This window comes from Balaenoptera ricei, chromosome 12 (assembly GCF_028023285.1).
Source record: "Balaenoptera ricei isolate mBalRic1 chromosome 12, mBalRic1.hap2, whole genome shotgun sequence".
Lineage (NCBI taxonomy): Eukaryota > Metazoa > Chordata > Mammalia > Artiodactyla > Balaenopteridae > Balaenoptera > Balaenoptera ricei.
The window spans coordinates 64,831,043-64,903,131 of NC_082650.1; the positions used below are offsets into that span (position 1 = coordinate 64,831,043).

A 72,089-nucleotide genomic window follows, 5' to 3' on the forward strand; every position below is an offset into this window, starting at 1 on the left:
TTCCCTTATATAACTTGGAAAGTAGTTTCTGAGAGAAAGTCAAGGTAAATGTGTGGCTTACTTCATGTGCTGTTTTTTTCTCAAGAGTTGTAGCTCTCTGTTGCTTACTAACCCCTGTAAAAGTTGTTTTATATACATTACCAGTATTTATAGTTGTTTATGATAGGAAAATGAGGCTCCTATAATAAAAATAATGCCAGCTACTTCATCGTGGTCAGAACCAGAAGTCCCAGGATTTTTTTTAACATAGGTAAAACATAGTTTTCTTTAAAGTTTAATAGCTTAATCAGTTTCTAACTTTTTAAAAATATATATTAATGGAAAATTTTGAGTTAAAATACCTTATTTGTTTCTAGAGTTATTGGAAAATATAGAAAGAGCGAAGCTTCCCAAACGAACTAGAACTTCCACACACAACTAAGATTCACAGTGTAGCTTATTTTTAAAACTTAATTAATTAATTAATTTATTTATTTATTGGCTGTGTTGGGTCTTTGTTGCTGTGTGCGGCCTTTCTCTAGTTGTGGCGAGTGGAGGCTACTCTTCGTTGTGGTGCACGGGCTTCTCATTGTGGTGTCTTCTCTTGTTGTGGAGCACAGGCTCTAGGCACGTGGGCTTCAGTAGCTGTGGCTCGCGGGCACTAGAGCGCAGGCTCAGTAGTTGTGGCGCACGGGCTTAGTTGCACCACGGCATGTGAGATCTTCCTGGGCCAGGGCTTGAACCCATGTCCCCTGCATTGGCAGGTGGATTCACAACCACTGCGCCACCAGGGAAGCCCGTAGTTTATTTTTTGACCCATTTAATTGTAGACCCAGCTGAGACTATCAGCCAGACATGGTTCTAGTTTGAAGTAATGAAAACAGCATGTTCACTAGAAATTAAATTGAGGCAACTAAATCTTTTGTAGCAGTTCTAGAATGGTCATGAGATGCAATAATACCTGATTACTGACAATGTACACTGTACTTAAACATAAAACTTACAGGTGAAAGACTACATATCCCATTATACATTCCCTCAGCCATAAAATAGAGACTTTCTAGGAACTGAAATATAGAGATTTCAGGCTTATTTAAAAAGGCCAAAGTGTAATGGTCCAATGAAATGTGGTCAATTTGGAGGAAAAAGTCACCCTTTACAAATGGTGAAGGATTTAAACATGTCTTTAAAATTTACTAATATAGGGAATGTTAGTGAAGAGCCTACAATACTATTCAGTAGGTTAAACAACTGCTTATGCAGTTGAGTTCCCATAAAGGATTATTTTTGATGTGCCATAAGCTGTTGTTGTAAACTATGTGCTGGACAAAGAAAAGGTCACAAAAGTATAATTATTTTTCCAGCTTAAGAGGCTGTAGGTCTTTCTTGCTTGCATGAGCAATGCTAGGATCCAGTAATTTGGCTGTGGTAGGTTCTTCATCTCCTGACAAACTTCATGTTGTTTAGAAAAGGCAAAAATACATCTATTTTGACTGTAATTATGCCAAGCATTTTCTTTAACATCTTTATTGGAGTATAATTGCTTTACAATGGTGTGTTAGTTTCCGCTGTATCACAAATTGAATCAGCTATACGTATACATATATCCCCATATCCCCTCCCTCTTGCATCTCCTTCCCACTCTCCCTATCCCACCCCTCTAGGTGGTCACAAAGCACCGAGCTGATCACCCTGTGCTATGCAGCTGCTTCCCACTAGCTATCTATTTTACATTTGGTAGTGTATATATGTCCATGCCACTCTCTCACTTCGTCCCAGCTTACCCTTCCCCCTCCCCGTGTCCTCAAGTCCATTCTCTACATCTGTGTCTTTATTCCTGTCCTGTCCCTAGGTTCTTCAGAACCCTTTTTTTTTTTTAGATTCCATATATATGTGTTAGCATATGGTATTTGTTTCTCTCTTTCTGACTTACTTCACTCTGTATGACAGACTCTAGGTCCATCCACCTCACTACAAAAACTCAATTTCATTTCTTTTTATGGCTGAGTAATATTCCATTGTATATATGTGCCACATCTTCTTTATCCATTCATTTGTCGATGGACACTTAGGTTGCTTCCATTTCCTGGCTATTATAAATAGTGCTGCAATGAACATTGTTGTACATGACTCTTTTTGAATTATGGTTTTCTCAGGGTATATGCCCAGTAGTGGGATTGCTGGGTCATATGGCAGTTCTATTTTTAGTTTTTTAAGGAACCTACATACTGTTCTCCATAGTGGCTGTATCAATGTACATTCCCACCAGCAGTGCAAGAGGGTTCCCTTTTCTCCACACCTTCTCCAGCATTTATTTTTTGTAAATTTTTTGATGAAAGCCATTCTGACCAGTGTGAGGTGATACCTCATTGTAGTTTTGATTTGCATTTCTCTAATGATTAGTGATGTTGAGCATCCTTTCATGTGTTTCTTGGCAATCTATATATCTTCTTTAGAGAAATGTCTATTTAGGTCTTCTGCCCATTTTTGGATTGGGTTGTTTGTTTTTTTGATATTGAGGTGCATGAGCTGCTTGCATATTTTGGAGATTAATCTTTTTATGCCAAGCATTTTTTAACAGCCTATACATGAAACATAAAGAAAAAGTGAATGGGAGATGCTTACTTAATTCAGTTAAAGACTTAATTAGGAGCTCAATTCTATCAGACATTTTATATTGCATTTTATTCTCATTTACTCTTTTATTTCTAATAGAAAATAATGGCATGCCAATTGTATATGATTATGGATAGCTATTTATGGAACTAGGTCTTGCCTCTACACTTAATTACATTTTGTTTGGAGGTTAATATTATATTACAATTGTAGCTTTTATTTCAATCTATTCTTACAGTTTTCCTCTCTCATTAAGACTTAGAATGCTGGTTCATAGATTCTCTTGTTTCAGATTTTCTCTATTTCTTTTTTCTATTTATAGGCCTATCCTCTAGTGCTGCATTATTCTTTTTAATGACTTTAAAAGCATTTAGGGGTAGAAGGAAAGAAATAATTCATTTGGCCATAGGCTGAAGGCTTTGACAACGTATTTACAAGCTAAATAAAAACATGCCATATATTTTGTGATTCCTAATGAATACATTTGGTTTTTATTTAATTTGTCTCTCCATCCTTTATTCTCTACACTGCTACAGGATCATTGTGATTACTATAACCTGTTCATCTCAAATCATGCAACTATGCATTGAAACTAATCATGGATATCCACCATCTGCATTGTTCAATATGTTTCATCACGTCATGTTTCTTCCTGTTCTGCAAAAGAATTTAGAATTATTCACTTATTACAAATATCATAGAACTAATTCATTTTATGTAACCAGTAATAAGACTCAAGAAAAACGTGACTAGATTCATGTTTCCATTAACACTCTTACTTGTTAGCAGCATGATTTCTTTAAAGCCTAACCCTATACTTGGCCCAATTGTTTTCATTATTCAGTAATCATTTACTGAGTATTTTACAAAATTACTTTAAATTCTATTGGATAAGTCAATTCAAATTAATTAATCACATAGTTGCAGTTTTATTATTATTCCATATTACCTAGGAATAAAGTCAATATGATACTTCATAAATTGAAACCATGCCTTCCTAACATGTTCTGATATGCCAACCAACAAATAGATTCTTATTTTTATTCATGGGATTCTGTAACCAATAACTGGCTGGTAAAGAATGTGTCAAAATCAATCAAGTTTTAGATACATGCTCAATAGATGGATAGGGAGAATCACTAGGTCTGCTCATAAAATTGCACTTTCGATCTAACAAGAGAAGCTATTTTTTCATTAGAGTTCCAAATATCTCAGTGTTTGGTGAAGTTTCCAGGTAATATATGCAGTGAAGAACATTACTAGGCACTAGGAAACAATAGGCTTCTATCAATCAACATGTATTTGAATATGAACAGCTTTTAGGAAAGCTTTGGGTATTTTTTTCTTTCACTGACATTGATGTTAATTAAGTATCATAATTTAATGAACCCAAAAAAGACTGACATTTGTACAATTAATCTTCACATGGCACGCAAATCTGATCCTCTAAATCTGAATTTCAGACAACTAGTACTGCCATTGTGCACATAGAAAAGAAGTCTGACACCGGCTTCCAAGTCTCCCATTATATTCCTAAGCATAGCAGCATAAAATAAATGAAATGAGACAAGACTTCAGCCACAATCTTGCTTTACTCAATTGAGAAGAGTATAAAGAATGAATAGAGGCACCATCAACTCTGGCATGGCTTACTGAAAATTTAGGGCAGCCATAGTAGGATAACAAAATATTAATTTGTAATGTGTCTTTCATTATATTTGCAAATATTTTTACATGCGTTCTCATGTATTCCAGATTCTGGCTGATTTCTTTGCTTTTATATACCTCAATTTTCCTACTAATTATCCCACCGAAGGACTCATTTCCTTTGAATTTTTAGTTTGCTTTTGTTTTAAGAGGTAAAATACTTAGCTTTCTTACAGTAGGCACTGGCAAGGGAATGGAATCACAATGATTGGCTTAATCCAGTGTTTTTCTACTTCCTATGGTGACATTAATGGGTTTGTGATATTAATTTGTTGAATTGCAACTAGCATTTCATTGTGGAATGAAATAGACTATACTAGACAAGAATCGAACAGAATAGAATAGAGTAGAGTGAATTACATATAGTAACCCTAGATGTTTTCATTTATATGTGTGTATATGTGTATCTGAATTAGATCATCATCTAACATGTTCATGCATTTATCATTGTAGGTGAAGTTAAAAATACTTATAAGGCACTTGCTGATTCTAATTAGGACTCACTCCAGGAGACAACATATTGTCCCAAAACTGTATGACTGCCATATAAAAGAAAGAAGTAAAATAGATAATGAAAAGACAATCACAGTGTCAACTATGATGAAATTGTAACATGACCCCATTCTATAATTCCTCCCCTGAAGTCACGGGTGAAGACCTATATATATGAGATCACTCCTGTGATTAGGTTACTATATATGGAAAAGAAAAGGGGAATTTGCAGATATAATTAAGGTTTCTATTTAATTGAGTTTGTGCTAATCAAAAAGAAGTTTACCTTGATGGGCCTGACCTAGTCAGGTGAGGCATTTAAAAGAGGATCTGAAGGTAAAAGATAAGAAGCAGCAGTAGATGTTCTTATGCTGGCCTTGAAAAAATCAAATTGCTATGTTGTGGAGAGAGGGTCATGTGGCAGAGACCAATGGATGACCTCTAGAAGCCAAAGATCTTTAACCTACATCTATAAGGAAGTGAATTGTGCCAACAGCCAGAGAGCTTGAAAGAGGACTTTGAACTTCAGATGAGATTAGAGCCCCAGCTGACGTCTTGATATCATCCTTTTGAGACCCGAGGCAAAAGACCCAGCTAAGACATGGCCAAACTTCTGACTTAAAGAAACTGTGAGATAATAAATGAGTGTTGTTTTCTCTCACTAAATATGTAAAAATGTGTTACATAGCAGTAGAAAACAAATACAGTTGTCTATCTAGATTCAAGTGCATAAAACCACTTTTCTTTGTCATGGAGCTCTCATTGATACTATCCGGAGAAACAAGATTGGCATTCTACCATCTGGCTGAGTTTTTGCAGCAAAAACCCATCATTAATATAGTTCTCTTTCCCATCTGCACATCATGTCAGATGAGTGTCTTTCCCCTTTGGCTTTTCATTATATGCTACAATCTTTTTTAAAAAATACACCCGGGTAAGAAAGGTCTCTTGGTATATAATTCTCACACATTTATAACGTAGATGATATTAACCTGCTTTACAGAAGAGAAAGCCTTCAGAAGATGGAGAGGTTTAGGGACCTTTTTTTTAAGAAACACTTAGCTTCTGTAGCTAAGTCTTCCACCACAGAGTTCAGGAGTCTCTCTCTAATTGTCTTTTTCTCACTAAATTTCTCAAAGCAAGAAGAAATCCAATTTGTTTACCATAAAGCAGATTTTGAAGTGAAATTAGTTGTTTGGGGTTAGCAAAGTTAAACTATTTGAACCTCCAGCTCCACATTTCCTCACTTGTGTGTGTGTGTGTTTGTGAGAGAGAGAGAGATAGGGATTATACCTATACTCCAGAGTTGTGGGAATTGAGATAACTACTGCATACATATTTATTTTAAACTTACTTAATCACTATCCTAATTCTGTTAACTCCCTTTATTGTGTACTTTAACAGAAGTTTATAATTTAATTTCAAAATTAAAATGGACCAGTACCCCAGAAATTCAGTAAAATCTTTGCAATATAATTTTTCACTAATAGAGAATTTATGATAATTTAAATAGAATGAGACCTGAAATTAAAGGGAGAAAAAATGAATAAATTATGAATACTAATAGAACAAAGGAGATATCTGGAGGAAATTTAATATATTTTAAAATATATTTTGTTATAATAATGCATGATTTACCATAAATTAATCTTATATAGATTAACAGATCTCTACCTAGCAACTTTTCATTGAGTATTATCATGAATATTTGTGCACCTACCCTTGCATTATTTTTATAAATCTAATTGAACTTTCCTCCCTATAATTTATTTGCCACATTAATGAGTTTTTAATCCAAAGTTAAAGTAAATCAACAGTATTTGAACATATTTAGATATCAAAATGCCTAAGAAACTTTTGTAAAAATAAAATCTATCTCTTATCTCTAAATATCTTTTTCCAAATTAAAAAAAAAATTCAGAAAAGTTGAACTCACAAAAACAGAGAGTAGAGTAACAGGGGTTAGGGGTGGAGGAGATGGGGAGATGTTGATCAAAGGGAACAAATTTTCAGTTATAAAATGAGTTAGTTCCAGGAATCTCCTGTAGAGCATGGTGACTGTAGTTAACAATACTGTATTATATGATTGAAAGTTGCTATGAGAATAAAACTTTAATGTTTTATTCACATACACACAAAAAAGATAACTATGTGAGGTCATGGATTTGTTAACGTATCAAATTGTCACATTGCATATCTTAAACTTACACAATGTTTTGTCAATTATATCTCAATAAAGCTGGGAAAAAAATCTGTCTTCATGGCTTAAAATGGTATGCAAAAAGCATCTTCTGATAAACAGATTGAATTTAAAACTAGAAACAATCTATGATTATGTGTCTCAGTAGAAGTTAATTCTGCACTTCCAGCACACATCTGCACCAGTTGAAATCTAACACTTACATTAATACAGTAGAACAGGAAGCTGCCTGCTTTTGCAAATCTGAATCAATACCACTGTGTACGTATCATCATGCTTTATATATTATGTTTTTATTTTTCAGGGGTCATTATGATAATGACTACATGACTAATATTCCCTATCACATCTATGAGAATATTACCTGGCCAAAATTTATCATAGTACCTGTTATATGGCAAAAGATTTTTCTTTATAGACACTGCTTTTAAGCACTAAATGACAGGCATTTTTTAAATACAGATCTTCCTCAACTTACATGGGGTTATGTCTCAATACACCCATCATAAATTGAAAGTATCTTTAAGTCAAAAAATGCATCTAATACACATAAACTACGAACATGGTAGCTTAGCCTAGCCTACTTTAAACGTGCTCAGAACACTTGCGTTAGCCTACAATTGGGCAAAATCATCTCACACAAAGCCTATTTTATAATAAAGTGTTGAATATGTCATATAACTTATTGAACAATGTACTCAGAATGGTTGTATGGGTACAGGCTGATGATCACGTGGTTGACTGGGAGCAGTATCTTGCTGCCTCTGCCCAGCATCACGAGAGTATGTAGTCGCATAGTTTTAGCCCTGGAAAAGATCAAAATTCAAAATTCCAAGTACAGTTTCTACCAAATACTATCACTTTTGCACCATTGTGAAGTCAATAAATCTTAAGGCAAACCATTGTAAATCAGGACTAGTCTGTAACTTGTTAATCTACTATTGATATGTACATTACATTATGGCAACATCTGCATCCATGGGGTTTTTTTACGCAGAAGTTTCTGCCTTATTTTGGATCTGTTTCCTTTCCTTTTGACTAATTCTTCAAAAACTGTCCTTTGATAGAATGAATAAAGTGTATGTTTAACCAAAGAAAAGGAACAATTTTAAGATATTTAAGAGTAGACCTGGAGGAAAAATCTTGGATTTCTCCACACCTAATTTTAGGCCAAGACATGGAAATCTACATTAAAACAACATTAAATGGAAAAACAATTGGGCCTGAATAACAAGAGAACTATGTTACAATTGAATTCCAACCATAAGAGCTCTCAAGATTATAATCAATTTTGTGATTTTTGAAAATGTCTTGCTTCTTTTAAAAATTATTAAATAAATGTAAAAAATAAACCATGTACTATGGTGTCTTCCATGGCCTCTGCTGCCTTCTCACTGGAACTTTCCTGGCTACAGACTAGAGATGAATTTTGAGAGGGGCAGCTGAAGATGATTTGAGGGTGGGCACAGTGCTGCCAATAGCCCCTGATGGAGCCCTTGCCTGAGGGCTCTCATGATTGAAACAAATGGCTCTCTACAGAATTGGACCTGGAAAATACAGGGGATAATACCATGTGATGAAAAGAGGAGAAGTAAGAGAAATGTAAAGGGCATTAAGGAGAAAGGAGTGAGAATCAGTATTTAGCTGGATCCCTAGAACACCTTCGGCCCATAATGGTGTTACAGCTTTATTATTAGATCTTACATGTCCTCGTGTTGAAATCTCTTCCTCTTAAGATGTCTTAAATGAGTTTCATACTTCACCAAAAGTAATACATAGGTTCAGAGAATTCCTTGGCATACAAATGAATTTTGGATGCCTCCTTTCTTACACTGTAAAATACCTGCTATTTTCAACTATGGAACATTGAAAAAAAAAAAAAAGAAAATAGGAGGGAGAAACAAAATGCTCTGTTGTATTGGATACATTTCTATATTGACTTGACTACATTCAGTAAGTAAATTTGAGTTGACCTAGCTGTGGACAAATTGCTGACAGTCAGGATATCTTATTTCTTTTCTATAAACTTTGGCTATTTTTTTTTTTCAGAGTAGAACCTCTGAAATATGATTACTACATAACCAGATGGTAACATATTTTTTCCAAATGAATGGCATTTTTGTAAAAGAGTGTATTAATTACCATTTGCCACAAACTCTAGATAATCTCTACAACAGTGGTTCTGAAACTTTTTGGTCACAGGACCGTTTTCCCTCTTAAAATCTACTGAGAATCCTAAAAAACTTTGTTTCTATGAGAAAGTTTTAAAAATAACAAAAGTATATTATATGTTAAAATAAATTAGATCCTTTATGAAGAATAGCTATATTTTTCAAAAAAATTGTGAGGGGCATTGTTTTGCATTTTTGCAAATCAGTTTAGTGCCTGGATGATAGAAAATCACTGGATTCTCATACCTGCTTCTGTAGTCTGTCTGTTGCAACACATTGTTTGGTTGGAGTATATGAAGAAAGTCTGACCCTAAACACACATGGAGTGGGACAAAGGAGGACCTCACAGACACCTGAAAAGGTCTCAGGGTTCTCCAGGTATCCTCAGATCACACTTTGAGAACAACAGCTCTGTAGGTAGCCTTCTACTTGCACTTTTCTCTCTTCCTTAACCTCCTCACACTAAATATCTCTGCTCTTTCTTTTTTTCATTCATGTCATACATGTTTTTATTTCTTTCCCCTTCCCTTATCTATTTTTTCTCTACCCTATTTTCTCTTTACTCCTTTTTTTCTGACCTGTACCTCCTTCTTCACTTTTACTTACTCCCCTTGAACACTCTCTACTCTGTTTTCTCCAAGTTATATATGAAAATGAAGTCTTTCTAAAAAAGAGGTTATGTTGGGGGATCTTGGAAAGATGTATAATATTTCTTATTTATTCCTCCATAAATTGCCTCTGTAAATGGCAGCATCTAGCCATACATACAAAAAAGTCACATACCCTCATTTCATACATCTAGTCCCAATACTCTCCTTCCAAACTATACCTTAAATCTCTCTACTTTCCTTCAACTTCACTTTTCTAAGTCCGATGCAGATTTATCCACTTTCTCCCCTCGTTTGTAGTATTAAAACAGTCTACTAACTGGTTTTTCTTTTTCTCCACTTGCCAAACCTCACCAAAGCCACAATCAGTTCAATGGCCAATGTGATTGTAGTATAAGTTCTTGGTGACCTAGGTTGGTCTCCTTTTCCAGATGTTGTAAGGATTGGCTAATAATAATACACAGATGACTGTGGTCCCCTCTGCAGATCGACTTACACAAAATAGGAGCTGCCTCCTCCTGAGGCTGCACCCTCTTACAGCCCCACAAAAGAAAATGGTCAGTGACTGATAGGTAGGGTAAAAGAGGCTGGACCCCTGCCTCCAGGACTAACTCTGTGGTGCAGTTTGTGTCCAGAGCTTTCCCATGGGATCAGATGAAGTCAGTCTCCACTGAGACTGCATTCTTGCTTCTCTCACTCCCATTCTTCTGAGACTGCTGGTTGTCTCATGCGCTGCTTCTAGGGAAGTCAACCTAAGACAGTAAAAGTCCAATATTCTATCAAATTATTTAGTTTTCTGCTTAAAACTCTCCAATGAATTCCAACCTCTTCTTTTCATCCTACAAAATACTGCTGTAACTGACAACTGCCTATCCTTCTGACATCATTTCCCATCAATCAGCTAAGAAGGAAAAATCTTTCCCCAGGGCATTTGCGCTTGCTATTTCTTCAGTGTGGAATTCTGTTCCCTGGATTTTTGTCATGTTCAGATTTCACTTCTAACATTACCTTCTGCTAGAGGCCTTTCTGACCACTCTATCTAAACTTGCTCCCTACCTTCCTTCCTCATTCATTCTGTTAAATTAATATTTTATGTTTTTCAGAGCATTCATTACTATTAGAAATTATTCTGTTTACTTATTTATTTTTAATTATCTCTCTACCCACTAGAATGTAAGGAATAGGTTTTATCTGTTTTGATCACTGCTGCATCCCTAAACATAGAACTAAGTATGTCATATAGTAGATGCTCAATAAATATTTGTTGGCTTGAATTAATATTGAATTATAACATTTATGCAATTAGTTTTAAAGTAATGTTGTATTCCATGATAATTTATTGATTTCCTCATTCATTCATTTAACAACTACTTTAGAGACTTATTTTGCTGAACTTTAAATTAAATGTTATAAAGGTTAGAAACCTGTGGTAGACACTACTAGTTTTCTTCAATATCTTGTTATTTTCCTCCTGGGAACACAAGAAAACTGCACTTTCTAGCCTCCTGTGTGAATAGGTAGGTCGTGTGAAAAATCCCATAACAGTAGTATAAGCAAAGCCCTCTAAGAATTCATCATTATGGGAAAGCAGGTGATAAGCAAAGGTTTCAATGAAAATGTGGTAATTGATGCTTTTATAAATGAATATTGGAGTAAATAATTTTAGTCGAAAGAACCAGGATGAAAGAGAAGAAAATGCAAAATCCAGTCAAAGGACAGAAAATAGTTTGGCCAGGACAAAATTATATGTGGGGGAGGAGTATTTGGATTGATGACCTGGTGCTGAAGGGAGAAAGCCACCCATTCCTGTTCTTCTATGATTTACAGATGGCCAGAAAATTTTTTAAAAAAGAAGAAGGAAAAAAAAAAACTCTTCAAATACTCGTGGCTTAATCAGCATAGTTCTACTCTTACAGAAAGTGAAGCAGCAGCTGTGTGAGATGTGATTCAGGATTTCATCCAGCTGTCTGCTTCTCAGCATCCTTACAATGTGGATAGTGCTGGATGTAGACTTATCTTTCCCACAAGCAGGGAAAGAGCTCTACTTTCCCTTTGGAGCTTGCACCCCATCTAAGACTGCACCCAGTTACATTTCAATGAATAACGATTTTATTGACTAATACCTATCAAAAATATAAGTACTTTTATGGTCTCTTCTGTTGAACAAGTGCTTTATCAAAGTGCAAATATATTTGGATAAGCTTCTTCATCTGAGACTATGCTAATACATAAACCCAGGCTAATAGGTAACTCAGATAAATAGCTCAATCAGAGGCAGGGATTGGGGAAGGAGAGGCGGAAGCAAACTAATTAATTGACAGTTTTCAAACTGATCGATCAATGAAGTAAAAAACCTAAACCAGTTTATCCACCAGATTGAAGTTTTGTTTAAATGTTATTAATTGCAAACTTGGAGAACAAAAGAAGATGACTGATTACCAAAGTTTGGAATTCTTGAAGTGAATTTAAATTATTCCCTTTATCTTGGGAGGGAAAAAAAAGACATGACTTTCATCAAAATTTGTACAATGTGTAACCCTAATGGTGAAGTTAAGCTCCGGAGACCCTTTATAGAATATAAATCTCTAGTATTCTGAATGCTGTCACAATAGATGCCTCACCATAGGCAAACATGTTGTAAGATGCAATTGATGCACTTGCCAAACAGAAGCCAGAGAACTACCATGTCTTTTAATGGCTAAACAGAGAACATATCAGATTGCTTACCTGTTTATGTTATACACAGTCAGGAAATATGTTCTGACAGTTTCAAAAACAATATAATTATTTTTGAAAATTGAGGATGACATAGCTGTTTTATGATTCTTTAAATGTAATAAAATATAGAATCTATATAGAGGGAGATTCCACCTTGATTTTCAATTAGCTTAATGGAACAGAGTAAACACAATTAGCCACAATAATTTTTACAGCCTCAATCATTATCTGTCAAACTATTTGGGTGATCATTTCTGCTTGCATAGTTGGGATAAATAAACAGGGCATAAAACACAGCAGGTCTTTTTGTCCCTGTGCTAGCTAAACTTGTATATCTCCTACGCATAGTTTATTATTTTTAAGCTGTAAAAGCTTTTGTGTCTTCTGTGTAATTTGTAAAGATGGATGACAAATGTTTAATAAGTAAAGGAAGGTGGGGGAGGCAAAGGAGAAAACGTATGCTTACATTTAATCAAAATTTAGCAAAGTGTTCAATTAGAAAATATCTTCTTTGTAGTGCAAATCAAGAAGGTGTTACAGCTCCTTATCAATGTCTAAAGCTGACTGGACATAGTCCCTAAAGGTTATCTATCAATCCATGATAATAAATAGTTACATTCTAGGGAGATGGTATTTTCTTACACTTGTAAGACAAATTACTATTGAGTTTATTTGTGTTCCTTTTCCTCACTCACTCACAAGTTTGAGCCAGTCATTCTCATCATTAACTTCTGGGAAGTAATAATTAACCCAATGTTCTAACACCATCACAAGGGCCTCTTAATATGCCATGTCTCTCTTCCCAATCTCACACTGTATGTGTGTGTGTGTTTTCTTGGTTTTTTTCTTTAACGAATTACCCATCAATTTTGACAGTACTGCTTATGAAACCAGTCAACTCAGTTTAAGTGGTTAGAGAAATTGAATGCAAAAAATGCATTGTAAAATCTCATAGAATCTATTTTAAAGAGAGGAAATATAACATTTGAGGAAGAACAAGGAATGTAGAAAGGTTAATAAGATAGTAAGTGGTAGAAAGTTTCAAATATAGTTCCCGAAAATTCTTTCTTACACACTAACTCTTCTCCAAGTTGTTCTTTCCTCTAATCTATTTGTCACTCTCATAACTGCTTTAAAAACTTTGTTAATATATCATATCAATCTCTAAAATGAAGTCATCTTAATGATATTTTACCTTTAATGTTCCATTATTGTTTTGATACAACATATTCTTTATCTCATTTAGAAATATACAACAACCCTGTGGAAAGTTCTCCAGATACCCCCATTGTACTCCTGAAGAAAGTCAAAGTTGCAGACATTTCCTAACTCATGCCAAGTCATGCAAGCATTCAGCCCTGTGATTGGAACTCAGCCCCAGGTCTCTTTACTCTCAGTTCAGCATTCTTATGACAATACTCTCTGAAATCTGAACATTTCTCCACAATCTGGGAAAGTAATTTTTCTGCTTATCTCAAAATGTTTTTGTGTGAATAGTGCTATGGACTGAATTGTGTCCCCTCATAATGTATATATTAAAGCCCTTACCTTTAATGTAATGTCATTCGGAGATAAGACCTTTGGGGAACTAATTAGGGTTAAATGAGGTCATGGGGGTGGTGCCCTCATGAAGAGATCAGTAACTTTATAAGAAGAGGAAGAGAGATCACGACTTGCCTTGTGCAGACACAAAGAAAAAGCCATCTGCAAACCAGGAATAGGGCCCTCACCAGGAATCAAATCAGCTGGCACTTTGATCTTGGACTTCCCAGCCTCCAGAACTGTAAGAAATTAATGTCTGTTGTTTAAGCCACACAGTGGTATTTTGTTATAGCAGCCAAAGCTGACTATAGTTATACAATTCATACCATGTTTATTGTATTCACAAATTCACATATTAACAAATGCATTAATTTAGAAATATGCCCCCTTTTTCCCCAAATTTTCATAATACCTGAATTTTCAAATAATTTTATGAGATTAAGGCCAGTTTTATTAATCACTCTCTTTTTGTTTGATTCCTTTTTGTTGGTGGAGTATTCACTTTTTCTTGTCATTCTAGTGGCTTCTCAGGAGGGCTTCAATATAAATGTGAGTAAGAAGTCAGATTGAGATGCAGACCCGACAAAGTCTGGACCCATCTTGCCCATCAGAGTATCAGAGTTAACCTGCCTTGGGCCAAAATGGCCTGGCCTTTTTACCCACACCTCACTCAGCCACTGTATGGAGGCTGTTCTGGGAAGCACAGTGGCTCACTGGAGTTGAGACACATCCTGAAAGTGCTGACTGCTGGAAATCTCTGTTGACTGCCTTCCTTACAGCCAAGCAGGATCAGGTTGGCCCATCTCAGTCTTCATAACAGCTGGATATTTAAGATTACCCATTACCATTACAGTGTGGGTAAAGGCAAATTCTGAACATCCTGAATGATGCCCTGTGTCAGAATATCCTGAAAAAATACAATACATAGATCCTGTTGAAGTCAATGGGATGACCTTGGCTATTTTCTGCCGTGTCTACACCCGATCACTTGCCTACTATGGTCACCACCTGGCTACTTTTGAAGAAACCGGTTCACTGTGGAAGACCACACTAGCCATCTGCTCATCCTCTGGTCACAACTCTTGCTCCATTAGACCCACAGTATAATTAACTTTTACCACACACTTTACCTGGGTGAATAGCAAAGGGAGGGAATCTTAATAGCCAAGCGTTTATCCCCTCTTTTAGTAACCATATTTTGGATCAATTAATTAGCACTAGACATATAAGAAGAAATGTTAAGCATATATTAATCCTAAAATATTCAAAGAATCATTTAATCTGAATACAGCTGTTGGCAAATATAAAATATTGTTTTTCTTTGTTTCTTTTTAACAGAACTAAAACGTTTATCCCCAACTCTCCTTGAAAAGCAGCTCAATTAGTGTACCTATAACTGGTTTCTCTCTCTTTGCTCATTCCGTCCTTGGGAAGTGGAGTGATCTAAGGAATTTGTGAATTTGGCAAAGAATAGCTGGGCATATGTGACTCCACTCTGCCCTTCTTCCTCTTCTGGGAAAGCTGCTGAAAGAGAGCATGAGTTATACCCTCTTCTCCCAGGACAGGTCTCCACATGAGGCTGCCTATGAATGGAAGGTAAGGACCAGTCTAATTTTGAAACTATAATCCATGTCCTAAACCTGACTTTTATTCGTAATAAAAGAGACACTTGGTATTCATGTTTATTCTTTGTGCAATTTCTTCCTATTTCAGTATCCAAATATGAAAGAAGATACTGTGAGGGTCTTCCTCAGAAACTCTCAATAATTATAACAAGGTAGACAAAATAAATAAAATCCTAATCTGTTTTATAATGATGTCTTTGAATTACTTTTCATATAAGTAAAAGAGAAAGGAAAGTTAACAAGTAAATATGAAGGGGAAAATGTATATTCTAAGCTCCTTTAAAAGTCTGCTTTGACTTCAAGGTAATCAAAATTCTTATAAATATCTGATAATAATGCAACACAATAAATAATGTAAACAACTCAAGTTTTCATCTGCTATGCCAAATGTAATTCCTCTGGTTTCTTTTTGTTTGTTGGTTCATTCGAGAAAGTCTTCTTAAAACATGGATTGACCAGATGGGCTTCCTGTACTGCCGTCATATAAGAACAGCTAGAAATGTTGAATAAATAAATCAGTATGATAGAGCTGTATATTAGAAACAACAAACAGGGATTGTCCTAAATGTTTGCCCCATAGCCAGGTTACTTTGAGCCAGCATATGAAAGATTTTGTGATTAGGCCTCAAAGCACAAAAATACCAATTAATTATGATGATTAGATATGTCTTCATTAGTATGCTATAAATAAATCATGCTCAGCATTATGCAGTCAGCTATCCTGGAAAAATATTCTTCTAGAGGGCTGTGAAAACAGCTTTATTAATTATAAATGCTCTGCAACTTACCACATATTATATTTTGAAATGTTAAACGTACATATATACACATGTTATATATGTGTGGAGGTATTTGTCAAACTGTTTCAGTGTTTCTTTATGCTACTTACCACTAAAATACTTTCCAGAATCAAGATGGGAGTTTGTTAAAAATCTGTATTTATTGTTAAAAATAAAAATGTTAGTTAGAACACTTATATTTCCAACTCCTTTCATGTTTTCAGATGACAGTGTTTCTCTTTGATATTTAACTTCTGTGTTTCCAGAGATGTTTTGTGAATGTGTTCCTCTCCACTTCCCACCCCACCCTCTTGCTGCCCTCAGTATATTTTCTTCATTTATTCAAACGAATTTCTTCCTGAATATGTCGCTGTTATTAAAAACATTTTCATTGCATTTGAAATTAAGCCAATTGTGCAAGGTATCCCCCATTCCCTCCTCCAGATCCCCTGTTCCCTTTTCTCTACCCTGCTAGACCTCTAAGAGACTGACCTCTGTGAACTGCGTCGAGCGATTCCTTGCCCTCTAGTTTCCAGTTGATTTCTGCTAATACGGATCCCTGGCGGGGGATCAGAAGTGGGTAGGGGAGTTTATTCCCTAGCTCCTTCTCTGCAGGTTGACTGAGTACCTCAGCCAAAGGTCACAGCTCCTGGCATGTGATTCTTACCAACAGATCTCTCTATGGGTTTTAGTCCTTTCAGATCTAAGAGTGGTAACAGATCTTTCCCTGTAACTTGACTTGGGGAACTGCATTATCTCTCTGGTTTCCATATACCCTAGGCTAGCTTTTGTAAATAGTCCTTTAATTAAATTTATCTAAAATTACCCAATTTGAATAAGTAGTCTGTGTTCTACAGGACCTTGATTGATACATGCTTCTCTTGTAGATTATTCAAACAATACAAAAAGAAAAATAGTAAAACATGAATATCCTAATTACATCTTTTGATTGTGAATACTGGAAATACAATTCAAATTGGCTTTAGCACCTGGATTTTTCTAGTTTTCTGAGTCGATATATCACATACAGAAACATACGCAGAAAGATGCACTTTTCAGAGCCAGTTGGGGTTTAAATAGGCCACAACAGAAGTTCTAGGTCCCATCAAACATGATTTTCCATCTGTTACCCTGGGAAGGAGTTTGTATCAGTCAGGAGACAAAATCAAATTAGTTAACTTAACAGAAACAGTATATGTAAAGAATTGTTAGTTAGGTATTGAAGAATGAAAAAGGCAAAAAGAAAAATTAAGTTATTATAGAATGACTGTCAACAGGCTGCAGCTACCGTCCTAGGGCTTCGGGAAGGAGAGCAAATGTATAAATTTGGAGTAGGCGCCCTGCAGAGTTGAAACTCAGACCTCAGAGAAGGGACCACTGTTTGACCTAAACTGTTATCTCTTAGCTTGGAGGAGAAATGCCACTGGACTAGGACCCAGACTCCTGAAGAGGGATACTGAACAACATCAGAAGGTGCTGGAGTTTCTGCAGGCACACACCTAGGCTGGTCCAGCAAGTGTTGAAAGACTGCAAACTCAATTCAACATTTTACTAAAGCAAACTAGTGCCTCCGAAGGGAAGAGGTGAGAAGAGGCCAAGGTGATGCTGATAGGGATAGGAAGCCAACAGCAAGCAAACAAGATGAAACAAGTCCCTCTTCCTCCTTCATCCTTACAGCTCCCTCTTGTGCTTCCTGCTGGCCAACACAGACAGAGAGGCAACTGCAAAGCTGACAGATTTCCAAACCCAGCATCACAGAACACTCTAGAAGAGAGAGTTTGAGCTGAGAGGCAATGGCTGAGAGGCAATGACTTAATAACTGGCATAGGGTAACAGCCAGAAAATCAACTACACTCCTTTAGTGAAAACACAGTTTCAGAGTTTTCACTGTATACCAGGCCCTGTGTGAGGCTAGTCTGCCTTAACTGCATGTAAGTTTTTGTCTTATTTCTAATAGGGCATTTAATATGACAAAGAAAGCAATTATAATATTATGTAAGAAGTGCCATGATAAAGGTAATAATATGGGACTTTTAGAGTGGCATTTAAATTAGGCAAGAAAAATAAAGTATCCAAATTGGAAAGGAAGAAGTAAACTGTAACTATTTGCCAGGGGCATGATTTTATAGGAAAATTTAAAAACTCATCAAGAATCTGTTAGAACTAATAAATTCAGTAAAGTTACAGAACACAAAATCAATATGCAAAAATCTATTACATTTCCATACACTAGTAACAAATTATCAGGAAGAGAAATTAAGAAAACAATCCCATTTACAACTGCATCTAAAAGAATGTAATATCAAAAAATAAATTTAACCAAGGAGGTTAAAGATCTGTATACTGAGAACTACAAAACATTAATGAAAGAAATTGAAGACGACACAAATAAATGAAAAGGTATTCTGTGCTCATGAACTGGAAGAATTAATATTGTTAGAATGCCCATACTACCCAAAGCAATGTATAGATTCAGTGCAAACCCTATCAAAATTCCAATAGTATTTTTCACAGAAATAGAAGAAACAATTTTAAATTTGTATGGAACCAAATACAGATTTGTACAAATGCAAAACCAAGTACAAATAGCCAAAGCAATCTTGAGGAAAAAAAAAAAAAAGGACAATGCTGGAGGGATCATGGTCTCTGATTTCAATCTATATTACAAAGCTATAGTGATTAAAACAGTATGGTGTTGCCATTAAAAGCAGACACATAGATCAAAGGAACAGAATAATAAGCCCAGAAATAAACCCACATTTATATGGTCAATTAATTTATGACAAAGGAGCCAAAAATACAATGGGGAAGGAACAATCTCTTCAATAAATAGCATTGGAAAAATTAGACAGCCACATGCAAAAGAATTAAATTGGACCACAACAAAAATTAACTCAAAATGGATTAAAGACTTGAATGTAATATATGAAGCCATAAAACTCCTGGAAGAAAACATAGGCAGTAAACCCCTTGACATAGGTCTTGGTAATGAGTTTTTGAATCTGACACTAAAAGCAAAAGCAACAAAAACAGAAATAAACAAGTGGAACTACATCAAACTAAAAAGCTTCTGCACAGCAAAGGAAACCATCAACCAAATGAAAAGGCAACATATTGAATGAGAGGAAATATTTGCAAATTATTATGTATTATGTACATATATATAACTATATATCTGATAATAAGCTAATATCCAAAACATATGAAGAACCCATACAACTGAATAGCAAAAAATAAAATAAAATGAAATGTTTCAGTTAAAAAAGGGGCAGAAGATCTGAATAGATATTTTTCCAACGAAGCATACAGATGGCAAACAGGTACATGAAAAGATGCTCAGCATCATTAATCATATGAAAATGCAAATCAAAAGCATAATGAGATATCACTTCACACCTGTTAGAATGGCTGTTACCAAAAATATAAGAAATCAGAAGTGTTGATGAGGATGTGGAGAAAAGAACCCTTGAGCACTGTTGGTGGGATTAAATTGGTACAGCCACTATGGAAAACAATATGAGGTTTCTTAAAAAATTAAAAATAGAACTACCATATGATCCAACAATTCCACTTCTTAGTATTTATCCAAATAAATCAAAAACACAAATTTGAAAATACATATGTATCCCCATGTTCATTGCAGCATTATTTACAGTATCCAATATATGGAAACAACCTAAGTGTCCACTGATGAATGAATAGATAAAGAAATTGTGGTATACATATACAATGGAATAGCATTCAGCCATAAAAAAGAAAGAAATCTGTTGTCTGTGACATCATGGATGGACATTAAGAGCGTTATGCTAAGTGAAGGGCATAGAAAGACAAATACCGGGACTTCCCTGGTGGTCCAGTGGTTAAGAATCTGCCTTCCAATGCAGGAGACGTGGGTTCGATCCCTGGTCAGGGAACTGAGATCCCACATGCCATGGGGCAGTTAAGCCCGCATGCCACACCTAGAGAAGCCTGCACGCCCCAATGAAGACCCAGCGCAGCCAAAAACAAACAAAGACAAACACCACATGACCTCTCATATATGAAAACTAAAAACAAATAAAACACAAGCTTCTAGATACAGAAAACAGATTGGTGGTTGCCAGAGGAAGGAAGGGGAAGTTGGGGGAAATGGGTAAACTTTTTTTTCAGCTTAAATAAATTGAAAAAAGGGAGTAAGGGGGCATCTGGTTGGTGAAAGGTAGGTCCCTTGCCCTGCTCTACGTGCCAGAGGAAAAAAGTCTTTGACCCTTTTGTCTCTCCTTGAACCTTGGCTCCCTCCAAGATTTACATAATGGAGACTTTATTCCCAAATAAGTTAAACATTTGTATTTTGGCCCTGAAATATGTTCACTAAAAATTGTCCCTTTGGCAATCCAACATTCATATAAAATGTTCTTCCTATTTTGAAAGAAAAAACTCCTACCACAAGGCAGTTTCCTCTCATAGCAAAAGTCCGTTTTTACCAGTGTCTCAAAAAGAGAAAACTCTAAGTCTCTTCCATCACAGCATCTAGTCCCAAGTCTAGGATCCTTCAGTAACATCCGTCCTGACCCTAGTTCTCTTGAATCCAGTCTTGATATTCAACAAAATATATCTGAAATTATAAAGTTAACCATCACTTATTCCTGTAGCAGTAGTGACTGAAAGAAAAGGAACTGAAAGGAGAAAGAAGTTACAATTATGTATATATATTTTAAATAAAAAGGTTTGCAGAGAAAAAGATGTATACAATGGAGCCAATGCTCATTTTTACAATGATCACAAAATAATATATACATATATATATATACGAGTGTGTATATATATGTGTGTGTGTGTGTGTATATATATATATATATAATCACTTTTTTTTTTTTTGTCTGCACCGCGAGGCATGTGGGATTTTAGTTCCCCAACCAGAGATCAAACCCGTGCCCCCTGCATTGGAAGCGTGGAGTTGTAACCACTGGACCACTAGGGAAGTCCCAATATCACTTTTATTTTTCTCTAAACTATATATTTCCTTTGCCATCAGCTGTTGTGGAGTTCTTTAGCAGTAAAGTGATCAACCCTTTATTCCTAGGAGTTCCAAGTCCTTGCTAGTCCTATCTATACAGAGTCCCAGTATTTTACAAGTAGATATGGTTGTATGAAAATTCCTCAGGGACCATTTAAGAATGCATCCTCCTTGACGCATCATTATTCTCTTTTTTCTTGATTTCCAGAATCTAATGACCCAATCCAATACAGTAACCCCTTTTTTTGCCTGCTGGCTCAGTTTCATGAGACTGAATTGTCTAGATGGTGTTGTTGACTTCCATGTAACCGTTGCTGAATCCCCTGGTAGAACATTTTTCCCACGGTTATTACTAATGTCTAAACTAGTAGTTCCCAATCTCAGGGATGAGAATTTTTCTAAAAATGAGAATGGCTGATTAGGTTTAACTGTGAGAGGTGCTAATTACAATTTTATTCCTTTGTTTGGGGACGTATATATACTTATTATGAAAGAAATAGCACCATACACTGGTCAATGTTTCAAATCATAGGTGGCATCCTATGATCTGGTGCCGTAATTGATTCTTCAATAAGGTATAAGACTAAAGTAACCTAAGAGCACTACCCCCATTGTCGTATTTCTTTCATGGGAAATTGAGTTCCTTGTTTGGAAGAAATTGTGAGAAATATCATCATGCTGAATAAGGTATTCAGTTGATTAAAACATTCATGAAAATGCTACCTTGAGGCATGATGAATGGAGAAATCAAATCTAAATCCAAATACAGAATAAGTAACTAATCCACATCACAGGAACTCTCCACGACAAAAGAAGTAAAAGAAAAAAAAAAATCAACTGTTGCCCAGAGGTATTATGGTACAATATTATAGGTTCATATTTACTACTTTTGGAAAAATGTCTTCATACGCTGGTAAAGGGAATTCTGTGTTGTTGCACTTGTGAATTGCATCCATCTTGTTCACCATAGCCACATAGTTCATTAGGCAAGTTCTGAAGATATTATAGAAGGGAGATGACTGACACTGAGAGATCATGTTCTCTTGTCTACCTAATTATTATGAGTGAAGATGTCCTTTGAGCATGTAGCATGGATATTCTTTATGTTCCAAGCCCATTTCAAAAAAATTCTTCCCTGCTTCTCCTTCCTCTCCAAAATACTTATCCTTTGAGATTCCTTATTATCTATGAAAACTAGCAGCCACTTCCCATAAATTCTTATAGGTTCTTGTTTAAGGCAATGTGAAACAATTGTCAAGGTCTACATGATATACTAGCACCAGAGAAAACTGGACTTCCTGTGGCATTATTTTGTACCATGACATTCACAAGTGGCCCTGTAGGTTGTAAAGAAAGAGTATCCTCCAATAGGTACAATGAGTTAATATATGCTTAAAGTCTGAATAAGCATTTCCCTTTCACCAGGGAACCTTTACCTTGGTAAGTGGCTATAGGTGTCTTTAGGGAGAGGAATGAGGATGCTTCTTTGCATGTTCTTCAGTGTCAATGGACTACGGGTGGGAATTGTTTAGGGTGCCAACATACTCTTCCTACCAGTTCTTTAATTTCCACATGAGAGAGAAGGAAAAGATGTGAATTCAACTGATAGTCTTAATTTTACTATCTCTAAGACCACATTTTGTTTTTTACCCAGCTCAGTCCCTGCAGCAACAAAAGATAAGAGATTCTTTTATCTTGATCCTAGAAACTCCCTGGATTTCAATCAGTGCTATGAGCCTAGAATTCAAGGATTTTAACTTGTCATTCTCTTTCTTTAAGCTGCCCATTATGTTTGAAACAGCTGCTCCTTTTCTAAGTCCATAAATTCCTCATGTCATCCTACTGTTCTGTGGTAAGAGCAACTCAATTCCCATAAGTCATGCCTGCACTGCGCACTTGATGCCAGGTGACCACAGGCAATGATTTGATTAGGTTTTTCACTGCTGAAGAATTCCCATCTTGGCATTTGAGCAAGATTTTGACTAGCTGACCCAGCTATGCCAGATAAACAATTGATGGTCCCCATATTCCCTTGCAGGTATCTATCGATGCACCCCATTCCTTGGTAACAATTTCTCTCTCAGTTAGGGATCTTCGTTGTGAGCAGCAAAAACAGCTCTTCTAGCTAATAAAAGGAGAAAATTAATTTATTGAAGGAATGTTGAATAGCTCATAGAATTAACTGGCAGGATGGAAGACCTGCTAGGAAAATGGGCAGAAGACAACAGAAGCTTTGTGGGAGGAACTGCAGCCAAGATGATGTTGAAGAAATGCACTTGTTTGGATGCCCCTTAGGTACCAATGGTGCTATGGTACAGATCCACCGCTGCATACTACCACTGCTACACACACCAGAAAGTGATAGATGATAAATGCAAAGGACATAAATCCAAATATAGATCACTGGTAAGCATGAAAAAGAATGCAAAGCAAACAGAAGAGAAACTAAAGGTCATCTCTGTTGGTGATACACAGGAATGTAATAGAGGCATTCATTATTTGAGATTAAGGGGGAAGGGATATTAAGAGACATTTGATTAATATGCCATCTTTATTTAATATCTTCCATTATGCTCAATTATCAGTTGTATGACCTTGAGAAAGTCACTTATCCTTCCTGTAACTGGTTCATTATCTCTAAAATGAAGATAATAATATCTACCTCTGAGGATGTCGTGAGGAAAAGATGAGTAACACACACGAAACAGGTACAGGTGGTACCCAGCATATAGTATGCACTTTTAGGTGTTAGTTTACTAGTAGTAGTAGTAGTAGAGAGGTAAGAGCCACTTTAAGTTTGAAAAAAGAAATACAAATATGTAAATACAAAGAAAAGAGAGCACTTAGACAATTGTTACTATAATTAATTTAAGAACTGCTATTGGAACAAATTAGTCAATTAGATGTGTTTTACTTTTCATCTTATGTTAAAAAATTAAGTCATAATAATTGAATGAGTATTTTTCTCAGAGCTGATACTTGTCTTCAGATGGAAGTTTCTTTATAAAAATAGTTAATATGCTGGAATAGAAAGAAAATTTGGTTAAGCATATCTAGTAGGAACAGAGCCAACAATATACTTGATGCTAAACTATTAGTGGCAGTGCCATTATAGTGAGAAGCAAGATGCCACTATTACTACCAACTGAGTTCCTAGGTAATGTAATTATACAAAGCAATATATGGGATATTACAATGGTAGGAAAAAATTACTCTTGCAAAAAACATGATCGTCTATCTCAAAAACACAAGGGAATTAATGGAACAAAATGTTTAAATTAGGCCTAATAAAATAGTTCTAAAAAGTAATTGAGTACACCAATAAAGAAAAATCAATGGCTTTCCCATTCATATACACAAGATTCAACTACTAGAAAATACAGTGAAAATATATAATAGAAAATTATGATGTAAAATAAAGGACAAATTCCATTCACAGTGGTAGCAAAACCTGTAAGATTCCTATGGATTAATCTGACGAGGATGTGTAAAACCTAAGTGGGGGGGGAAATATTTCCTGAAGACATGAAATATACCAAGATATTTTTTTCCTGAATGAGGAGTTTCAATCCTAATTCTTAATTTTTCTTAATTGTTAGTTCTCCTCCAAATCAGTTAATTTTTTAAAAAAAATCAAATTCACTTTTTAATTGTATTTGTCCAACTGATTCTAAACTGTTTTTCATTTGATATTTTTTGTTTTTTGCTTTGTTTTATTTTTGCTTTTCCTTAAACAAGTTTTCTCAAATAGAGATATTGTTAACATTTTGGTTAACATAATTCTTTGTTGGGTGGGACTCTTACTTATTGGAATATCTTAACATCTCTGGCTTTCACTTAGTAAATGCTAGTGGCACACCATCAGTCATTTTGACACCATAAAATACCCCCACACCTTCCCAATATTCCCTAGTGATATGGAACAACTTAATATTGAGAATTAGTGGTCTGGAAAATATCAAATCATACTATAAAGCCAAACAAGCAAAACATTGTAGTGTATACACAGAAATAGGCAAATAGGTCAGTAAAATCGAATAGGAAGTATGAAATAACAATAGATTTATGTACATGTACAAATTTTGCTTATCATGAGCATGATCTTTAAAATCATTGAGGAAAAGATCTATTATATATTGATTAGTGTCAAAAACAAGATCAGGTTAGAGATCTAACACTCACATACACACACACACACACACACACACACACACAAGTAGTTTCTGGATGGATTGAAGCATTAAATAAAAAGGAAAATAAATGAATTTCTGGGAGGTCTGTAGGGGAGTATTTCTACAACCTTGACATAAACAATATTTTCCCTAGGAAGGAAAAAACTAGAAAAAAGTAACAGTTTTGCTTACAAAAATATTTAAAACTTCTGTAAAATGACAGACGCCATAAAACATTAAAAGGTAAATGACATGCAGAGAAGAAAAAATTAACAAACAAATAATACCAATAATATAAAGTGTTTCTGTACAATGATAAGTTGAAAATAAATTAATTTGGTGTGAAATGATCTTTACAATATTGAAATTTCAATCCAATGTATCATTTTAATGAAAAATGTTTTGTATACATTAAAATCAACAAATTTACCCCAATTGAAGATCAATTCTGATGATTAAAAATGTCCCTTCAATATTGGACAAAAAATAAAAGTAGGAAGAAAGAAAGAGACAGAAAGGGAAGGAAGGAAGGAAGGAAGGAAGGAGGGAAGGGGGATCTAGTTGGTCATAATCTGGTGAAATGTGTGAATTTCAAGGATTAAAAAAATACTAATTTATAAGAAGTGGAAGATCCAGCAGGAAACAAATCAGTAAGGACACAGTTGAATTCAAGGACACCATCAATCAACTGGATATAATTGACATCTATAGACTGCTTCAACCAACAACAGCAGAATACACATTCACCAAGATACGCCATGTTCTGGGCCATAAAACACACTTTAACAAATTTAAGAGAATAAATAGAGTTCATACATTATCTGCTCTCAGACTACAGTGGGGTTAAACTAGAAACCAGTAAGAGAAAGATAACTGGAAAATCCCCAAATAAGTGGAGATTAAACAACACACTTCTAAACAACACATAGGTCACTGAAAAAATTCTCAAGAGAAATTTTAAAATATTTTGAGCTAAATGAAAACACAACTTATCAAAACTTGTGAGATACAGTGAAAGCAGTGCTTAGAGGAAAATATCATTGAATAAATATATTAGAAAAGAGGAAAGATCTAAATCAATAATCTATATTTCTAGCTTGGGAAACTGGAAGAAGAAGAGCAAATTAAATCCAAAGTAAGCTGAAGAAAATAAATCATTAGAATTAGAGCAGAAATCAACAAAATTGAAAACAGAAAATCAATGGAGAAAATTGATGAAACTAAAATCTTGTTCTTTGGAAAGATTAGTAAAAAATATGTATACACCTCTAGCAGGCTAAGAAAAAAGAGGATAAAAAGTACTGTATCAGAAATGAAAGCAAAGGTCTCACTAGAGATCCTTTGGACGTTAAAAGAAAGATAAAGGAATATTGTAAACAACTCTATGCCCACAAATTTGATAACCTAGATGGAATGGACAAATTCCTTGAATGACTCAATTTTTCACCCAAGAAGAAACAAATGAGTCAGTCTAAACCTATTACAGAAGTTGAATTAACAATTAATAACCTTCCAAAACATAAAGCACCAGACCAGTGAATTCTACCAAACATTTAAGGAAGAATTTGTACTAATTCTCTAAAATCTTTTAAAGATGATAGAAACAGAGGACATACAATCTAACTCATTCTTTAAGGCCAGAATTACCCTAATATCAAAACCAGACAAAGACATTACCAGAAAAGAAAACTAAGACCATTATCTCTCTTGAACATTGATGCAAAAATCCTCAACAAAATATTTGCAAATTGAATCCAACAATGTATAAAATGCATTATATACCATGACCAAGTGAGATTTTTCCCAGGTATGCCAGGTTAGCTCAACATTCAAAAATTAAATAATGTAATCAATTATATCAATAAACAAAAAAAAAATCATATGATTATATCATTAGATGCAGAAAGGCACTTGGCAAAATCCAACACCCATTCATGATAAAAATTCTCAGCAGACTAGGAACAGAGGATAATTTCCCCAATTTGATAAGTATTCTCATCAAAAAACTTACAGCTAACATAAAAGCTTTCCTACAAGTACAAGACAAGGATATCTTCCCTAACCAACTCTTTTTCACCATTGTACTGGAAGTACTAGCTAATGCAATAAGAAAAGAAAAGGAAATAAAAGATATACAGCTTGGGAAGGAAGAAATAAAACTGCGTTTGTAGTTTCTTCTTCTTCGTAGAAGACAACTGTTTAGAAAATCCAAATGAGTGGACAAAAAAAAAATGATGGAGTTAATAAGTGATTATAACAAGGTTTCAGGATACAAGGCAACATATAAATCTTCTTCACATAAAGCCTGGGCACCTCTCGATTGGCTGCTTCTGCACAGGCCCCTGGGAGATTGGACTTCTTATGCTGAGAACAGGCCTCTGTTCTCTGGAAATTTAGAGACAATTGATCAGTGCTTATGTCTTGGTATGTGTGGGTTGCCTGTATCTCAGGGAGGGAGTCAGCAGCACAGAAGCTTTCCCAGCCATGAAATTTTGCACAGATATATATTTCGAGATTGAAAAAAAATCTGGAAGAATTATTTCCACCAAGGGACCAAGCAAGTTTATAGTAGAGTCATGGATGAACAACTCCTAGTCCAAGAACTCCTGGGAGACTTTGAGGGTTTACCTCAGAGACCATCTGGTTTTGTTCATGAAGCTTGTGAGCATTCTAAACTGATCCCCACATTCAAGGAAACCCTTTTTCTCATTTTATACAGAGCCTTCTGACTGAGCTGTGTCCAAGTCTGGCCCCTTCTGTGATTATTTCCAACCCTCTAGTGAGTACCAGACCTGTCTATGCACAGATGAAGATTCCATGACCATGCTGGAATGCTGAAGAACAGCCAAGGGCTTTATTTCATAGTTATTTGTATGGTTTCTTCACACTGCAGGAAGGTGAGAATGAGGTTTGTTAGGATTACTGTGACCTTACAAACGAGGCCCAGACTAGTACTAGCAGTAATCTGGGAGCACAACCTGGGTCTTTTGTTTCCCTGCCCAGCCCATTATGTAGTTTTTTAACTCTTTCCTTTTTGAAGCTAATATATTATTGATATCCATCCAGTATTCACAGAAGAGGGAGAATGAAGGGGTTATTAAAAAATTGTAGTTTGAACTTTGTAGCCCTATAATGAATGGGCTATTTCCTTTCTGGGTTCAATTTCAAAATGTAAACAAAAATGACTCCTTCAGTTCTAAAGTACTACTAGTACAGTTAAACACTGTGCGTAATTTTTTTGCTGACTTTTTAGGAGAACAATTTAAACAGATAGTAAGATTGTTGCTCTTTTCAAGTAAACAATGAGAAGTCAGGTAGAACTTATCTATCAAAACATAAAAACACAAAGAAAAAAAGCAAATATGTTTTAGAGGAAAAAGAAAGAGAATTTTTTGTTTGTTTTTTAAGGGAATGGTATCAACATGCCATTTATTTATTTATTTATTTTTGTCTTCCTGAGCTAAAACCACAGCTGAAAGTAAGTTTTCTAGGACAACATTTAGCTTGGGAAACTTCAACTATCTGTACTCAGGGACTCAATCTATCCCCAGAGGATCATCTATGGGAGGTAATGTTAATACCTAATTTCAGGTTACTTGCTGCTTTTAACTCAATGCAGAGTCTAGTCGTAGTAAAGATACAAACAATGCTTTAAATTCTGTATAAGTTCATGGATTTCATCCAATATGAATTAAGAGTTTTTGTCCTCATTTTTTAAAGTAATAATAGGGAAAATGTTAACTTGATACTTTCTGATTACAAAAAGTAATGCCCTTATAAAATCTTCTAACTAATTCAACCATCTAGGGTGGTCAGCTGCAGTAAACCTTTCATTTCTTCAAAATGCTGCTTCTACCAACAGAATCTCATGTTTTCTTCTTTACAAACAGGAAGTCCTTTACATTTCAATTGTAATTCCACTTACCTTGGATGGGGCACAAAATTCAGTTCAACTTCTGGCCAGTTCCTACATCTCCACTTAATGATTATATTTTCATTTGTTAACAATTCCATACATTTACAGTGATTTTCCCATCAAACATTTGTGATTTCCTTCCCTTTTCATCTTCTAATACAGCAGGAAACTTATAAAATTTGTGCACCAAACTTTCACATTGAAGACACTATACAGCTTCTCTACAAATGTGTCAAATAGTTCCATCATGTGCAGTGCCACCACATTGGGAATCCTGATCCCCAATGCCATGGGAGATGGGGCCTGCAAGGTATTCTCACTCAGTCTCCTTTTAACAAGAGGCAATTCCTGAGTTGTCATAGCTTTTTTGGTAAATCATTCCCATCTTAAATTCCTTCCTACGTGCCTTCAGGCAATCTCAAAAAGCCTCCCTGCTCTTGGCAGTGCCTTCAGTTTCCATAATGTCCCCATCTTTATTTTTACTCACATTTGCCTCAATGTCATCTACTTCATTTTCTTCAGCAAGGTTGAATATTTCTATCAATCCCTTGTGCTTTGCTCTAGATTCTTTAATAATACCTTTCTAACCCAGTTTGATGTTCCAATCATAAAATGAAATACACTTTCCTTTCCAGCTGCTGCAGAAAACCTCATCTTGCACTTGCTTCAGCTTACTGATCTTGCAGCAGCCAGCCTATTCTCTACAACAGTGACCACCAGTAGCTCATCGAACTTCCCCTTGGACCAGCTGGTGACATCCTGCTCTGTCCATTGCCAGTTGTTCATGTTGGTCTGTCCTCCCACTCCTCCATGATCCAGGGCAGGTCCCCAGCCCCACTTGGCCATGTCTGCACAGGTGCTGCAGCCTCGTTCAGATTCAACACATGATATATCCTGAGGAATGTTCTATGTGCAATTGAGAAGAATGCCTATTCTGTTGTTTTTGGATGGAATGTTTTGTATATGTCTGTTAGGTCCATCTGGTCTAGTGTGTAGTTTAAGTCCAATGTTTCCTTATTGATTTTTTTGTCTGGATGATCTATCAATTGTTGAAAGTAGGGTATCAAAGTCCTCTACTATTACTGTACTGCTGTCTATTTCTCTCTTCAGATCTGTTAATATTTGCCTTATATATTTAGGGGATCCAATATGGGTACATAAATACTTACAAATGTTATATCCTTTTGTTGGATTGCCTCCTTTAATATTATATAATAACCTCCTTTGTCTCTTATTGCAGACTATTTTATCTGGTATAAGTATAGCTACCCCTACCCTCTTTGGGGCTTCATTTCATGGAATATCTTCTTCCATCCCTTCAGTTTCAGTCTGTGTGTGTCCTTAAAGCTGAGGTCTCTTGTAGTTAGCATATATTTGAATGTTGTGTTTTTTAACCCATTCAGCCATTCTATGCCTTTTGATTGGAGAATTTAGTCCACTTACGTTTAGAGTAATTGTTGAAAGGTAAAGACTTACTTTTCCATTTTATTTGTTGTTCTGTGACTGTTTTATAATTCCTTTGTTTCTTTCTTCTTCCCTTGCTCTCTTCTTTTGATATGATGATTTTCTGTAGTGGTATGCTTAGATTCCCTTCTCTTTATCTTTTGTGTATTTAGATAGGTTTTTGCTTTGTGATTACCATGAGGCTTACATAAAACATCTCATATTTATAACATTTTATTTTAAGCTTGATAATAACAACTTTGAATGCATAATAAAGCTTTACATTTTTACTATCCCACCCATGCACACACACATTTTATAATTTTGATGTTAAAATTTACATCTTTTATCTTATGTATCCATTAACAAATTATTGTAGTTACAGTTGTTTTTAATACTTTTTTATAACTTTCATATGAAGTGGTGATTAATTTACTCCATTAAAATTTTAATCAGAGTTCATTTTACTTTCAAAGGAAAATAATTCAGATATTAGAGCACAATTAAATCATGTAATTGTCCAGCTTCTATCTGTATTTATTATAAAGGTCATTTAAACATTTTATTGGGTAAGTCATTTTGCAAGATTAAAGAACTATTATTTCTGATCAATATGTATTGAATTCCTAAGTAAGACTGCTCTATACTCAATGATTTGCCCTAAACATAGACTCTATATTTAACTTAAAACCTTTATAAGGTATTTCTTTAAATTAAGAAAATTTTATATAACAAGGTATTGTTGAGACACTCAGCTATAAAATTGAGATATTGACATTACCATTGGAATTATAATAATGGACTGAGTGTGAGACTCTGAAAAAGATGATGTTTCATGCTGAATCACCTACAGCAGCTTGTATTTGCAGGGCACTTTGCCAGGTTGGATTTGCACTCTGTGACTCAGGATTCTTGATAAAGATAACTTCCCAGTGTGGGAGAGTATAACAAAACATTTTTAATAATATGTTCTAACAAATTGAGTTTGAATTGCATGCCTCATCTTTCTTTCTCTGGTCAATTTTAGATTCATTTCTTTGCAGAATCCTAGATTGTACTTAAGTGTTTCTCAAGGTCATTCATAGATCTTGGATTCCAAGGTCATAGAGACCTTGGCCTAAGTCCTGATACTATCTTGTAACAGGTTTATGAGTTCGGGAAAGTTGCATAACCTTCTAAGCCTGCTTTCCCTCATGTACATAATAGAGATAATAGATAATAGTACCTGCCTCATAGGACTGGGGTGAGAATTAAATAAGAAATTGCATATAAATGTTTATCTCATGCCTGATAAGTAGAAAAAAATGAATAAATGTTAGCTATTATATTATTATTATTTATTTGACAATGCCCCTTCCTCTAGTGGTTTGCATAGAGACGTTGCAAATATAATCAAACTGGACCCACATTCTTAGAATTTGAAGTCAGTTCCACCGTATGCTCATGTCTACACAAAGCTACTGATAGAACTGGATCCCAAAGTTGGAATTCAGACCAGAAGATCTGCTTTGTTGTGTATATGACAATGTACACAAATGTCTTTTCACAGGCCTACCTTTCAGCTGTGTTTAGCTTCTGTAATACAGATACAAACTAATTTAGACTTTGTTGCAAGATAGATTGCATAGGCAGCATGATTTGAAGCAATTGCAGTAGGTGGCTTTTGAGAAAGCTAAGCCGAAATGAAATGTATTTCATTATGGGTTTATTCTTGAGATGCAAAATATTTTAGGAAGACTAAGTCTTGATGTATTAACTTCTGCATTTGCCCCTTTTAGTTTTCAGTTTCAAGGCAGGCCCAGATGGGAATATCAAAAAGGAAATGCCCATCTTATGTGAACACCCTGTGTGGTACCTTTGGCCATACAACGATATTTGTTCTTGAGAGGATAATTAAACTGTCCTTATCCAATGTCTCTTGCACATTATGTGTGTGCATTTTTACAAAGGGAAAACAAAACCTGACTGCAAAGCATAATTATAAATGGTAATAGTTACATTTTCATCATATGTATGCAATAAATAAGTCTGTCAAATCTAGAATTTGGAATTTGTAGTGTGCTTCCCTCCTGTACTGGTATATTTATTTTGCTCCTCTGCTAATGAGGCTAGCTTTAGATAGCCATGAGCATCAGTCTCAAATAAAAATTAAAAGTCAGTATATTACATTTCTCCTTCTGTTCTTTCTGCATATTACATTGCTCCATAAGCTCATTGATGCTGGAATTCTATCTCTCCTTTGGCACAATTTTCCTCTGTGGTATGATGCTATGAATATTTATGATACAATAAAAACAATATAATAATAGGCATTTCCTAATCTTGTGCTGCATATATCTTCCGACAGGAGCTGGGAGGGCTATATCTGTTAACTCCCACTAGAGAAGATCTTTATGTCCTGTGAAATAGATGGCTGTCCCAAAGACCTTCACTTCCACGTGAGTTAAATGGCTTCTGTACTGAAACATTCCGAGAAGAATTTTTTCTTCTTCCATATATAGTTTGGACTCTCATCATCTCTGAAATATTGCCAGATTTTCCTTACATTGAGTAGGCATCAATTGATATCCTTATTCATCCTTCCTATGTCAACCACTACAATTCATTCTTTTATAGCCACCTTAAATCTTTAGTCTCTAAAATTCCAGGGTCCAGAATACTCTGAGCAGACTATTATCTTGCTCAGTGAAGCGGTACTGCTTCATCCTCACTCATCCTCCATCACCTTAACTGACTGGATTTCTTTTCGTTTATAAATTTAACTCAAATTGTTTTCTTTTTTCAAATATTTGCCTAACTTTCTCATTCCAGCCAATTTTCCCAGCTTGATATCTGCTTAGCTACACATAATGCTCCTAATCTGTGACTTTGGATATTTCCCCATGTCAGTCTCTGCAGTCATTCTTCTTATCTATGTTATTAATATAGTTAGAATTCATTCCATATCCCATTAATAATTACTGGAAAAACAGGGTTTTTTTATTTTATCAACTACTAAAGAAATTATGACGTTCATATTATATGAATATCCTGATATTTTTATTGTAAAACTTCTTGGAATTATTTTAAAGCTATAAGATACCTCAAAAACACTTCTTCAACGTTTGGGGGGGGAATGTGTGTGTGTGTGTGTGTGTGTGTGTGTGTGTGTGTGTGTGTGTGTTTGTGTAAGAGAAAGAGACAGAAACAAAAACACAGACAGAAAATGCACTTTAATACATTTTTACAGGGGAACGTTTTTGGGAGACAGTTATCCACGAGTTTCTCACATTTCTGCATGTCTTATGAGCAGAGGCACAGGCCTTTGTTCTGGACTATTATTTCAAGGATGTTAGTACAGCAAACAGCCTCAGGAGATAGAGGTAGTTTCTCCCTCTGGAGCAAAAGGCAGTTTTATTTTTTGTTTTGTTTCTTTGTTTTTGTTGTTCTTGTTTGTTTATGTCACTGTCCAGTATAATGAAAACATGTTTATCTTTGGTTAAAAAGTAAGCATGTTTTCTACCTATTACAGAAGATTTGGTTTCTCTAACTCATGTTTTGTGTCTCGTACTGTAACCCACTACATGTTCAGATGTCAGCTGAACCTCTTCATGCCACCCTATGGGAATTGGAGCTTGGGGAAGCAGTGTAAACACTGACACTCTGGCTATTACTGTCATTGGAAATAATAAAGTCCTTTGTCTCCTATCCCAGGGGTTTATTTTTTATTTATTTATTTTTTGTCTTCTCTGAGTATCTATGAAAGAGAGGCAGAATAACTTGCTAGTCAGGTAAAATCTCAAACCCCTCCATTGTCCTGAGAGATGGGATGCTGGTGGAGACATGGCTTTCTGCAAGAATAAAGATAAGGGTCTCATGGCTGATTAACAGGAGAAGAGGGAAGTTAGAAGAGGGAGGTTTATGTAAGAAGATCAAGTGGGTATAAAAAGTCCTCCATTTTATTTCCTTTTAATTAAGAGGAATTGTGGAGATGGTTTCAGGCCAAGCACTAGGAAGTAGATGTAAAGACAATTTCAAATGATGCCCTAGGTATTGCTAATTCTTTTGTAAGAGGGGAAACTGAAGGCTCTCATCCACTGATCATCCTCAGGCCTATTTCTTTGCATTAACTGGTACTAGGACTTGTCCTGGAGTTCGGTGGCAGAAAGTTCTACCACCAAACTCCTTTGGAAAACCACAGATGCAACACTGATAAGGATTTGTGCTCTTACTTCCCTGGGTGAGCTTTACAATGCTGATGAAAGTGACCCACTAATGAGTAAGAAATGGACCCAAAGAAGCCTAGTAAATTTGTTCAGTAAGCAATGTCACCTTGGAAAACTCCCCTAGGCCTTACATTGAAACTGGGAAAGAACTTAAGTTGTTATTTTGATAATGGAACTTCAGATGTCCTAGATTAAGGTGGAATAAAAAAAGTCTCCACTGCATATATCACATCCAAACTATCCAAGGGGAATAAATCCACAGCCTCGACCAGAAAGCAATGTGACTATGGCAGTTGGATCAAAGGTTCCCCAAAGCTAAAATAGCTGGTGTCAGTATGTATAATCTTGGTGCTCATATATGGCTTTGGGTGGACTGAAAACATTGGAGGTTCATTTGATTGAGCTGTATGTAGACACTACTCTGCTCACAATGGAAAGTAAACATAACGTGCCTTCTGATTCCCCCAGGCTGTCTGATTCCTCCCTCTTCATTAACCTGTCTTCAGCCACTTTAAAGAGAAAGATGATTTTGGATGAGTTCTAGGTGTCCCTTGACTCCATGAAAAACCAAAGCCCATATCCATCCATCTAGATTTGCAAGGGAATTTGGAGGAAGGAAAAAATTCAAATGTGTATAATTCTGTTGGAGAAAGGTCCCAACTCACAATCCCTCCTGATTCTGTAGTTCAAGGGATACGCAGATTTGGTAATGAGATTTGGGCTGGGTGCACATTAGGGAAGGGGAGCTAATATGTCTTGTGGATGGGGCCCTTTGGGTCAGTTCAATGTACTGTTGTGATTTCTGCTCCTGAATGTAAAATTTTATTAATTTATATGTGTTTACTGAATCCAGAGTGGATTCTCCCAATTAGGAAGTGTCACATATAGAAAATTGCTCGTGGGACATGTAAACCAGATCCTCTGCCTGTCTCCTCCAAGGTGGTCCATCAGAAGTGATATATAATCCAAGGACGACAAGTGGAAATCATAGTCTCAAGGTCTTAAAGATAACAAGGATAGGTTGCAATACCAACACAACAGCCCTGTGTGTCCAGTGAAAAATAATAATGGGAGATGGAGGCTTATAGTGGATTATTGGCAACTGAGTCTTGTTGTTGCTACTCTAGCCCCACAAATGATTTCCATTACACATACTGATGTCACTTGGTATGCTGTGTTAAACATTGGCAACACCTTATTTTCTATCCCACTGGCACCTAAGGATCAAGACCAGTGTACCTTCATGCAGCAAGGCCTCCAGTATACATTTGCAGTACTCCCCTGGGGGTACCTAAGCTCCCCTGCCATTTGCTTTCAGGGGGGTGGCCTAGGTAACATTAATGTCTCTACTTTATGAAGTCTGAAGTCTTCACTAAATAGATGACAACCTGCAGGTTCGCAACTTTGAAGCCTCAGTGTGAATGGTCTTGACTTCAGTGTTATTACATTTCTCCCAGCAGGAGTGGCTGATAAACCCCAACAAAATCTAGAGACTTGCTAGCCAAGGAGTATCTTGAGACTATGTGAGTGTATATCAAAGCTCTCAACCCCTCTGGCAATCAAGGAAGAACTGTCTCTTGGCCCCTCCTCAAAGAGAGATCCAACAATTTATAGAACTCTTTGAGTATTGAAGACTGTACATGTCTTGAGTGGGCATTCTACTTGGAACATTATATTGGCTAGTTCACAAATATGCATCCTTTGAATGGGACCCAGACCAGAACTGTGGGTTGGAAGCTATCAAGTGAGCTTTGCATGATCTCTACACAAATGAGCTCCGTGACTGATGATATTGCTGATTGGAATCTCTGGCAAAGGGAAGCACCCTACATCCAGAGATGCCTCTTGCAACAGTGACATAGTTAAGTCATAAAGATAATGACAACTTGGTTGAGAACATTGCTTGCCAAGATCCCCTACAGTAGCCCACACTGGCCAAAGTGAGGGAAATAAGGGAGCTCTGTAAGTTCTAGTAAATTGCCTTTGTCACTTTTGCATCTATCCCTTCTGAGTGTGAGCAGCAGATAATTGAAAAAGGTGAAGTTATAGCTACTGTAATGGGACACAGATATTTTATGGCAGTGGAGGAAGAGCATCGCCCTGGAACCTGGAGAGGGAACATCTTACACTCTGGGGAGACATGGATGAGAAAGGAACATTAATATTTTTTTTTTCTTTCAGACCATCCCTGGAGTCTTCCTCAAGATAAAGGCCCTCATGTATGTTTCTCAAACTAATGAGCACTTAAATTTAACTGATTTCAGGATCTGTTCTCCCCCACCAGGCAGCTCTGGTCACCATTGGATTGCCATTCCTCTTAAAATTACCAGAAGCCTATCAAAGGGGCAGATGGTGGCCCTGGTCTCTACACTTCACAGTACAATTGCTGTCAACACCTTTAGTATCTGCTTCACCCCTATGCCGAGTACTGTAGTTCAGTGATGCTACAGAGTGGATAAAAGCCACCCAGCTGATGATGCAGAAAAGTAGGACAGAGCACACTGACTGTCCTCAGACATTACCTTCAAAAACAATAACTAGATTCAATTGTTCAAACTAAACTGAGAAACATAAGATCTACTAGCTGGTTATGAGGCCACACTGGAGCGGAGTCAACGTGTGCTACTGGATCATGTAGACCCCCCGCTTCTGTGGCCCCAATAGCACTTTCTTTTTAGGGATACCACGTGTACCCTTAGGACTATATGTCTTGTGTGGAAACCAAGCATTAGCTTATTTTTCTCCCCCAAATGGTAATTATAACCTTAGGAGTGGTCACAAGAGACCTCCAAGTTTTTAAGGAAATACCCCTAGAGGATAACATAGCCCTTAGATGACTGCGCCATCTTCCCAAAATGATTACTTGGGGAAGCTTTCCAGAAAGGAAACTGATTTGTACTTGCACCCACCTTGCAGTCAGTTTTCCCTACAATGTGAGTTGTCCAATTAGAAAAGGTGATACAAAATTTGTCTTTGATGTTAGTTGAGGTGATCAAAGACACTGCCTCAGTCCTGGAATGTATTCAGGTTAGTAGTAACTCAGTGATCAGGCTTGTGATAGATGATATTGCCCCTAAGTTTTCTCCTTGAGTGCCAAGGTAGAGTCTGTGTAATCTCTAAAACTCCTGCTGTACCAGACTAGGGACATAGACCAAGTTGAAAAGTCAATGTGGAAATTTAAGGAGAAAAACACCTAGATTTCTGAGGTAGATCCAGATGGTTTATGAGGTTTTCTCAGCTGGTTGGGTCTGGGACAGTTGGTGTTAATACTGCAAATTTCCTCATACTGCTGCTCAGAGTCCTATAGATATCAGCCTTAATGAAATGTAGTATGAGCCAAATGGAACATATTTAGTCCTAATCTCTATCAGCCAGATTAATCAACATGGCTGACAGAGGGCTATGCTCAGAGGAAACATTTTCCAGATGTCAAGACAGTGTTGGATGGAGAGGTGGATATCATTAGAAGACATGTCTCCATAGGTCTTGCCTGTTTATTGCTCAGTATGACAAAGATAGTGTTTCCCTTGGAGGCAAAGATCAGGCAGGTTTACTGCCCATTATAAAAGATTCAGTTTCCCTAAGGTTGGAATCCCACTCCTGGAATACAAACCACTGTGTGTGTGCAGGCACTTGGCTCATTTCACATTGTCCTATGGGGCACCAGCATAAATGCTGACAACTGCTATTGCTGTGAGTAATAAAGTCCTTTATTTCTGCAGTCTCCTGTCTTCTGCCAGCACCCACGAAACTGCAGCAAGCTAACTTGGAACACAGGTGGAGTAACGTCTCAGACCCTTCTAAGTTTTTGACGTGTATAATATTGTTAATGTATACTAATAATAATTTCAGTTACATTAAGGAGAGTAGGAGAAAAAAAAATCGCTAGTCTACAGATCTTGTAGCTAACATTTTCATGGCATACTGGGCTTTAATTAAGTGACTAAATGAATGTGATTAAATAGAAGGCAATTCAGCACAGTCCTGAAGAGAACTTCTGATTTCCACTAAGAGGATTTATTTTAATATGTTGGAGAAATCGATGAAGGGTATAGAAAACGCCCTGTGACACAAATTGTGCTTTGACATTTGTAGATGGTTCTAAGGCTGTGGATTGTTTACATGAGAACCTTGCTCTAAATGAATTTACTCCTTTTCTGGGGTACAGGGTGAGTACGCTGCTCCCAGGCCAACCTGCTGGCACCTCCTAGGAATGACATAACAGGTTACAATACCCTCTAACTGAATTCTAGGCAATGAAACATACTGATAATCAGAACACTAGAACATCTGAAGATGATCCATTACTGAGTAGATGGGTATATGTTAATATAGTGTAAATCCGGAGTCATATGAATCAGGTACATTTCTAAATTAATTTTGACTTCATACATTAGAAGTAGTGGGAGGAAACTTACTGAAAAGTTTAAAAATGTATACAATATCTAACTAATGGGTTTGCTAATAGTTGTTCTCTGACCATGGACATGAATCTAGAGTTTTACATGTCATTCACATGAAGTTCAAAATGCCAGGTAGCCAAGAAATAGAAAACCATATCCATTTGGAGTCAGTTATTTAGCCATGCCTCAAGCATGAGTTGTTTAGTGAAAAATAGCAAAGAATGGTAGGTCAAATCTTAAGGAACCATCTTTCTATAATGCCTTATTCTTATAGCAAAATGGACTAACACTTGTAATTCTACAATTCCATTCAGAAATGTGTGAGGGAAAATGTACTTGGGAAAAAATACTCAAAATTTTCTTCTTTGCTGGTATGAGAAAAAGGTGCTGAGGGTAGGGAAAAGTTATTAGTTTGCTATTACTCAATCCTTGCTGAGCACAGAACATAAAATAGGAATAAAGAAAGGAAGCCATCTCTCCAATCCCAGCTGCAGGCTGATGAATCACTTAGTGATTAATTGTTGCTACTAGTAATTGAAATAATCATATTTCAGAGAAGGAAAAAAAAGTATTTGGTCTCTAAAATGTTTTCTCCTAAAACTATCATTGCTGACATATTAAGGACTTTTAAAAAGGAGATATAAAGGTCTTAATGTAAAGCTAAAAGGAATATAACTCCCAAGATTGACCCAACATCTGGCATCAGGTTTTGAAAAACCTTCCTCTGGCCGTCAAAATCAGTTGTCCCCTTTACAATAACCAGCCCTCTTATTTTCCTGTATAGTTTTCTTTTCAGTAGAGTTTGCTGTATAGAGAACACAGCATAATGTAGAACACAAAACAATGAAAAACTGTTTAATATATATCGCCTCTTTTTCCAAAAAGCCAGTGAATTCACATTTACTGCCCCCAAAATGGTGTTTAAACTTTTTAATTAATGTGAGTCAATGGACAGACTTTATCATGTTCCGAGTTCTGGATGTGTGTGGTCGTATGTCAAGAATCTGGGGAGTCACTGCCTTCAGGGAGTTTACTGTCTCTAATTGTGGAGGTGTAGTGCATACAGAAAATGTTAGCAATAAGTATGGGACACGTGAGCACTAGAGAAAGACATCATGAAGTTGGACATTCGCATTTGGTGTGTGCTTAATGTGTTCCGGCCTTTTCAAAGTTTTTTCAAAACTAATCTCCACAATGACCCTGAGATGCAAGTATCATATCAGTTTTAAGTGATGAATAAATAGGATCAGAAAAGCTAAGTGATTTACTCACTTTCACACTGCCAGTAAAAGGTAGAGCCAGTTTCAAATGTGGTTCTCTTTCCATCTGATTGCAAAAGGAGGAGAGAAAGGTAACTCCACATTTTATATCCTTGGAGATAATAAAAGTCTGCGATAATAGCATTTATAGAATAGAATTATGAGAAAAAGCTGGCATGGGAGGAGAGATGGCTTTACTTGTGTATATTGTTTCTGAAGCAATACTAGGACATATAAGAAGAAATATTCCATTATCACATAGAGATTAAAAATCCTAGTTAAAAAAAGAAATCAGTCTTGGAGATGTGGGTATGGTATTCAACATTGTCTCACTGTAGACATAATGAAAAATAATAATAAATGAGCAACTGTATTCTTGATTCCACACAACTAAGTGATGCCATCTGGAAATTCAAATTCTAGGAGGTGTGATGAATAGTCGGCAGTGGGGGCTGTAACAGTTCCTTCTGTGCCTGTGTGTGCATGCAACACCTCACATTAAAAATTGGAACCTATTTTTTCTCCCTTGGAATACGGGTTAGACTTACTTGATCAATAGAATGTGGGAAAAGTGATGCTGTACTAGTTCAGGTCCTAGGCTTTATGGGACATGGCAGCTGCTGCTTTTATTCTTTTGCTATCCTGAGCCACCTGGTAAAGAAGTCTAGGCTGTCCATCTGGAGAAAGAGGCCACGTGGAGAGAGAGGCCCCAGCCAACAACCCAGCACTAAGGCCCCCAGCGTGGGAGTAAGGCCATCCTGATCCTCCAGCCCGGCTACCATCTGAATGGGTGAGTGCCACCGACACAACAGAGCACAGAGGAGTCACCTCTGAGGAGCCCTGCTCAAATTTGTGAATCACAGAGTCATGATTAATAAATGTGTTTCATTTTAGTCCACTACGTGTAGGGTACAGTGTTACCCAGTACTGCTAAAAGATAGAAGAGACTGACAATAAGTAATTAAACAAATACTTGCTTTTTCTTCCTGACAGGACATGAAGCATTCTATTAAGAAACATAAAACAGGATTGATAGCGAGCTGCCAAGGAGGTGGTAGAGAAGTGTTTGCGTTGGGTGGTCAGAGAAGGCTTCCTGAGGAGGTGACATCTGAACAGAAAAGGCAGTTAGAGCACTGAATAGGTCACAGTGATGAACCATGAACATCAGGAAAAAAATAATTCCCCAGTGTTTCATAATAGGTTATAATCGGCATGTCCAAAATCAAATTCCCATCTCTATATTGGCATCAGTATAGAAGGCTCTTCACCATCTTTTCTTTTGTCTGTATTACTATTTGTGTTTTAAAATGAGTTCATACACCATGTTCCTCAGAAAGGCCTGAGTTCTCTAACCTGAGCCAGTATCCTCTTCTACATCATCATTGCCACCCACATTTTCTTCTGGGAGAGTTGGAACATTTTATACAGCTTATTTCTTTTTACCCCAAACTTAAAGCTCGTTTTGACCTTTCTAATCTCACAATATATATATTGTAGGTGAAACGGCAGTACTTTCTTGCCTCTATTTACATTACATTCACTATCCTTTCTTTTATTCTTTTTTTTTTTTTTTAATCGTCTGTTGGATCCCAGATTAAGCACATCACCAAAATTTAGATTAAATCAAAAAAAGATTTTTTTTTCCTTTGGCCAATGGCTGCTTAATCTGTCACTGAAAAGTAGCAACAAAACAAAGCTTTTATCAACCAGAAAATGTACTGTGCTTCCTTTGGGAAGGTAAACAAGACAGCAGATATAGAAGCCTCACTCAAAGGGGGAAAAAAGAAACTGAAGGATTTTAAGAGTAACACCTGTCAAATGGAGCAGTAATGTGTACTGCTTGACAAAATAGGCTGGTGACTGTCAAAATAAATAATAAACCTTCCAGCTCTGACTAATGATAGAACTACACCGAAGACTTGAGGGAAGCATCCAACAAAATGCAAAATTGAAAGGAAAATTGGAACAATCGGCACAGCCTCCCAGCAGCTAAATTTCAAGTAATTTTGGAAAAACTCAGACAATTCACCAGGTTTCATGGCAGATGGAAAAGTTCCAAAAACTCTTCTGATCGAGCATTCCTGTTTTGTTAGGAAATCACATCTCTTCTGAAGGAGTGCCAAGAAGCTGGTTTCTGCTTTTTCAATACAGAAACAATCTTGCCGTGACTGTGGCATTCTCTGTGCAGACATTCAGCTGACTGCCAATAATATCATGAGGAGGAGCAGCCAGAGCTGGACCCCTTTGTAGGCAGAGTGGGGCAAATGGCAGAGAAGGCAGAGATCCAGGGAAAGGCCATCTCTGATTCCTTTCTACGTCCATTTCTTCCCAGTTGAGGTACCTATTTTTCTTTTCCCGTAGCTCCTTAGAGGATCATCTTATTTTTCCTTTCCAGAAAGCCAGGTTTTCTAACACGATTACAAAGAAAACTGCCCAAGAGTCTGCAGATAATGTTATGACCCTTTCCAGGGGCAGTTTCATTTAAACAAATTGTTTTGTGGAGGCCCCAAAACCCTTGATAAATTTCTGCTCTAAAATTTAATAATACATCAAAAGTGGAAGAATATATTGTTCGTGGAAGAATTTTAAGCATCTCAAAAACATAGTTCTGCAAAAGCCATCTTGCTTCAGAAATTATCCACTTATGCCTCAAGTTCTTAGTGGCAGAGGTGAGGGCTGGTTTGTCCCTCTGCCTGACTCCTTTAATTGTATTTTTGTTCCCAGGCAAAGCTATTTTCTGGGCTCCCAAAGTCAAAGTGAAAGAGAGAGGAGGAAAAACACTAAACAGAGTTATCGTCTCCCAAGGAGGGGCCACTCCTAGATATTATTTAGCCTACAGTAACATGACTTGCTTTCTCATTTAATTTTATTTATTTATGTTCTTCCATTATTTATTCCTCCTTTATCTGTTTCATGCATTATATTTATTGACCCTAGTTCCAGATATGTTTTTCATAAGAATTTGATTCTAAGTAAACAGTTTTGGGATGTGAAACAAGCAAAACATCAAATCTAAAAACATACATTTAGTACTTGTTTCTTTGCAGCCAAAATTATTTCCTAAAATCTGCAATTTAAAAAAAATCCTGACCATTTTATTTATTTTAAACATTATTTTGGAGAGTTATACTAGTCTAAAATCTGCATTCTATATTATTTTGATAGCCATATTTATTGCAGCAAAAAATCAAGAATACTCAGATTACAGAATGAATATCTGAACTCAGGACCATACCAGATATATGAGTAGCAAGTAATTGTCAAGATGTGTCATAAGTGAAGTGAAAGGTTGGTTCTCTCCAATAACCATGACTCACAAATGGACAGGAATCAGGATGTTTTGGCTTTTTACCTAGTGATTTCAACATTCTAGGATGATTTTATTCACCAGTCCTTTTGCTTGATCCATCCCACTCTAATTGAGGGTGACCCAACCCAGTCACCATCATGTCCAAGGAATCCTGCACTTCCTGCAGCAGTTATTCTGCTTGGCAGGACTGTCTTCTCTAAAACCTTCTCTGCTCATTATTCTTGCTGCCTCTGCAGGGTCAGTACTGTCTGCCAGTAAAGTGTTGTCTCCTTCCATTTCCTATTCCCATAACCACAAAAAGTAGAAGCAGTTCCCCAGTTGAGGAAAGAGCATTTGTCCATTAATAACCACACTAGTCTAGCAGTGAAATCCCTTGCTGATGCTCTAGTCATTTTTAACTTGGACTACTATAACCACATTCTGTGCTGCCTCCAAGGCTTTATTCTTCTTTCCAGTTTAAAATGATCTGCATTCTGCAGATCAAATCATTTTCTAGATGGACTTAAGTTATGCCCATGGGGAGAAAGAGCCTGGGCTTGGCAATGTTGCATATAGGGAGTGTGGTGTGGAATGGGGAGATGTGTATCTAAAAGGGCATTTAAATATACCATATGATGACAGGGACCCAACTTCGTAGTTTTTTTTGCATTCCAGGAATCAGGAACTCTCAAGATCTTATTACAATTTTAATGACTACATTTGACAAATTATGGGAATTTGCTCTGCCCATGTCCCAGCTTATTACATAGTATTTAAAAATATTTTGTGTACAGCAAAATGATGTGACTTACATACATCATGAAATGATGACCACAATTTGTTTAGTGAGCATCCATTATCTCTTATAGATACAAAATTAAAGAAATAGAAAAAACTGTTTTCCTTGAGATGAGAACTCTTAGGATTTCCTCTCTTCACAACTTTCATATAGAACATACAGTGCAGTTGATTATATTCATCATGTTGTATGTTACATTCCTAAGACTTATTTATCTTATAACGGGAAGTCTGTAACTTTTGACTACCTTCATCCAATTCCCCTTCCCCTTACCCCCACCTCTGGTAACAAATCTGATCTCTTTTTCTATGAGTTTGTTTGTTGTTTTTGAAGTATAATTGACGTACAGCACTCTGTTAGTTCCTGTTACACAACATAGTGATTTGACATTTCCATACATCTCAAAATAATCATTACAATAAGTCTAGTTACCATCAGTCACCATACAAAGATATTACATAATTATTGACTGTATTCCCCACATCTTACATTTCATACTGGTGACTCATTTATTTTGCAACTGGAAGTGTGTACCTCTTAATCTCCCTTACCTATTTCCCTCACCCTCTCACCCCCCTGTTTGTTCTCTGTATCTATAATTCTGTTTTTGTTTTGTTATGTTTGTTCATTTGTTTTTTAGATTCCACATATAAGTGAAATCATATAGTATTTGTCTTTCTCTGTCTGACTTATTTCACATAGCATAGTACCCTCTAGGTTCATCCATGTTTTTGCATATGGCAAATTTCATTCTTTTTTATGGCTGAATAATATTCCATTGTATATAATACCACATCTTTATCCATTCATTGATTGATGGGCCCTTAGCTTGCTTCCATGTCTTGGCTGTTGTAAATAATGCTGCAATGAACATAGGGTACATATATCTTTTCTAATTAGTGTTTTCCTTTTTTTGGATAAATACCCAGGAGTGGAATTGCTGGATCTTATGGTAGTTCTATTTTTAATTTTTGGAGGAATCTCCATACTGTTTTCCATAGTGGCTGCACCAATTTACATCCCCACTAAAAGTGCAGAACGGTTCCCTTTTCTCCACACCCTCATCCTCACCAGCACTTGCTGTTTGTTGTCTTTTTAATAATAGCCATTCTGACAGGTGTGAGGGGATATCTCACTGTGGTTTGATTTGCATTTCTCTGATGATTAGTGATGTTGAACATCATTTCGTGTCCCTGCTGGCCATGAATATGTCTAACTTAGAAAAATGTCTATTCAGATTCTCTGCTTATTTTTTAATCAGGTTGTTTTTTTATGTTGAATTATATGAGTTATTTGGTGTATTTTTGATATTAACCCTTTATCTGATATATTGTTTGCAAGTATATTCTCCCATTTAGTAGGTGGAATTTTTGTTTTGTTTCTTTCACTAAAAAGCCTTTTAGTTTGATGTAGTTTCATTTGTTTATTTTTGCTTTTGTTTCCCTTGCCTGAGGAGACAGATCCAAAAAAATACTACTAAGACCTATGTATTGGGAATGGGAATTTGCTCTGCCCGTGCAAATTTAAGGTCTACCTTAAATTTAAGGTCTACAGAGGTAGACCTTAAACTTATACAGTGCTGTATGTCGATTATATCTCAATAAAACCAGAAGAAAAAAATAATAAAAATTTTAAAATTTAATAAATTAATAATTGAGAAAACATCCATAGTACAGGAAACATTGTAAGACCTGAATGTAAGGCAAAACTCTTATATTAAAGGGTAATTTGGGGGAAAATCTGCCTTACATTTATTTATTATCAGATTAAACAAACACATAGGTTGTGTGTGACATGTAACAGATGCTCAGTAAATGTGTTTCCTTCCATAAGACATATATATATGGTGTTTTTGTGTGTGTGTGTGCGCAACCTTTGCAAGCTGAAAAGCCACCAAGGAGTACTGCCATTGTTTAATAACTTCCTCTTTGATGCAGCCAAATCAGCAGAGTCAATTCTTAAGAAACTCCTTGAGCAATAGGTACGTTGTCCACCAAAATCTGCAGATAAGAAAAGAGTAAAAGCAAGAGCAGCATGAGACAGTGATAGAAAAAGAGCAATTGTCTGCTACCCCTGGACATTGTTTAATTTCCTGGCATCCTAGACATTTTTGTGGCTTATAGTTTAGAATTACTATAGCCCTCTAAGAAAGAGTTAATTCATTACCAAAAGGTGAGCCATTTCCTGCCTACTTAATTGTAGAATCAGAGTCAGCACTATTTTATCAAAGGAACATTGGCTGTCACCCAGCATTAATCACTTTCAGAACAATTATGATTTATTTTAGACATAAGGCTATGGATCTCTATTTCCAGATTCCATTTTGCCAACTTTGAGCCTTACCTCTTATGTAAGATTATTGCTGAAAACAGTGCTTCTCCAAATTGTCTTCCTTCACTTTTTTTGTCTCTTAAAAAAAATTAATTACATTCAAGCTAGTGAGCCTATGAACCGATGTGAGACAAATGCTAGCTCAAATATTGTTTGCATATAATCCTACACAGATGTGGAGCCAATAGGGAGCTAGATCACTGTGTGCTTTTACACATCTTTTAGTTAAGTTAAAAATCCAAAAGCTAAATCTTGTGTTCTGGGACAACATGTGAATTTGACATTTCCTGGAGGCTATTAGAACCATAAACCAATGAATAGACTATATTCATCCATTTAAGTGGTTTGTGACGTGAAAGACTAAATATTTACAGTGTCTTTTATCCTTAGATACAATATAATGATATCATCATTTTAATAGCTCTTTACTCAAATGTGGCTGCATCCCACTTAGATTTTAGAGACATGCATTTAAAATAGTTTGGGTCTCATTAACCATCTGAGTAAGGCCCAAGAATGACAAAATATATAGCAAGAGTTCAAGGCGTTGAAATTATGATTTTAGTTTTGATTTGTCTTCCCTCCTGAGTCTTTCACTATTTACCAAACTTTGCTCTAAATGTTCAGATAAGAAGATATATTTGTTCACACACAGTTAGTCAGAAGAAGGTCACTAACAGATCCCAGGCATCTGCATACAAATACAGGGCTACGCACACACAAATAGGGATTGGGCATTGGAATGTGAATGAACCAGGACAAAACTGTGGCAGCCACTATGGAAACAACGAAAGCAATGTGGCCCACTGCAAGCTGCATGAATGACCTTGTTGTATATAGGAAAATATAGTATTATCTCATAAAACCTATTATCTTGTCATTTGCTTTTCCTTTTAGAGTCCTACAAGTGCCTGAATGTTCTTCCTCTCATTATTTTCCCTGTGTATACTCTCACGGTTTCTGGAAAGAAAATTGAGTTGGTATATTTGGTTAATATTATTCTTCCCTTCTCCCTCCCATGCAGGATGAAAACAAAATCTGGTTTATTTTCAACACAGAAATGTAAGGACAACATTGACTAGTTTCTTCTGTATTTGGCTGTATTACTCACAGGTTTTCACTTATACTAATTCTCAGTCTTTGGCATAGAAGAGAAATAAAACATACTGACTGACATAGACATTATCAAAATAAATTTATGGTTACCTCCCCTAAGGTGTACAAAGGATATGATCTATTAGGACTTTTGTACTAAGACTTTTGGAATGCTCCATTCATAGTAGTTGACCTCAATGATTATTTCATAAATCATTATCCTAAAGCACCTATCTAAAATGTTTTATAATACCTTGGTTAGATCATTAGTCAAGCCATAGTTTATGTCATGATGCGGTAGAATCAAAATGAAAGAAATGAAAGCTAAGGGATTTTTTGGTTTGTAATATACTGATCCTTAATGAATGTTCAAAGAAAATCATGTATATACAAAGGGGTAATGTTTCTTTCTATCCCACAGCAGCGGGGAAATACACACACATATATATGGGATTAAATGTAATGTTAATAATAAAGACTATAAACGACAAGGTCCTACTGTATAGCACAGAGACCTATACTCAGTATCCTATTATAAACCATAATGGAAAAGAATATAAAAAAAAGAATGTATAACTGAATGTATAACTGATTCACTTTGCTGTACAGCCAAAGTTAACACAACATTGTAAATCAACTATACTTCAACTATATGTAAATCAACTATAAAAGAATAATAAAGACGGTGATATACTAGATAGACATTAAAGGATAAGTAAAATAAAACAAAGCAAATATTTAAAACAAAACAAAAACTCAGTTATTTATGGACTTTAACACCCAATTTCCTTATGCTATATGGGAAAGATATCTGCTGTGTAATACTTTACAAACTTATTGAAAGTATAAAATGAAACAATGTGCTTGAAAGAACTATGAAAATCAAAAGCAACAGGTAATGAGAAGATGGTATTATTACTTCACTGGTAGTGCTGGCAAGTGAGGATATATGAACAACACAACACCCTGTGTCTGCCTTTTAAGTGGAAGGATCATACCCATAAAATGTCATGGGTAAAAGAGTAGGGAGTTCTCAGCTTCCTTTGAACATAGCGGAAAGCTACACAGAAGAGATAACATTTGGACTTGATATTGGAGGTAAAGTAAGGGTTCTTCAAGTGGAGACGAAAGAAAACAGTATTCTGAACAGAGGAAACAATATGTACCCCTACAGATAAGCAAGAAAAATCATAATGAACTCATCAAACCTGTGGCTGAGATGGGGGAATGGGAAGATAGTGAGCCAGAGGTGGCTGAAAAAAAACCTGGTGTATCAGGGTCATTCATGTGTTAGTCTGAGGAGTCAAGATTTTATTGCCTAACTGATGGAAACTCTTGGATTTTATTTATTTATTTATTTATTTATTTATTTATTTATTTATTATTGAAGTGTGGTTGATTTACAATATTATATTACTTTCAGGTGTATGGCATAGTGATTCAGTATTTTTACAGATTATACTCCATTAACGTTTTCACAAGATAATGGCTATTATTCCCTGTGCTGTACAGTGTATCCTTGTTGCTTATCTATTTTATACATAGTAGTTTGTACCTCTTAATCATATACCCTTATCTTGCCCCTCCTCTCTTCCCTCTCCCCATTGGTAACCACTAGTTTGTGAACACTGGGGTGGGAAAGCTTTTGAATTTTTAAAATGGAAAATGTATAATACAATGTATATTTCTGAAAAAAAATTAATCTCAAGTCAGTAGTGTGGACCTGTTATGGAAAGGATTGGTAAACAGACTAGAAAGAAGAATGGCTAGGAGGTTATTCCAATTATCCAGAAAGAAAGGATTAACAATCCATGCTAATTTGGTTGTCCTGAAAATGGTGAAGAAGGATGAGTTTGAGAAGTAGAGATATGGCAGAATTAATAATATCTGTTAACCATTTAGAGTTGTGGAGTAAAGGAGAGGTAGTGATATGTCGGTGTATTAGGGATTTCTGATATATAAAATGGGAGTAATTCTCTAAGCATGTACTTAAAACTCTACCAGAATGAAAAGTATATATTGCTCTAGTGTGGTTCTCTGCTGTGTTTGCCAGTAAGTAGTTTATTTCCTATTTGACCCTCTTCCCCACAGTATATAAAGCATTTTAAAAACATGTAAAGCAGATGCAAGCTAGCAATTCCTTCTTTTTAGTAATTTCTCAGATGAGATATAGAAGATTTAGGAAAAATTCCACTGTGCCCACCCCTTCTTATCATGCTTTCATTTGAACAGCATTCAGTCAAGTCCTGGGATTTCAGCTGGGGTCTTTCCTACGTGATTGGTGGTGTGGTCATGAATCACTAAGACATGCATCTCCTGAGTTTCTCCTTTTTCACCCAGTTCACTGATATACTTTGTTCAAGAGTGCAAATGTTCATGGTAAAAACTTACTTATCTCTTTCTCTTTGTTTAATGCATGACCTTAAAATGCCTGCATCATTGCTGTCTGTACAGCTCACACTTTAACCTCCAATGAGGCAGGAATTGAGCTTAATTAATTCCTGTTTATAACACTCAATACTGCCTTCTAAAAATATGGACATTTAATAAATGTTTTAGTGATAGTGGAATAATGTCTCTTCTAGGGTGCATCCCTTTCAACTGAACCTAGAACAGCATACATTGTACTGGTTTAGGGAGGATAAATGTAATTCCATGACAATTAAAAATGATAGGAGGAGTAAAAACCCATCCATCTGCCTAATGACTAAACTTCAGTGGTGAAGATTTGATAATTCTAGTGAAGTTGTTAGTGGAAGAGTCTTTTATTTTAACACATTTTAAAAATTCAGGGAAGTTTGACTGCTCCTGCTAGCTCAGTAGTGTCGAGTCACTTGAGGCAACCTCAGTGAACTCAGGAAAAGGAAAGGATCGGTATTTTCACTTTAGAACAAAAGAAAACATGATTTGTTTCTGTTTAAATTAATTCAATCTTTGTTCATATTGTTTCCAATATGGTACCCAAATCAAAGAATTTAAGCTCCCCCTTACACACACACATATACACACACACGTGTGTGTGTATGTGTGTGTGTGTGTGTATATATATATGTATATATACATATATACATATGACCTTATATAAAATATATATGTGTATCTTCCCCTTGGAAAATAATCATTTTTCTTTATGTTTTATTACTTGAAAAGATTAAAAGATTATTATATTCAACTTCTTGCATCTAAAAGCTGCTTATCAACTGAAATGGGTATATATCAATTAAAATAAGTTTTTATTGATAGAATTTAAGAATTAGATTTTTTTTAATTGATTTATGGATTTGTGTGTGTGTGTGTTTTTAATACCTACAAAAATTGACCCATGAGGTTCCTAGGGACTGCTTGCTGAAAACTTGGCTGATTGGGTAAGGCTTCTTTTCATAGTCATATAATCAGTACTGTGAGCTTGGAATTGAAAAAAAAAAATCTCAAAATGAAGCAAAACAGATTTGTAAAAGAAAATTTCTCATTCTTACCAGAACACATTTTACAAATCTGTTCTATCTAGGTTAACATGTATTTTCAAACAACAGGAAAATTAAAAGCACAGTATAACTCTGTGTCCTAGGCTATTGAATAATTTCTTCTTGTTCAGGCCCCAGAGCAGGAGAAGTGCATTGGTTATTTCAATGACTTAGAAAAAGCATTACCTGAGTATTTTCAAATCAAGCTTATTGTTTCTAGCCAAGCTATTAAAGCAACCATTGTGATTATACTGTATTCCTTACTAACATATAATACACATTCAATTTAATTCTTTTGCTGCAGTTATTTTTGTGGTAGATGGTGAGTTCTAAAAAAGAAACAATACGCTCACGTCAGTAGTTTTTTGTATGTGTCAGGAATAGGATATTTAGAACTTCATTTGTAGAATTTTAAATCATGGCGTTGATTTTGTAGATACCACTGAAATACTTATTTAAGAGACACAGTCTTATTTTAGAAAATGTAGTTCCCATTTTATCATTTATATTTATGTTCCAGTAAATTTGCTTTCTCCTTTGATTTAATTTTATCCACTGAAAAATTGCCTCTGATGTGTTTTGCATTTCCCGCCCCTCTCCAGATGTGTCCTTCCGTGTTTCACCGCCAGCAGATTTACTCTGGTGTTGTTAGCAATTTCTGCCACCACAGAAAGTTATGCTTTAGTTTTTTCCTGTGGTCCCGTTGCAAAGGTTTAAGTGAAAATGAGCTACATTTCAGTTCAAAAGGACATTTCTGTCCAGTGAAGCTACTTAGTTATTTCTTTGAAAATTTAATTTTTATGCCTAAAAATAAATAACATTGTTAGTTTCTATTGACATTTTGAGACAAATTTTACTATTCCTAATAGTATTTTCCTTGAATTAACATTTTTTATTTATATACTTGATTTTTTAAAGGTTTCTTGAATTCATAATTAAATGTATTATGTCTATGACTTCTAAAGTGTGTATATCTAGTTTTATATTTCTAATCAATAGAAAAACATTAAAAACACAAAGTTTAATCTTCCCCACTGAGGGGACCTCTTTGGGTCTAAGTGCTGACACTCTGCCACCTCTGACAGGTAATTTGAAATACTTTGACATTACTTTTCCTAGTTGTGAAGGTAGGACCAAAAGACTTGCACTTTATTTATTTATTTAAACCAATAAATACCTTTTTATTAAAAAGAAAACAGAACACTAGTATGAGAGCCCAGGTATCTATCTTCAGAGCCTGTGCTATCATGAACCATGTAATAATGTTTTTTTTTTTTTTAAAAAAAGAGTTTGACTATGTTTCTTGTGTCTAGATAAGCAAGAAGACAAACCTGAAATATATCATAGATCTAGCGAAGACAGTTTGGAATTTGAGAAGTCACAGTCTGTATTAGTTGGGTTTTTTATTTATAAGACAGGCAAGCTCCCAGTAAAAATGTAAGGACTTGCACTTTAATGCCTGAAACTCATTTAAGAGAAAGATATTGATTCCCTATTCTGTTTCTATAGTGGCAATACAAATGTTGCTTTAATAAAATTAATAATGATGATAGTAAGAATTTACCAAATACTTTCTGGGTATCAGACATTATGATAAAGCTTGCATCAGTAAGAATAGGACAGGTTATGCTCTTGTAAAACAATCCCCAAGTCACCTCTGATGTCCAGCATGAGTCAACATGAAGGCCTAAGCTGAAGGAGGCCCCTTCTCCATAAATGTATCCGCGGTACTTCCAGCAGGAGAGAGGAGGTATGGCGAATCTTAATTGGCTCCTCTGAAAGTTTCTGCATGCAACTCCCTGCTGTCAAAGCAAGTCAACTTTTAACTTTCAAGGCAAGTCACTAGGCCATGCCTAACTCCAAAGATGGTAGAAAGTGTAATCCTATCATACATCAAGAAGAAACAATATGTGTGAGCAGCCCTAAAATTCTGAGGGTCTTCTACAATCCTCAAATCAGCTTCTCCAATAAACATCAGGACTTTCTGCCAGCTCTGTCAAGCTCTATTTCCTTACCTTGCTTTATTTTCTTTAAAGTGGCTATAAATGTATGAACTTCTATTGTTTGTTTGTTCTGTAGGTATAGATATGGATAGATATGAATACATTCATAGCTAGAATGTACTCTACATGAGGGCAAGAACTTTCCTCCTCTTCCCTTTCCTTTCTTTTTTTTTCCCCCCCTCTTAACTCTGTCCAATACTTTCATTAGCACCTGGCGCATAATAAATATATGAATGAATGAATTATATACAGTTTACAAATAAGGAAACTGAATCTTAGAGATGTTAAGTAACTTAAGTAAGATGATAAAACCATGAAGTAGCAGAGCTGAGTTTCAGAGCCCAAGGTTTAAAACACTCAGCTGTAAAAGCTGCTGTGCTCGCCAACTACATAGGCTAGTGGGAAAGACATATAGAATTGTGAGGTAACATGAAAAAATTCTATAAGAGAAGCATATACAAATTACTATGGAATTACAGAGGAGTAAAATCTCGCCATTAGGTACAGCATATTTGAAGGTGATGAAAATAGTAGGAAGGAAGATTTCATGGAGTACCGTGCTAGATTTCCAGTGCTATCTTGAAGATGTGTTTACTACTTTGTTTGAAGTTACTTCTTTGACTTTCTGCTATGAGCTAGGCAGGTGCTAGCTTCTAAGGATACAGAAATGCCCAAGACAGGAAAAACCTTTGCCCTTCTAGTGCCTCTAGTCTCATGAGTTACATGCCAGACACACACAGACAAAAATCAACCCTCAGTGAGAGGCTGACAGTCCTCTCTGTAGCTTGTGGAGGAACAGGTGTGGATGAGGAAGAGGAGTTTTTACAGGGGTCAAGTGAGCAGATGTTGACAGGACCACACCCTGCAGAGAGGTCTTTGGGGAGTTATTGACTCCAAAGGCTGTCCCAGCTCACGATCATGGAACAAGATGAAACAGGGCCTGGGTCCCTGCTGTATTCCTTCTTCTCTCTTTACTAAAGCACCCCTCCCCCAATCATATTCTTCTACATTACTTTACAGGCAGATTCAGGGAAAAGGAAAAACACAACTTTTCATAAGACAGACTTAGGGCAAGCACCCAGAAAGAAAATACTTAAACTATCAGTCTTCTGCACTTAGAAGGATGTGAAATTTGACTCTTCTGAAATAAATGGGGAAAGCGTCATTCTTATCAATAACATACATTGATTAACTTCTGAGTTCAGGGCATGTTTGCAACATTTTAGTTAAGGGACAGTGGATGGTATGAGAATGGTAGATAATGATACATTTAGACATTCTCAGCCAAAAGTAAGTGGTAAAGACGCTAAGTCTATTAACGTTCAGAGGAAGGAGTGGCATCCAAGGGATACAGTGGATACTGGGATGTGGTCAGTAAAGCAGCACTTTCCAGACAAGTAGAACAAGGAGTTATCAAAGTGAGGAGTTACCTCATTGAAGATTATGCTTGGCTGCCTATAATATAAAGCCCCAAAATAACAGTGTCTTTTAAAAAGATAGATTTTATTTGTCTCTTACTAGAAAAATCCCTAAGTATGTGGTAGAATATGATGTGATATTTCCCCAGGATCCTCTTTTTGTTCTGTCATTTATTCTGGGGGAAAAGTGACTGCATGCTCAAAGGAGTAATAGCCCACAGTTAAATAAAGGAACTATTTATAAAGGTGTTGAAAAGGTTAAGAGCAACAAAAGAGAATGTTGAAGATCCCAAGAACTAGTGACAGAGGGAAGCCAACATATCCTCAGGCTGCTCCAGGAAGTTAGAGCTGTGGCCATAGGAAAAGGAGCTGTGGCCATAGACAGAGGGACACAGCTGCTGCTAAACAGCAGCTCAGCAGAGAGGAAGTATAGGGAATGAACAAATAATCAATCTTTCCCATTGCCATGTTATTGCATCCTGTTGGCCAAACACAACAAGAAGCTGCAGGGCAAGAGAGTCCAGGGAATACTTTCAGCCTCTCAGAGAAGAGAACAGGGTGTAGAAAAGTAAAGAATTGAACCAGAAGAACAAACAGAAAAGTCAACACAATTTTCAATCAACCCCTCAGCATTGTACCCCTTAACATCTGTTCTTGTCTTTTTTTTTTTTTCCATTTCGGGCGGCTTGAGTCACAAAATCACTTGGTGTCCCGTGGTTAGTCATTAAGAGTTTACCAGGACCTAAGAGTATGCCAGGAGCTAATTTTCAAGTCGAGTATAGCTATTTGGCAGGATAGGGCATGGATTTAATCTAAAACCCAAGAGGTCTCTGCTGCTATTCTCATGTTTCCACTTGCTAGAGACCTCACAAAGTATCTCCATGTACCACAGCCCCTTGCAGGACCACTGTGCCTGCCGGGTCCTAAGGACCATACGTCAGGGAAGCGTGTGCTGCAGCCGAGACCTGCTGTGTAGTCTTCTCTTGCTTTGGGCCCCAGTCAATACTATAGCCTTAAACTATAGGTAAACATATCGAAACAAGATGCCCAGTTATTTTATGTTATTTGCTTCAAAATCGAAAGAAGTTAATCAACCATTATGCCTATTTTGTGGGGGGGTGGGGGGAGGGTATTGAAAAGTGCAGCAACTTATCTTTTACTTTAAGAGAGTACCCCTAGATATTCCCCACCTAAGAAACCCGAAGAAACTTCATGGATTTTGCAGGCCAGCACGTATCAAAATTATGGTGCTTGTTACTTTCTTCTTACCTGTTTCAATTAGCGTAATGCAATGCATCAGCATGCCACAAGCAACCAGATGAAGAAAGAAGATTCGTCTGTGCTAGATTATGACAGAGAGCAAAAGAATTGTCATAGAACTGAAAAAGAAAAAAAGATGGTAAAAAATGGTAAATAGTGCTACTGTTTGTGATGCGTGAAGACAATCTGTTTCTGATTATGTTAATTAGGTGGCCATTAAAAACAGCGTTTTTTAGGGTGAAGGGTGATAGCATACCAGGGTCTAGGGCATCCATTCACTTGCTCCAGTGAAGACACCATGTCCAGAACAGCAGATACAAACTGTCATATTTTCTGATGGTTATAAAGGTTGTTATAATCCACAGTCATTCTCCAAGATCCCTCTAACTTTTGCAGTAGTCAAACCGGAAAGTTAAATGGGTAGAAAATAAAGACATCCACTCCATTATCTCTTAAGTCCTTGGTTGGCGACAATAATGTCTGCAGTAACCACCAGGAATGCGGTATTGCTTTTGGTTTGGTATCTTTTGATTTAGTATCTTGAGGGAGAACACCACTAGAGGAAATTACATGGAACATTTCTACAATAATAGCCCTCATTCCATAGCTCAGAGGACCAATGTGAGGACTCTGTCAGTTACTAAGTATATATATTTACTCCAAAATATCTCAGGCCTAGGGAAATAACAGGAGAAACAATCCCAGTGGATTTAGTGTAAAATTGGCTTTGCCAAGATTGCATCTCTCACCTGATCTCCATTACCCCTAATTGACTAGAGGACCACATGCTTCCACTCAGAGCCAGCATCTAATAATCATGTAAGGCCTGGCTATTTGCTTTTTCTCAGTCACATTGTTAAGGGATTATAGCCTTCGGAGAGGACTTGGAGGAAGATTCACAGTACAGGGTTGAGGCCCTTTTCAAGGGTTTTTTTCTCAAAGAGGGCTGGCCTCCCTGCCAGTCATTCTGGGTCTATGAGATAGTTTACATTTTAGAACCTAACGAGAGGCCCTGAACCTCACTACCGTATTTCAAGTCTTAATTTGGCTCAGCAGGCCTGGAATGTTCTGCTTATAAGTCAAACAGCGCATTAAGAGGTTGCCCAGCTGTTTCATTTACAGAACCCTGGGACTAATTAGCCACTGCTGTAGACCTCTGTGGCTGATTATGGTAATTGCGCCCACTATATAGCTAAAGGTTACCTGCCAGCACCTGACCTCACCACGCTGGGCTCCGTCATTTCCGCAGGGAGCCTAGTTCCACGGCAGCAGACTCACTGTCTTCCTGAGCTAATGGAGAGCCACCACCGTAGCCCTCTTCATGAATTCTGGCGATCCCCTCAGCCATGGACTCCTTAGTGCATTAGTGAAGAGAATTTCCTGCAAGTTGACAACTGTCTTGGCGTGGAAGCAGTTCCCTCCTGGTGGAGGCCCCTGTCTGTGCCACACTTGAATCTGATTCTCATTTGGGGAATGGAGTCAACGAGGAACGTTGGGAGTGGACACTGAAGAGCGTCAGCATCTCCTCGTGAAGTATCTGCACGAGGTAACATGATTTAAAGGTTTTTGTTTCATTTCGCATTGTTTTTTGGTTTTCACCGTGAGACAGGACTGGTTCTCTTCGGCAGGAATGAGTGGTTGGAGAGGGAGGATGGTAGGAGGGGCTGCTCCCTCAGAAAGCTGTGTTCAGGCAGATTTGAGGGTTCAAATTCTCAGCCTCATCTGTGTCTGTCTAATTGAACCCAAGCCACATCTCGGGGCCTTGGTTTTTCCCAGCTACTACTGTTAACTTATCGTAAGAGACCTGGTGGGAATGTGCAGTTTAGTTTTACACATCTGCACCGACTTTCACAATCACTCTATCCCCATATACACAGTGTCTGGGGAGCTGCTAAATATTGGTCATCCAGGATGTAGTGAAAAAGTATGTACTGTAGCTTAAGAAAGGCTTGAGTTCAAAGCCTTCCTCTATTAGAATTGCTAGTTATATCTCTACTTATCCTTGTTTGTTTTATTGTTAAAATTCGAGTATTGTTTTTTTTCCATGCTGCATGTAAGGAGTAAATGAGAGGACACGTATAATGTTCCCCGTGAAAGCAGTGCTCGCTATGAATTCCCATTTCCATCTTTCCCTTTCTTTTCTTTCCTCTCCCTTTCTTTTACATGCCTCAGTATAATTTTACAAAACAGTACTGCTGTAGTCCCCACTTCACCTCAAGAATTCAAAACCTTCTAAATCCCCTGCCTTTAAGGAAATATAAAAATGCTAGAGACACCATTGTATGTCCTTGTAGTATCCCTTAACACAGAAAACATTAGAGGAAGTATTACTAAAGCATTGTAAACATCTTAGGAAAATAATAACTCAAATATTCAAAATTTTATAACAGCTATGTAAACAAAATGAAAACAAGTTTTATGAAGATCATAAATATTGCACATTTCAATTCTGTTAATTTTTTTTTAATTCTGTTAATTTTAAGGACACCGCTTCCCAGATATAAAACAGGAGTTGGAAACCTGTAAGAACTTCAATAATTGAGTCTCTGTTCTGTGCCCTTTGAGGGCTAGTGCTAAATCTGATGAGTGGGGTTGTTTTTGACTTCCCGTTAATATTTCCTCATTAATCATTTGAAAAGAATTAACAGTGCCAGAGAGGAAAGATTTTTTTTTTCTTTTTTTCTTATTCTTATTTACTATACAAACAGCCATTTGTTTGATTTCGGTTTTATTCAGCGATTCCAAATTGGTCAATAAAATGCTAATGATTGCCAACATACTATATTTCTCCCTGGGAGATCATCATTTAATTCTAACAAATGCCAGTTGGATACTTGTTAAAACAGCAGGAACTAATTCATAGATTCGAGCTAAATAAATAAAGTTTGATTGCATATTTGTTCCACTCAGCTTTGATGACTAGCACTGTTAGAGAGGTGCTTCGTATAAATTACCTTGGAAAGGCCTGATAACCAAGTCTCAAGGATAAAACTGACATGTTAAAACAGTGTTGTGCGCCTACGTATCACCTGTTTGTGTCCCTGTAAATGAGCATTAGTTCTTGAAACTCACCTTCTGAAATTCTAGGGCAGCCCTAGAATTTCAAGCCCCATAATAGAGACCTTCAGGAACTTACTTTTCCAAAGGGTCTCTATGTGTTAGCCCACCCACTCCCAATTCAAAAATCCTGCTAAGATTAAGGATAATCCTAGAACATTACAAGATGATTTTAACTACCTTAACATAAAAGTGAGTTGAAGGAAATACTTAATGTTCACTTTGAAATAGACTTTCATAGGTGCTCTACTTGAAGCTTCTTTTGATTTCTTGGGAGAATCTACACTTTCAAAAATTCATCTTTGAATCAGCGTCTAGTAAAACATTTCTCAGGGCTTGCTTTTGGGAAATATGACCACTGTCTTATTTGTGTTTAGCTCACATGATTTACCCTCCAATGTAGTCTCTCTGTCTGCTATTTACATAAGATCAGCAAAGTGTCTATGTGTTTGCCCTACTAGGGTCTTATTTTGTAGCTTCATTTTGCAACAGTCAAAAAAGTATGGAAAACCAAAAGCTCAGTTGTTTATCTTGATGTTTTACCAAATATCACATAGGAAACAAATTATGTGTAACTTTCCTTTAATTTTTAAAATTTGGTGTAATTTCTTTAAAAGTTATCAGGATCACAGAAGAAAGTTTAAGTAAATAGAAAAGTGACAGGTCATAAATCTTTTATTCCGAATTGAAGAGAAAAGAAACTGAGGACTTCCTGTAAATAATTTTAATAGATCCAGTAAGGACATGGAATGATTCTCTGGTTGCTGGTTATTTTCTTTTTATAATGCCAAACAACTGTCTTTATGTAACCTTCCTTCTCCAATATCACTAATATTCAGAGAGAAGATTTTTAAGCAGGTTCTTTAATATAAAGATTCACATTTAACAATACTTTTGCCTAGAGACTTTGTGTGTTTGTTAGAGATCAAACAGCTTCTAACCTCAGAATGAAAACTCAAAGAAATAGACAAAAACTTTACACAGGGCTCTCCTTGACATAGTAAGAAGAGTTACAAAGATTTTAAAGTTGCAGTATATACATTGAAAAAAGGCTCTAATACTTCTTTATTGTATGTATGAATTTTCTGTTATTACTAACAGTATTTGATTAAACTGTTGACTGTATTTTTAAATTCCAAATTGTGAATGTCAGCAATGTTATCACATTCATGTACTTCTATGTAGAATGATTTATCTCAACTGAGGTGACCAGCAAGTTCATACTGATGGCATCCCCAGGTGATGGGCAATTACTATGTTACTAATTAGTTAAAGATCTCTTAGGTTATTCAAATATAAAATGGTGGTGTAATATGTATTTGTGTACAGAATCATTATACCTTGTTTCCTTGGCATAATTTGAATGAGAGGATAATGACCTATCTTTAATATATGTCTGAACAACAGGGATGATTCTGAAATAGAGTTGAATCAGAAACCATTAAAGTTTTTAAATGGAAAAAAATGAGCACAGGCAATAAAGTGTATAAGAGAAATAGAGAACCTCAAGAGAAAAGTTAAAAGGCTAAAATCTGAGAAATAAATGTTTATTTAAAAGGTGACAGCTAACTGACTAACAAATGTGTATTGAGCATCTGGTGTATGCAGAATGCCATGCTTGACCCCAGGTCAATAATGAGTTCTTTACCGTTGTGGGTAGATGTGCCCAAGAGATAGTCATTTATCAATGCGTTAACAGTTTAGTTGTTATTCTGTAGTGTTGGGGAGAGAGAAAAATAAAACCACTTTTCACTTGATGCTCCAGATAATGAAAAGTTAAAAGAAAGAGATCTCATAATTCTGCTTATTTCTACAGGCCACATAAAGACTCAGAGGCTGGGTTCCTCCTCACACAGTGATTATGCACTAACTGTGTGCCGAGAGCTGCTCTATGCTTTAAAACAGCTGCCATTAGTTGAGTACCTACTGTGTGCAGACAGAGCTTAGTGCTTCATATGTATTAGCAATTTTTGAAACCAGTTTTGGGTGTACCTATTTTACAACAGATGACTCCAAAGTTCAGAGAATTAAGCAAATTACCTGAGTTTACAAAGCTAGTGAGGGGATGAGGCAAACAGGAAATCTCTGTCACCCCACAGCTGATACATTTTCTGCTAAATTCCAGAGCCACCTTCAGAGGCATTGTGACCTTGATGACAAAAATTTACCATTAAGGTGTTGGGTGAATCTATACTTGTAATCTCACCATAATATTCAATTAACCCATCCACACTTTGACCAGTTACCTTCCAATACATCGAAATGCACTCTTTTTCATTTCTTCAGACACAAATCATCATGTTAATGTAACAGAAAAATTGCTAGCTGCTCTCCTTTTTATCTACACCACTTTTTTCCCCTGGGATTTAAGAAAACCTCTAAAACAGTAGTTTATTGGTGTTTTAAAATCTCAATGATACAAGTGAGTCAGTGATGAGAATGAAAATAGCTTCCATTTAGTTGCAGTTCATAACTTCTTCTTTCTTTTACTCCCATTCCAAAGAAGACTTTATATAAATTTAATAATTCAGTGCACGTAAGACACTTCATTAGAGGTTAAAATCACTTGGGCTCAAACTAGACCCGACAAGATTAATGGTGCTAAAGAATATAAATAAATAACTACAAAATGTTGATGTTGTAATTAAAGGGACATGATAGAGCAGATATCAAAGCTACCTTGAAAACAATTTATGTCTCGCTTGTGTGAGAAAAAAATATGGAATGTCTACTATGTGCCAGACCCTAGTAGGTAGTGTAAATAAAATGGGTATGGCCCCCAAACACGTGGAGCTTACAGACATGAAACAGATTTACAGAAATAAGTATAAAATTAGAGCATATTATAGTGCTAGGAAGGAAAGAATACTGAGAAAAATGATAATGAAGTAAGATTGAGATATTATAGAAAAACTGATAGAAAATAGCATTTTAGGTAAGCATTGGAGGGTAAGTTAGAATAGACAGGTGAAAAATGGGAAGGGAGTGTGCTAGGCAGACCCTCTACTGCAAAGTGTTTAGTACGTTTAAGGAATTGAAGTATCTGTTGGAACCTTGTGACTCAGGCAGAAACTAGAGCAAGATGACATCATTTAAAATAAGCAATGGCCAGACTCTGTAGACTTTAGGCCTAGCATATTAAAAATGGGTACGTTATAGTAAGGGAAAGATATTAAGGGTTTTAATCATGGGATTGAGGTCATTTGGTTTAGTTATAGCAGGATCACAATTTAATTAAAACAACATTACAAATGTGCATAAAAACATATGGATTATGTTGCTTGTTTATAGGTTCTCATATTTGTCTTTAATTTCCTCCTATCTCTTACCCATGGATCAGCAGGGGGTGGAAATAACTAAATTCTTGATTCTACATAAAGATTCATCAGACGTGATAGTCCTTTGATGTTTAATCTTTCTTGGATAAAACACCATGTCTCTCATCAGGCTTCCCTCTCCACTCCCTGACTCTCTCCCTAAGGTGTCCTGTGGGTATTTCCAAGGTGCAGGCTAGCTGGGTGCTATCATGGGGGTGGGAAATGGAGAAAGAAGTGACGTGATTTTCAGATTCTCCTCTTCCTGTAGATTCTTCTTCCCTCCCGCACCCCTACACTCTACGCCCAATTCCCCAGATCAGAAAGGGGCAGGTTTTCAGGTTACTTCCCCTCTGTCAAACCCTCCTAATACCAGGAAGCAGCACTCATTGCCACACACGGAAGGGGAGTTTTTTTCAACAATAGGAAAGACTGTAAAAAGAGTCCTAAGCCCTTGCCCCATATAAAGATAAAGGTGAAGATGAAGGAATTCAGATGATACTTTCTCAACAGAATTCACTAGCAAGCAACTGTTTTGCTGCAAAATCCCCTTATGAAGATGAGAAGAGGAATATAGTTTCCGTATTTCTCAGTCTTCATTCTGCATCAAATCCTAATCTATGCAGACCACTCCCTAGATCCTGAGGAAGACTAGTGCTTCCAGAACACTAGGACAAAAGTCACGTAAACAGAAAGGCAAAAGAGAAAAAGCTCTGTAACAATTTTTAATTTATGACATGAAGTTTGTATAATGTGTAAAGATTTTCTAGAAGAAAGATGAAGTGGTTTGCCCTATAATGGCAACAGAGGAGATAGTGAGAAATGAAAGAGTAGATGGAGATCCACAGTGATAAGGGGAGACAGAGGGAGGAAATGTCCCACATTGTACCATACATCTTAACTTAAAAAAATGAATGTCCCCCCCCAGTTCTTCAATATTTACTTATTTTATGTGTTTAAACATATTTAAATTGAAATCTGCCATATCAGGAAGAAAAAGCATCCTCTTATTAAAATATATAAGGAAATTTTCTTGTATTAAGAGCTTTGGAAAGACTTCTTCAATGCTATTCTTCTGATTTAATTTTTTTTTAACTTATAATATTTGGATAACCCATTCTTCCATGGCTGACAAGAATAAAAGATTGTCAACTTTGATGGCTTAATTACTAAGTCCCAACATTTTTATGTTTATGCTCTTTTATTTGTAATCATGTTCCCCCATTGCTGTTTACGTGGACCATGGTATCATGATTTGCATGTAAACTTTATCTAAAGTTGAAGAACTAAATATGTTATTTTCTATCACCTAATAATTCAAATTCTAAAAGAGAAATTACATGAGTGATACATACATTCAGATGTATTCTATAGGATGCCAAATACAGATAATAGAAGGTTAAAAACCTCCATATTAGGTTAGTCAAAAAGAGTTTATTGAGCGCTTATGTTTTAGGTACTGTTCTAGACACTAGAGCTATAACATGAACAAAACCAACTAAAGCCCTGCTGTCATGGAGGTTATAATCCAGTTTGAGGAGACATGTAATAAAATAAATTATTTTTTCATATTAAAAAGTAATAAGTGCTTTGGATAGAAATAAACCAGGGAAGGTGATGGAGAACTCTGGGTAAGGACATAGTCACAATTTTAAACAGGCCAGCCCAAGAAAGTTCTCATTAGGAAGTGCCGCTTAAGTAAAGATAGAAGGTTAGAGTGCAAGCCTGTGAGTTTCTAAAAGAAGAAGGTTCCAGGAAGACACGAGCAAGTTCAAAAGTCCTGAGAGGAGTGAGCCTTGGGTATGAGGCAGGGAGGCCTGTGGAGCTGGGGCAGAGCAGAAAGAGAGGAGGTCAGCGTAGCAAAGAGAAGCTGGATCAGGTAGTGCTGTGTGCACCGGACAGGAGTCTCCCTGCAAAACCCATCTGTTCTGCCACTGTCTGGAACACACAGACATGCTAAGAGAGTGAATACCAAAACCTAGCTATGCAATTTGAGTGAGTTTAATAAAAATGTCTTTCTTTCAGAAAAGACAGATTTCCATTTGTCTCAACTAGCTTTTCATTCAAATTTTTGAAAGTTATCCATGCACCCAGCATTATATTAGTCTCCTGGTGGGTGAAAAATACATAATCCTGGTCTTTAAATGTGTTGATAGTTACTCTCAAATTTTGGGTCATGAAAAACACCTGGTAAGCTTGCTGAGCATTTATATTATAATGCCCAATTCCCAGAGATACTGATTCAGAAGTTCTAGAATGGGAACAAAAGTCTTTATTAGACACTCGTTTACTTTGATGGAGTTAGTCTAGGAACCACAGTTTAAGAATCGATTATCCAGGTGGTATGTTGTACCTTCAAAACAGTAACAGGTTATATATCTTCAGAATTGTATTTCTCCTTAAGAATACGTAATTATAACTAAAGAACTTTTGAGCTTTATTAGTTTAATACCTGTCCTCCCAACTAGAGGAAGTTAAACTGATGAAGTTTACACCTGCTAGATACTTCTCTGTGATGTAGAAGGCAGGATAATTTGCTGAGAGTAAGAAGGAAGGGAGGAAAGGACCAGGAGATTAAAATGTAGGGAATGCACACGGTGTAGTACAAGACGATGATGCAAGAAGGAAAACTGCCCTAAAATAACCTTCCTGAACCAACCATCTGTACTAGGTTCCCTTGCACAGGATTCTCATAAAATCCTCTCGTATCTTACAAAGAAGCGTGTACAGTGCATTAATGAGTATCCAGAGTTTTAGACAAGATAATAATTTGTCCTTGGTTATTCAAGTAGAAAAAAAAAAAAGATAGGAAAGCTGAGCTTCAAACCCACATGCATCTACTTCCAAAGCCATGTTCTATTAACTGTACTTTCTGCCTGCCTCCGGTATAGTACAATAAATTTCAAGAGTGACCCTGACTGTGTAAGGAAGTTTTTACATTGAATTTTTCAACTCCATTCTTCCCATTCCATATGCTGGTCTTTGTCCTACTCTTTTCTAAGCCCATTTTCATATGACAACATAGTTCTTTAAAGGTAAGTTCCATGTTGCTCACATCTACTATATCTAAGACTAGTTCTGAGGTAGTTTGGGGCTAATTCAGCAGTCATTAAATCTTCATATAAGTTCCTAGATCTTTAATAGAGCTGAATGATCTTGGGAATATTGCTGAACCCCTGAATTTCATTTTCCCAACCTATGAAACTGTAAAATGAAGATAAAAATGGTACTAACTCATAGCTATATATATACTATATATGTAACTATATATAGTGTATATATATCTACACACATACATGTGTATGTACATACATGTAAAATGTAAAAAACTTTATACAGTGCTTAAAATTGTGCATGGTACATGGTAAGAGTAGGTGAGGCATGTATTATAGCTGTCATCATCATCATCTTCATCATCTGTGGTTTACAATGGTACAGAATTGACTCCTCAGCATGTGTTCCTTGTTTTCCACATTACATTGCTTTAAGTAAGAATTTCTCTCTTCCTTAACTAAAAAATATAAAAATAAAGCCTATTTATACCACACTCATACTCACAAAAGAGAGCCAGTTCCCATTATCTTTACATTGAAATAAAAATGTTTCTATGTGTCTAATATAATATGTAAAAGTATTATCATTCTTCATAATAATTTCTTCATAGACTGTAAAGTATAAACCCAAAGAACTGAATAGGGGTCCTAACTCATTTTCTTGTTTGATAATTTATAATGAAGCCTTATAATTTGCCTTGGAAATTTTTCTAAAGGTGACATTTTACATTTAAACCAGAATGGAGCATAAAGACTCCTCCTCTTTCAGGAAGTACTGAGGAAAAGACTCCCCAGACCTGGGGAGCAACCCAAAGTGATAACCTTTACCACCTGGTCAAACAATTCTAAGGTTGTTTCCCAGCCCAGACTGATAAAGGAAGATTGCCCTTCTTTTAGCCAGGTGACTAACCAAGTGAACTAACTATAGGACAAAGAATAGCTAGAATTTACTCCAGTTAGAAGAGGCTATTTGAAATGGTAATTTCAACAGCAGGATGGATTTGTAAGAGTTTCGTGTAATAATAATTGTATATAAGAATTAAGCTCTAAAGCACAAGTGCAAGAAATACTTTAATGATTCAATAGAGAAAAATTACGTCTTAATTTAATCTGAGATAACTGTTTCTAGACTGACACTGATGCTGAACTTCTAGAATACACACTATACGTTCAAGTAATTTTTGAATCTTGTTAAATGCTTTTTAATGATGATGGGTTCTTTGAATCCAGTATAATATAATGTTTCTTTCTATGTTTAGATGGTGATGATATGACAATGAAAGACAGGAAATCATATTTTACTCTTTTTTGCTATCAAATTCAAAAGAATTTGGTTGTCTGAAAGTAACGAATTAAAGGGAACATTTCCATAAATTATAAGGAGCAAAAGTGAGTTACATTAAATTGATTCTCTATACTTCTAAAAAATAAAATGATTACTTTTCACATTTTAGTATATTAACATATATTGGCTTCAGGTGGACAGACCTTGTGTGTGTGGTGGGGGAATTATTGTATTTAAAGAGAAAAGTACAAGCTATAAATAAAATTATTTTTATTGTTACTGGTGTGCAATAAAAATAGGAAAATATTTTTCATTAAAATTGATGCCTTCCAACTTTAACTATTAAGGTTTCCTTTTCAACTCTGTATGGAGATTTCCAGGGGAAATCCAGGGGATAGAATTTATTTTATTTTTTGATGTGTTTTCTGATATTTATTAAAATCCTCTCAGACAGTGGAGAAGAGTATCTAGCTTACTCTCCAAGAGTGTCATTTACGGTTCAGATATAAATCTACAACGCTGTAATCAAGTATACAATATGGTATACACATCAACCTCTGTCTTTACTCCATCTGACTCTGCTTCCTGAATAGAGGGAGGAAATCTGATTGCCCAGAATATTTCTTTCACAAGGCAAGGATGCCTTATTTCCCTTTCCAGTGTTAGTAGTATCCTCTCATCATTGGGTAGCATTGGAGAGTGTAAGTGAAGACAGAACAAGGGGAAAACATACATCCCCATCAGCTTACCAAGTTTCATATGTTGAGTGGTGTTTGTCCTTCATTGCCATAGTTGCACTTTCTCAAAATTGACTATATATTTGGATCCAGGATTTTCACCATGAAAGAAGGAAGATACAAATAGGGAATGGGAACAGAGAGAAAAATTCTGAAGGGCAGCATTAGAGGAATAAGTAAAAGCTATGCTTGCTGGGAAGTTGAGAAGTAAAAACACCCATAGCCGTGAGCACATTTGAGCATATTTTCATCTCCAACACACCATTTCCCACTAAAAAGAATCAAGGAACTATGGAGAAATGGTTACTTGAAGGGCCATGGAGGGAAAGTACAGTACTTTATAGTGCTAAAAAGTTTTTAAAGTGCTCAAAAAACAACAGAAACATGTCAAAAAGATAAAGGGCTCCTAATGGCTAAATCTTGAACAGTTTGAACATCAAAACAAATAGTGATGTTAATCAATTCTGTATTAAAAAGAAAAAACAATCTGTGTCCATGCTGATACTAGAGAAGAGAAAGCTCTTCCTTATAATAAAATGGATAAATTATAGTCATAAAATCCCTTCTTAAATCATAGAAATAAGTGATTTTGGGGAAAACTCGTCAGTGTATGCTAAAAAGGTTTGATGGAAAATTGATTATTTAAAAGTGTCAGTTTACGTCATAACTGATTATTTATTAATTACAAAGAAAATGGTCAGTTTTTAGTGGAGAAGCCTGGCAACATTGCTATACCAAATGCCATCAAGTTAACATCACCAAATAATGGGATAAATTGAAATCATGTGTCTCCGGATGTGAGGCACTGAGAAGGACAAGAAATCACTTGTATTCCTGACAAAAGATCATAACCTGTATCTATTTATGAGGCAACAATCAGAAAAAAAATTTCAGGAACATTCAGCAAAATCTCTGGCTACTACTATTAAGAAATGCCAATGTCATGAATGGCAAAAGGTTAGGAACCATTCCAGATTAAATGAGACTAAAGAGACATGAAGGCTGGATTAGAAGAAATTCTAACAGGACTTTAAGACACTTGGCAAAATTTGAATATAGGTGGTATATTAAAAGTACTCTAAGATATTAAAATTCCTCTATTTTATATTTGCATTATATATAAAATAATACCCTGTTGTTTTAGAAGATAAACATACTGAAACAATTAGGGGTAGACAATTATGATATCTTTAATTTACTCTAAAATTGTTCAGCAAAGATACGTATATACACACACACAAAGTAAATGTGACAAAAACGAACAATTGGTGAATGTGAGTGAAGAGAATAAGTTTATTAAGCATTCTTGCAGCTTTTCAGTTCCTTTGTAATTTTTTAAGTTAAAAGTTCAAAGAAAGATTGAAAGAACAAAGGGGTGGGGTACTTTTCGTTCATCCTGAACTGTACTATGGTACATTGCCCAAAGGTGGGAGTGGAGTTGGTCAAACAAAAGTTAGACATTTTAAATCAAGACACCATAAATAGTCCCTAAAAAACTGTGTTTTCAATAAAATGTTACTCATGTACATGATAATTATTTATTAAAATTTGCAAACATTTTCTCATTTTGATGAACTCTACTCTACTATTAAAATAATAATAATTACTTTAAAAGGAGAAGGCATAGGAGTTCCCTAGAAAATGTGTAAAAGTGAAAATCCCTAGCCACAATGCCCCCAAACTCTGACTCAGTAAATGTGTTGTGGGTACAGGCATCTGTATCCTTAACAAGCACTCAGGGTGATTCTGAAGCAGATCATTACAACCTACCTGGTAAGATACAATGAAGTGCTTTCAAGCTTCCTCCCACGGGAAGCCAGCTGAGTCTGGTTTTTGCCTAGGAGCAAGTGCAGGCTGTTAGCAAAAGATTGAAGAAAGTCTTTTCTAAAACCCAGGGAGCAGCCATTCTGGAGCAGCAAGGAAGAATCTATATAATTTTGGTTTTATGCTCTAAGACTGAACATTTAATTTCTCCCACCTTTGACAAAACACTTTGAACATTTTCCTTACTCTCTCCTCCTCCTCTCCTTTTCATGGCTAGATAGAAATTAGGGTTTAAATGTATATTAGATATTAGAATTTACAGGCATTTCCTTTTTAGCAATTAAAAATATAGAAAATTGCAAATAATAAACACCTGCCATTTAACTTTATTGACATTTTTGTGATTTTTTTTCTATATTAAAAGTTTTTTTTCTGCTAAAGTTGAAATTCCTATTGTTTGGAACTCCAGGTCCCATACCCATATCTCATTCCTATCCCCAAGAGCTAGGCATTATTTGGGATGCATTGTAAAAATTTTCTAGTTCATTTTCCTTACCTTTATATATACATATTTGCTCATAGAATATATATAGCATTTTGAGTGTTTTTCTTTATTTACATAAAGATACCATATCACACTGGGTGTTTCTCTTTGGTATTTTATTTTGTCAGTGAAAATATTTTTTAGTCTATTCATGTTGATAAAGGTAACTCTAGTTCAATCGGCACACATTTAAGGGAAACGTTGCTTAAAATGATACGTTGAGAAGTCTAATGTTAAACAGTATTGTCTCACAATTTCCATGGCTTAACCTGAGTGCTTTATTCAGAGTCTATAGGCTTAAATAAAGGTTTCAGTGAGGGTTGTGGCCTCATCTGAAGATGTGGGACTCTCTTACATGCTAATGTAGCTGTTGGCAGAGTCCGGCTCCTTGCAGTTGTAGGGTTGAGGTTGGGAGTTCTCTTCCACGTGGCCCCCTGCATTGGCAGTTCACAGCAAGGCAGCTTAATTCTTTTTTTTTTTTTTTTTAACATCTTTATTGGAGTATAATTGCTTTACAATTGTGTGTTAGTTTCCGCTTTATAACAAAGTGAATCAGTTATACGTATGTTCCCATATCTCTTCCCTCTTGCGTCTCCCTCCCTATCCCACCCCTCTAGGCGGTCACAAAGCACCGAGCTGATCTCCCTGTGCTATGCGGCTGCTTCCCACTAGCTATCTATTTTACATTTGGTAGTGTATATATGTCCATGCCACTCTCTCACCCCGTCACATCTCACCCCTCCCCCTCCCCATATCCTCAAGTCCATTCTCTAGTAGGTCTGTGTCTTTATTCCCATCTTGCCACTAGGTTCTTCATGACCTTTTTTTTTTTCCCCCTTAGATTCCATATATATGTGTTAGCATACTGTATATTTGTTTTTCTCTTTCTGACTTACTTCACTCTGTATGACAGACTCTAACTCCATCCACCTCACTACAAATACCTCCATTTCGTTTCTTTTTATGGCTGAGTCAAGGCCAGTGTAAGCATCTTCTGGCGTGTGTGTTAGTAAGGCTGAGACTTTATACAGGCAGTCCTCTCTTCGCAGGGTATGGTGGGGATATAAAAATGACAGTGCAAGCTGAAACCATGCAGAACAGTCTTAGCAATCAGTGAGACATTACAATTTTCATTACTGTTTTCTGTGGCCTTAAATTTTTGTCAAAACATTTAAAAATTCTCTTATTATAGATTGAAAATATATAGAAAAAATTTTAAATAGTAAAACTAAAATATATCTAGAACTGTAATTTCAAACAGTAGAAACATTCAGAATTAGTGTTTGATTTCTTTGTAAAAAAATGCTAATTATGAGTAGCTTGAACAGTGCTCACTTTCTTCTCATCTCATAATTTATTAAATGGAATGAGCATCTTTTCTATGCCTTGGTGAAATGTCATAGGCCTTTCTAAGTTTGAGTTAGCTTCCAACACTTTAACCTTTGTACCTTCAATATCATGAGATGGTTTCCAAGAGTTCCTTTTATGTAAGGTGTTCTACCAGCCTCTTCTTCTGGACGTCTCCATCCTTTCCATTCCAACCACTCCATTTTATGTCAGTAAGTTCACTTTTACTAAGTTCTTCAGGGTGCATCTCCTTTATGGTCACTTGTAATTCTGTACCATTGTTGATGTAAATTTTTAAAAGGATTACCTTCCAAAATTGACTTGTCTCATCACCATTAAATATTTCACAATTATTATAACTGCCTTAACCAATACTTGGAATTTGGGTTCAAATTTTACAGCTGCATTCTTATCAGCTCTGGTAGCTTCACCAAACAGCTTAATTTTAATCAATTTATACTACTTCTGGAACAATGAAACCAAACTTTACTGGCAGTA

General features: G+C 36.1%; 1 pseudogene; it reads right to left on the reverse strand.

The window, feature by feature from the left end:
• Nucleotides 1-29,400: 29,400 nt before the first annotated feature.
• On the reverse strand, nt 29,401-57,731 carry LOC132376101 (activator of 90 kDa heat shock protein ATPase homolog 2-like; annotated as a pseudogene).
• Nucleotides 57,732-72,089: the final 14,358 nt, after the last annotated feature.